Genomic DNA, 72089 nt, shown 5'->3' with positions numbered 1-72089 from the left:
TTATCTCAGCTGTGTACATGGTGCAGAAAGGTGTGGCTGGCTGTACACTGCCAGGCCGCTTAGGACTCAACTGTCTACAGAGGAGGGCTGTTGCCCCAAGCTACACAGGCACAGGTTTTTTTTTTTACATTGTTGTTTACTTGTTCTTGTGAAATAGAAGAATAGGCACTATAGTTTTTGAGTGGAGGCGGTAGCATGGAGGGTAAGAACTCTGATTGGCCTGCTGGAGGTTTGGGTTCAAATCCCACTGAGGGTAAGTTGTTTCACTGCTCAATTGTTCCAGGTGCTTTACGGTACCTGAATCCCCTGCTGGTGGAAAAATGTTTCAGATTCACTACCTTGTCCTACCAGCAGGGGGTTCAGCCACTGTGCAGTGCCTGCGAAGGTGTGTATATATATGGGTGAGGCCAAGAAAAACCCTAAGTCCCTGCTTTTTGAATGGGCTGCCCCGGTAAGACAGCCCATTGTATTTATATATGTTGCAGTGATGTCACAGACCGTGGACCAAGGAGGGGGGTGTCCACAACCTAATATGATGCCCACACATGTTACAGGTCTGTGGGGACCTGGGACTTGAGCAGACTGGTGGGTTGTCCATGGCCTCCAAGCTTTCACTCAGGGATTTGAGCTCGAGTCTACTGTGCTTCCATGTACTTGCCCTCAGAGTCTACAGCGCTTTCATGGAGTCACATTTTGAGTCTGAAGCGCTTTCATGGATCTGCCCTTGGGGGGTCTACAGCACTTCTGTGGATTTGAACTCGGGTCTACGGCGCCCTGGGTCAACACTCTTATCCACTGAGCTACTCGCCTCTGCTCAACAAGCTGTGTGTTTTTTCTCCTATTTCAGGAGTAAAGTAAACATTAAGCCAGATAGAAGAATCAGGATTTGAACCTGCAACTCCAAAAACTCCACAAGGCTGGCTGCTAATCCCCTACACCACAGCATAGCTCAGGCTTGGGCTTTAAGCATCCAGACCTTTAAACATCAACACTAGTGATCAGTTATTTAAATAAATGGGCTGAGATTTGAACCTGCAACTTGGACATAGGTGCTGAGCCATAGGCTGGCTGCTAAACCCCTTCACCACAGCATAGTACTGGCTTGGGGGGGGGGGTTTAGCAGCCAGCCCCTTAAACATAAAGACTTCGGAAATGAAGTTTCAGTAAATAAAATGCAATTACGGACTACAAATTAAATAGTCTGAGCAAAATAGTCAAAAATATTTGTAATGAGCTGGTTAAAAAAAAGAAATTGGACTTAGAATATTTTTTCCTTTTTTTTTTAAATTCTGACTCAGCCAGCCCTTTAATTATCAAGTTTGGTAAATAAAACATGATCACTGACTCAGTTTCTGGTTGATGGTGTCAGTTCATGAAGTGAAATTTATGTTGGTAGGATTTGAACCCATAGCTCTAAAGGAAACCTTGTCAGCCTGCTAAACCACTAGGCCATTACTCAGGCTGATAGTCAGTTGTGTTTATATCAGAGATATACAAGAAACGGGATTCTTCATTCTGCTGACAGATATTTATGTAATTGTGGGAAAAGCACATCTCTCATTGTCCCAGCCCCCCAAGACTGTGATTGCAGTCGCTGGAACATGTGTAGTTCTCATTGTAGTTTATTAATAGATTTGGCTGAGATTTGGATACTTTCCTTTATATTATACTAGTAGCAGCATCTCTCATGGGATAGCAGGCCGAAACACCATCCATTGTGATGGTTCACCTACTAGAACACGGATTGGAGGGTTGAAGGATTTGAATTTAGGGCAGCAGGCCAACCATGACAGCTCTTATATTTTGAGCATGCTTCGCCTCAGTCCACAAAGGGTACAGAATTAGGTTCAATGTAAAGGACAACTCCACCTTTGTTTTACAAATATTGTAATAACACACCTCTTAAATCAGCAATAGAAATGCCTGACCTACCACTTCAACCACAATTCTGCCATAGGCCAACTAATTGAACTCCATTCCTAGCTGGTAAAAGCTGACCGCTGCCTGACCATGCAGGTGGCTGTAGAGGAATAGAAAGTGCTTACTTTGTTCTACAAGTCTCAGCATTCAGTGCACCTGAGGGAACTCACTCCACCTCCCTCTCTGTTCACTTGCATCAGTGAAGAGATTTATCAGCATTCACACGCTCACCATTCAACCTCAGCAGTGAGGAGGGAGCTTCCTCTTCCTTTCTGTGATAGTGACAATATGTACCAGTCTAAATGGAGACAAAATCTCCTCCTGGAGGACACAGAAAGGAAGAACAATAGGCCCAGCACTGGGATAATATACTCAGGGGATCTGGTAATACCCAGTAATCAAGTAATCTGTAATTCATGTTTGAGTTTCAACTAATCAGCTAACAGGTGAGTGGGACAGAGGGGAGCTGATTGGTTGAAACTTACTGGGTGTGGTCACCTTCAGCTGAGTGTGCAGTGGTAGAGACAGGCCTAGATCTCTTCTTCTCAGTACTACGGAGGTGGAATTTTGAGCACATGAATGTTGCTAAATCACCTCCAACTATCCATCAGTGAACTAAGAGGTGGATGGGTGAACAGAGATGTAGTGCACCTTCTCTGGGGCATTGCATTCTTGGATTCACAGAACATAGAAGAGTACTTCCAGTGTTGGTTCCACCCCCGATGCCTGGACAGTGACTACACTTGACTGACTTTAGGAAGAGAGTTAAAGTAGAACTATAGGCAAACCTTTGTTTTTCTTAGGAGTTGGGATAGAAGAGTTAAAAGCCCAGTCAGATTTTTTTTTTTTTGTTTTTATTCTGTGTTCCATTGGAGAGATTTGCTTTCACTTTCTGCCTATAACCGAAGAGGAAGTGTGGAAATGTAAGCAAATTAAAGAAAATCTTGTGCCCCTCCATTGGAAGATTTCCTCTTTATTTCTTTTCTGGAGACAACCCAAAATTTGTGATTACCGTTATCATTGAAAGTAAAAGACAAAAACAGGACAAATAGGGTGAATCTCTGCAATGGGGACACAGACAGCAATATGAACTGAGAAGTATTCTAATTCATCTCCACTCTTAAAAAAAAAAAATAAAAAATTGTACCTTTGGTTATACTTTAATGGCGCACACTAATACTTTCTTTGGGCAAGAAAAGGGAGGAGTGTTGTGTCTGATGTAATAAGGGTGCTTTACTCATTCCAATCAAAGGTGCAGTTGTCCTTTACGGCTTGCCTCGGCCACACTGTTATCTTGCCTTCTCTAACTCCCCAGAGCCTGCATTCCTTCCTGGGACTGTAGAGAATACCGTGTTCTTTAGGGGTAGGGAAGCCTGTGGCTCAATCCCCTTTGTTTTGTGTCAGAGCGGGTGATTGGTTGCGCAGGCTCCATCAGTGCCAGATTAGCTTACATGTGACAATATCAGTGATAACAAGAGGCATAGGAACAAAGGGAAGACCCATACCCACCCCCAGTGTAATGGCACGGGTTTGGATAAACCTATTATGCTGTGAGTACCTGCATGGACATTTTCCTATTTCATAGACCTGAATTCACCCATCCACCGTTCTGCTCTGCTAATGATCCAACTGTACTCAGGCCCCGTTCACACTGGTGTGACTTATGTGATATGACACATCCAAATCACATGACAAGTTACAACTCCATTGCCAGCCATGAAACCGTTCATGTTGCAGCGATTATGAAAAAGGTTCTTGCACTACTTTCTTCTGTTTTATTGCGATTTGCATATACTTACTTCTGTTATATGAAGTCACAAGATGCAATTAAATCTGCACTGCAAATGACACTGATGTGCGGCTTTGAAATTGCGCTGAATTAGTGCAGTTTCAAAGCTGCACCAGTGTAAACCAGATCTAAAGATAGTTTAACCCCTTCACACCGAGCATACACAAATATGCAGCCTCTCAGAGGCTGGGCCTTGACGCTGAGCAGCCGCATATTTGCGTACCATTTGTAAACAAAGGTGCTAAGCGTGCACACCCTGCGTGCTGCCAGCACATGTCTTGGCATCCCACGGAAAGGGCCTGATCTCTTCTTGCGATTGGTACCTTTCTTATCATGTGACAGCCAATCATGGCTGTTACATGACCCTAAACCCTGCCCTGCCTCCTGGCGTCAGAAATTCCTTAAAAGCGCCAGGAGGCACCAGCACAAAACGGGTTAAACTATTATATAAAGAAAAATCTTAGCAGCTGAAAGACAGTTCACTGCTATTGCCAACTGCTTACTGGAAATTCTTGGTTGCTGGCACTGTCTGGCCAAACAAGTATGTAGCATCTCTTGGTCTGGTGACAACTAATGTGTTGGGTTATCCCTTTCTGTGACATTGACAATATGTACACCAGGCTAAATGCAGAAGAAATATCCATAGGGAGAACCCCGCAACAACAACCCAACAGAAGGTCAAAAAAAAAAAAGCTATAACCTTGTACAGTAAATTTCAAGCAAACACACCAGTTGCTGACATCACATCCAGTTTAACAGAGAAAAAAAAAAAAAGAGGGTTTGCTCTGACGTATGTGTTTTTATTGCAGGAAGTAGCAGTTCCCAGCACCATCTCAGGTGGATTGATTGCCCCCGTCACTGGTAATGACATTGGTCTGAGACGTGCAGAGATAAAACATGGAATTCGGGAGCTGATCTTATGCAAGGACGAGAAAGGGAAGGTGGGCCTGAGGTTACGAGCTGTTGACAAGGTAAGCAAATCTGAGGGGAAATGCTCACAAAAGTGATTTTATTTTTTTTTTTGGGGGGTTGGACTAAATCAGTCTGCAGTTTTTTGTTTGCTTTTTTTTTATTCACCTACAACTCATCCCTGAGCCCTCTCTCACAGTGCTGCTTTGCATTTTTCCTGCAACGCGTATGCAGTGCAGCTTACGCACGTTTGGAGTGGGTTATATGCGCTTTCCCAGACTTATATTGTGTCCCGCAGTTTAGGTGCGCTTTCTGGAAGTGTATCAAGCACACAGAACACAATATAAACACTCAGGTAAGCTGCACTGCACCCAGGGCGTGTGAAAAACAGAATGCAGCAAAGCTCTGACACCTCCCTGCCATGATGTGTCTACATTTCCACTGCATTCTCTGTAATGTAAGAAACCAACTACTTGGTCAAGATTTCTGTATGATGAATGCCAAGTAGGGAAATAAAAGTGCACCAGACAGACTATGGAGCAACTGTACATAACAGTCAGCTTCTGTCTGCAGCTTATTCAGGGAAGCTCTGAAGATGAAAGACAGAAGCTGACTGGTCTCCATGCACAGCTGCTCCATTTTACAATAGACGAAAACCTTTGGGGGATTGAATCCGTCATTGGAAAGGTCAGTTTTTTGGGCAACAGGGATGTTGAGGAATTGTTTCCCGTGTCTTTCCAGGGAATATTTGTCCAGCTGGTCCAGGCTAACTCTCCTGCCTCTCTGGTTGGTTTACGGTTTGGAGATCAGATTCTGCAAGTCAACAGCCAAGACTGTGCCGGATGGAGCACTGACAAGGCACACAAAGCTCTGAAAAAGGCTGGACAGGACCGGATCAGCATGATTGTACGAGACCGGTGAGTTCCTAGACATAACCTGCAATGTGAGGGTCCTATACAGTAAGTGAGCAGCAGTCACAAAAGACCTTTGAACACCCCCCCCCCAATCACATGACAGCTCCTTATACACAGATTCCACAAACAGCAGTTTACACCCTTGTATTTTCCCAACAACTAGAGAGTCCCAGGCTGCCTTTTGTATAGTTACACATTTTGTGATTTATAGAAACATTACAGTATGGAAAAACAGAGCACATGGCAGGAAATTCCACTTTATTAGAACACAGACATACATCATTGTGCATTAGTGTCATCGGGTGTCCGGAGTAGCACTTCCATATCTGGTAATACGCTGGGCCTGTAATTCAGAAGCAGTGAGACACAAGAACGAAGGGTAAGCCAACATTACAGGAATATAAAGCCCCCTCATGGAGGTATACGTCACGTACAGATGGATCATATTAAGGTACCCTTTTCCATCCAGCCCCACCATGTGTAAACAGCTGCTTTATGCCCGTGGGGCAGGAAGGTCATAGCTGTCATAGTAATCACATGACAGGTAGCCAGCTGTCAATCATTAGTGGAGCTTGAATCACTGTGCTGGGAGCATGCACTCTCAGCACAGAACCGTATGCCACTCATGAGCACATATACTCATGGGCATGTGACCATTCAAGCCCACCCTCTTTGCTGCCACATGTTACGTGGACATCGAGGGGTTAAGGGGGGGGGGGGGAGAGGGGGGAGGTTCCCCATAATACAACAGTTATACATTTAAAATATTTACAAACTGTGTTCAGTAATGTAATGTGCTTAACCCCCGCATGCCGAATGGTAAAACAAATCTTAGAGCCGAAGTTACATTTTACAACGTTGACCTGTGTTAGTAAAACTGTCCATATTCTCACAGCTACTTTGTACATCCGGGTGGATTATACGGCATTTTTTTTTCAGGACAAAATTGGGCTTTCATTTGTTGGTAAATGGTAATGGATATCTCCTGATTTTTTTTTTATTATCAAAAGGAAAACTGGCCCAAAATAGTAAAATAAAATTTTTTTTTAAAAAAACACACAAATTAAATGTAGCTGTGTGTTTGTTACCATCATAACCTACCACCAAAGAACAACCCAAAGTAAATTTTACAGCTCTTGATGATCTCAGCGATACCATATATGTGTATGTTATTTGTACCTGTATTACAGCTTAGAAACAATAGTGCGCATTTTGTTTTTTGTCTAAAAACACACTGACATAGATACCAATAAATAAATAAAAAATCCTGACCCTGACCCAAACTCTAACCCTGGCACTGAACTAGATCAAACCTTGATCTAGGTATTTTTTCTTTTATTTTTTAATATTTCTTTTCCTGTTTCTTTTTTTACAGTTTTTCTCTTTCCAAGGAGATTGAGAGATACAATGCATCTCTCTTCTCCATTCAGAGAGAAAAAAAATCAAGGAGGGCAGGCTTCATTATGACTGATCACTGTGATTGCCAATCCGGGGCTATCACAGCAATCATGTGACCCAAAATCAGAAGTCCCGGGTCCCGACTGTTAGAACGGGACCTGGGGCTTTCAGTGACAAAAGACAGGTACACAAATATGCCCCACAGAAAGAAGCCCAGTTCTGCGAGGCCGCATATTTGTGTGACGTCGGTGGGAAGGGGTTAAAGTATAAGCAAAGGAAATTCTAAGTGAAGAGGTTTTGCCACAAACTCCCCAAATCTTGTAACACTATTGTTAGGTAGAGTCAAGCCCAGTAAAAAGATACGGTTGTGGGAAACCTATTGGGACATTGTTGGTAGGTTAGAATTTCAGCACCAGAAGGTCAGGTTGAGGAAATGCAAGAGTGACTATCATCCTTCAGCAGTCTTCAATTATTACATATGTATGAAGGCTGCCCCCACTGACAAACTTTCCTCCAAAAGGTGCTTTATTATTTTAGTGGAAACCAGCATGCAGCAAGTGAAGTTAGAGGCAAGACAACTGATCTACATACTGGTAGTGTTTCAGAAGGAATTGGTGCATTGGGATCAGTGTAGCAGCCGGGCATCACTTAGCTCAGCAATGTCATCCTCTCTGTAAAGGTTTCATTGAAAGGGAACTGCTCACAAGGCAAAACACCAATTATAGGGGAGGTCTCGGCTTTAGAATGTGAAGTAAAGCATTTCATTGTATCATTTCTGTATTCTGTTCACAGGCCATTCCAGCGCACGGTGACACTGCAGAAGGACAGTGCAGGACAAGTCGGGTTCCTTGTCAAGAAAGGACAAATCGCATCACTGGTGAAGGACAGCTCGGCCGCCAGAAATGGGCTGCTAACCAACCACTACCTGTGTGAAGTCAATGGGCAGAATGTCATAGGACTCAAGGTAAGCCAAGCTCTTATATGGTGGGCAGATATAGGCAGCAGAATGGTTTTCTTAAAATTGCACATCACAGAACTTCATAATTACAGGGGGTGATGCTGCCATCTACAGGTTAGATTGACACTGCGCCCAAAAAAAACAAAAAAAAATGGGCAATCCCTGCCCATAACCCCTTCCAGCTCAGTGATGTGGTGGGAAGACAAAGCTTGTTGACTGTTCTGTGCGCGAAGGCCCTTTCCACATGAAAGCTTTCCATGGCCCCAGAAAAGGCATCAAATGTTAATTGCCCTGCCCGCCAAATATTAAGGGCCCTGAACGCGCCCCCCTCCCCAAGGACCCTAATGCCGCCTGTCCTGCGTCTGAGGAAGGAGACTTTAGGACTGGAGAAAGTCTGGCAGGCTAAACAGGACTCCACCTGGGAGAAAGTCCCCTCTGTACCACAGGAAGCACATACAGGGGTGGGTTCCCAGGCTTTGGGGGTCCCTGCCGCAGCTTGGCCATGTTGTTACCCGGCAGCAGATAGGGAGCTGCGACCCCCCCCCCCCCAGGGTTACACTCACCCCTCCTTATGGGCTGGAATATGCTGCTGGATATGGCTGTTGGAGTGCAGCAGGAGGCAGAACAACCTGGGCAACAGAAGCTCAGCTCCTTAGAGAGGTAGAGCCTTGGTAGGCAGAGGAGATTGCAGTACTCGGTGGTGCAGCAGTACTCGGTGGTGCAGCAGTACTCGGTGGTGCAGCAGTACTCGGTGGTGCAGCAGTACTCGGTGGTGCAGCAGTACTCGGTGGTGCAGCAGTGCTGTCTGCTTTCCCTGTGCAGATAAGATGGCTTATGGAGCAGCATGATGAATAGTGCAGGAAGGGATCATAAATGGCAGCCCTGGCTCCACCCCCTTGGACCCCTTCCCCTGTGCCAATCTCCTTGTGAGGAGAGAGGGCAGAAGCAGCCCTTATTCTGTGAAGCTGGAGGCAGCAGAACCAACTCAGCTCTGTGTCTGACTCTAGTTAACTGTTACAGTGCCAGTGAAGTGCTAAAACAGCCCCCAGCCCCAGTTCCTACCTGGAAATAAAGCCCAGAGATGATGTAAAGAGGGGTGGAGGGAAGGAACCCACAAGAACTTGTAGTGCATGCTTTAAGTTTTGGTTGCACCCAGCGTCCTGCTCCTGAGGGTGGCGGCACCAAACCTCCCTGTAAGTAGAGCTGTATCCTTCCATGGGCAATAGAGAACATGTCTTGATATAAATACAAAGATGAGAACATCACTGCTCTGATTACTTCATGGGATGTGGCAGAAAAGTGGAATTTGGATTTAAAACATTTTATATTTGAAAAAAGTAGGCAGGGAAAAGAAAAAGACCTTTAAAAGGTAAATTTGTGTGAAATGGTTTTCACCACATTGTCCCTGAATGATGACAGCTCAGATGTTACAGCGTGTTGTTTTCGTTTTCAAGGATCGGCAGATTGGGGAAGTTTTAGCATCGAGTGGCCGCAGTGTAACAGTGACGGTGATCCCAGCAATTATATTCGATCACATTATAAAGAGGTAAGATCACATGTTCCCCTCCCATACAGAGAGGGTGGCCATCTATGTGTAAGGTCACATGATCATTAGGCCTGTGCTCAGCATTGGTGTTATTGTACAGATATCTACAGCTGCATTGGAAGCCATCCTGCATAGAACTGTATTAACCCCTCGCCCTCCAGAGGATTTACCCCCCTTCCTGACCAGGCCATTTTTTGAACTACGGCGCTACGTAACTTTAACTGACAATTGCGCGGTCATGCAATGCTGCAGCCAAATTAAATGTTTGTCCTTTTCTTCAGTGGTATTTGATTGTCTGTGCGTTTTTTATTTTTTTGAACTTAAGAAAAAAAAAAACAATTATGAGAGAAAAAAAAATCTTTTGGCTATTAAACATGTCCAGTGAAAACATTTTTAAAAAAAATCAAATTTCATCACAAATTTAGGCCAAAATGTATTCTGCTCCATGTCTGCTAAAAAAAAAAAAAAAATCCCAATATATGTAAATTAATTGGTTTACGTGAAAGTTATAGCATTTACAAATGGCGGTATAGATAGGGGAATGTTTTTTGTTTGTTTGTGTTTTTTTTTTTTTTTACTAGTAATGGTGGTGATCAGCGACTGTGGTGGGCATTCTGACATCCCCAGTGACACCAATACAGTGATCAGTGCTAATAAAAAGTACTGACACTGTACTAATGGCACTGGGCAGGAAGGGGTTAACATCTGGGGTGATCAAAGGGTTAAATGTGTGTGGTTTTACTATGTGGGCTGTGTGCGCTTTCCACTGTAAGCACCTGTTCCGCCCTGTAGCAGTATTTCTGCTATAGGGCGGTGTGGAAGCGGTCAATGACCCTGAACCATCACAGGAGTCTAGCTGAGTGAATGGGGAATTCAGTGCTCCACAACCAGCTGCGTGCATGTAGCCTGAATGCAGTTCCTAATGGTCATTCCCAGACATTGCTGATAAATGTGTGTGTAGAACAGCAGTTCAAACCCTAATCACAAATGTCTACTAAGCAGCAGGTAAAATAAATGCTTTGTAAAAAAAAATGTATTAGCAAGTTTGGATATCCTGCTATAGAGGAACCCCGCACATCTCTCCTCCAGGAAGACTTGTAATCAAAAAGTGGGAAGAGGGGATGACATGGGTGTTGGGAAACACAGCCTCAAAAGCAATAAAGTTGTGATAATAGGTTTTTTTATTTTTTTCCTAGAATGTCATCTGGTGTCATGAAGAACTCGATGGATCACTCTATCCCAGAAGTGTAACGGGAACATGTACATGGATGACACAGCAATGTGCACCTCTGATTGACAGTTCCATGGTGTGGGTTGAAATACAGTTCTAAAATGCACTTTTGTCTTCCTCCTGGTGGGGGAGATCTGATCTTCCTAAATAACAGAAGCTGTGATTCCATGCATTCTCCTTGTCTGACTCTACATACACTCATCCTTTGTATTGCTGCCTAAATGTCCACCCTAGTGGGTCCATCTGTATGGAAAGTCTAGTGCATGAGTTAGTTATCTAGGACGAAAGGTCTGAATGAGATATATAGAAGCACAGAACTGAATCTACTTTTAGCACTTTGCATGCAACATGGACTAAAAAAAATCATCAGTACCAGCAATTGTCACTGGTGATCAGCTCCAGCTTCCATACATACAGGCAGATCAGGACAATCTAAACAGTTTGAATCCACAGACCTGTGCTCTGACACACGCACCTCCACAGTCATCACTTCTCTGTCCAGTCTTCATAGGTAGCAGACGACCCGTGTAGTGTTAAGACATTTTATATTTATGTCCCATTTTCTTATCTATAATCTCATCCAAGCTTGAACTGTTGGAGGAAGTACAGTCCACTCGTAGTTTGTGATGTTTTAAAGAGAACCTGTCATTCATAAAGAGTGAAAGCATGTTGGAGGCTGTATCACCAAGCGAATGATACTGCTGTGAAGTTACAGCTTCAAGTGATGTAACAAGTTGTATTGTTGCTCAGCACTCAGAGGGCTGCCTTCACGTTCTATTAATGACAGGTACTCTGAAATGTGATCTAGAATGATGTGTTCTATACGCCTTACTGTACTCATTATACCGCTGTGCTGGTACAGGTTTCTGATATTATACTCTATTACTTTATTAAAGAAAAAAGTAAAATAAAGCTCTTACCTTTTCTCTGTTGTGAACACTTTGCAAAAGGATTTGTTGGAGGATTTTTACATCTGAAATTCCCATCAAAAGTAAACAGAAATGGTTATACATGTAACATAATACAGGATCAGATCACATCCCCGGTAAGATGCTCCTCTATTTCTGAACTTTTTCAGCTGCTTCCGAGATGAAGCATAGATAGGAGAATGGTCATATAAATAAGTCAGCCAAGCAGTCTGCCGTATATAGACAGAACCAGGGGAGACCAGGAGGAGAAGAAGTGGCCTATATTAGTAGTGTTGCACAATACAAAGTCATATGTGCTGTAAAGAAAAACACCTCAGCTGACAGATCTCTGCTCATAGTGTAGACCAGGGATCTCCAAACTGTCACAACAAAAGGGCAAGTTTACTGCCCTTTAAATTTCAGAGGGGGCCGGACTGTGGCCAGTGGGAGTAGAAAATACCCCGGCATAGGTAGATATTGGTGGTCAGTAGGAGTAAAAAAAAAAAAAAAAATTACATCAATGGTGTTAATGGAAAGTATAGTGTCCAATCATTGGCGTCATTGGAAGGACGTGTGCCCCATAATTGGTTTCAGTGGAAAAATTAGTTCCCCATCTCTGGTATCAGTGGAAGGAATAGTGCCGGATAACGGCAAGCAAAGCGTCATACCTGGCCTGTGGACCGCAGTTTGGAGACCCCGGGTGTAGACTAAGGCCCCCTTTCACAGGGGGTGGATTCCTGATCAGAAGGTAATCCACTCACAGATCCCCTGCTGATCTGGGCAGAGTAGGGGCAGATGACACATCTGTGTCTGCCGATCAGACATGGACACAGCCCATTCTGCTCTATGGGTGGCTGGGAGTAAAAGGGACTCTGCTGTCTATTAACACTTAGCCACCCTCAGATCCAATACACCTAAATGGAAGAGAATGGATCCCTTACAGTTGTTTTCACAGACTGGATTGGATTCAGGAGGTAGAACACAAGTTCATTCACACCTGCCTGTCCATAGTAATGCATAGATCTTCGATCAGCTCCGCCTGAAAAACTGACAATTGGACCTGATGGGATCCCCCGTGTGAAAGAGGCCTTACTTTTAAAACCCCTTTGAGGTGTTTTCTTACTGTACTATCACCATATTTGTGGCATGAAAAAATACAGACTGACAAAACACTCCTCATCTCTTATAGAGACCCGGTCACCACTTGGCCACCTTTACAAAATAGTTCACCTGCAAAAGGAGAATTGATTTTACCATGCTGCTGTTTACTTGATGATTGGTTATGTTCGCCCATATACTGCCATTTGTTATATAACTTTTCTGTACTGTATATTTTATACGTATTTTGGCTACTTTGCAAAAAATGTATAAAAAGGAATTACAAAAAAAAGGAGAATTGATGTACTTAATAATCTGGCAGCCAATGTATTCCAAAGCCGCAGCATTTCTACATCCCCGACGCAGCAAATATTCCACCATCAGATGGGTCAAATACTTGCTGCTCCTGCTGCCGCTGTAGTTCCTCCTCCCCCATCTTGTACAACCAGTGAGGACATACAAGTTGAAGGGAGGAACCACAGCAACTTGAGGAGCAGGTATATATATACACACCTGAAAGTGTAGAATATTCACAGTGGCTGAGGAACTGAAAAGTGGCAGTTTTTCAATACCCAGACCACCAGAAAGGGAAGTATACAGGTGACCTATTTTGTAGCAGCCCTGTGGTGAGATGTAAATTGAACTTGAGAGCTGCGGTTCCAGATCTCACCAGCAGATGGCGAGGTAAATGAAATCACAGCTCTCCCGTGATGGGTCCAGTAATAAAGGTCTTTTTATTTACAATGAACAATAAAATGCAAACTGCCACTTGCCATTAACTCTCAACATACCAGGACAGGAGAGACCACTAGAAAAATCAGATATGGCTCATGACTGTGGCTCAGGCCAGTTTAATACATTCAGCAGGACAGACAGCAAATGACAAGCAACATCAAAAATAGATATATCTCTCTCTCTATATATATATAGATTTATAGCTTTATAAGTGACTTCATTCTGGTAGTAGCTACAGTTACCTGTCCGCAAAGCTCGGTGTCAGGGAGACAAGTGACCAAGGTTTTCCATTCTGTTCACCGGCTCCCAGGAATCTAAGAAGAATCAGGTAAGTGCAAAAAACAAAAACATTTTGAAGTGCCGAAAACAAGTTAGTGCGGGACAGCCCTGCGGAGTTTGTGGTAATGCCTATAGAGATCTTCCAAGTGGGCATTACACACACTGCAATGTAAGCGACCAGCACAGACACTGTCACTCCAGCAGGGCATGGGGGGTAACATATACGGGAAGCACCACCCCCAAGTGCACGGGCCTAATGGAGGTCAGAGGATTGGGAGGAAAAAGGGAGGCAAATGTCCTCATGTGATGCAGTTGGAAGCGAGGCTTAGCAGCGTGTCTCAGCAATGAGCCACAACCAAATCGTGCGACATGCCAAAACGATGCAACAAACGCAGAGACTTGCAATCCGGTGACAAACGTCAGCATTCATTTCTCTATTAGGAGCCTAATCGTGCCAGTTACCTTTTGTAAAAAGAACCAACAACACTCGACTATTTAAAATGTACGCAAAACTACGAGAAACCCAATTTCAGTATTTGTTTCAGGGCAGCTATTGCTCTATGGGATCAGACCTAACAAGCCGATCGCACAAACTGACCAACTTCAATACTGATTACTGACAGGAAGTCAGCCATATATTCCTTCACATTTTAAGAGTCCATCTGTCAACTGAAACTTTGGCAACTATATTTAAAGTAGAACTAAAAGGAAAGTTAGGGAGGGTTATAACCCATCAGTTTGTTTCTGCCATCTGTGTCCCATTGGGGAGATTTCCATTCACTTCCTGTCCCATATCCACAACAGGAAGTGAGAGGAAATTGCTAAAAGTAAAAGGAATCCCTGGTTGTCGCCAGGTTACCAGGACTAGAACACCCCCACTGGAAGATATCCCCTTTATTATTGTCCTAGGCACAACATACCATTTGGGGATTTTCTTTTACTTTCACAGCAATACAAACCTGACAGGTGTATTAATCCAAACTAAAAAGAAAAAAAACAATTGCCTTCAGTTTTACCAGATGTGTGCCGGCCCCTTAAAGGGTGATATAAAATGGACAAAGTAACATGAAGGGAGGTAGGAGCGGTTGGGCCTACATGCACTCCATTGTACAGAGGTAGGAGGAATATATAAAATATCGGGTTATCACTGCCTACAAGCACAATGGGGTCTGGTGCACACATGGCAAAGTCACACCTGAGGACAAATGTCCAAACAGCAGCAAAGAAACCCTCAAAAATCAATAAACTATATAGGGAATGGGTAAGAGCCAGGGACGAGTACCATCAAGGTGACATCAGTTGGGCCTCAAACCAGTGCAGTCCAGCATGTGGCATGCACCCGTCTACATATACATAGCACTGCTCCACACACACACACAACATATATGTACAGAATACATTCAATGGCAATGCATTGTTCCTTCAGCTCTCCACCAGATACTGTGGTGTGCAAGCATACACAGGCACAGAGAGTGCACACATGAGAGCAGGCGGCATTGCATGTGTGTGACATATAGGATAGTTTACACTCTAAAGACACAGACAGGGGCAGGTGGTCAGGTGACATGGGGCACATACACATCCTGTGTCTGGGCTGTGATCAGCAGCGACTATATAATGGACCTAGAGGTATGTACAATGGACACAACCAATCACACCATATGAACTGAGTAGATTATCCCAATAGCCCCCCCAGCCGTGACAGTGAAAGCCCCCCCCCCTCCCCAGTCAACACTTTTGATTCTCTATCTTAGGACGCGTGCTGTTTTTTTTTTTGTTTTTCATGATTACTCAGATATATTCCATAACGTCTGATCACTGATTATCCTCAGCAAAGTAAGTCTCCAGCTCATCTCCCGTCTACCCCTCCAGTTCACAGGCAAGATACAAAGGGGGGTGACAAGAGTCCAACAAAGTGCTAAAGTTCAGGGTATGGGGACAGCCAAAGTTAGGGTTGGCTTGTGGAGGCACTGACAGGGCGGCAGCTGATCCTGCGAATGGAGTGCAAAGCGACTGTACAGCAGCCACGCATCAGAGAGCTAATGTTATACACTGGCTGTCCTTGGCGCCTCTCAGCGCGGCATAACCAGGCAACCGTGGGTACCACAGGGATCAACACAGCCAATAAGTCCACTACAAAGTGCCGGCTCCAGTAACTAAGAGGTGCAGCAGGTTCCTCTGCTTCCCCACCTTCAGCCCCAGAGGCTCCTTCAGTGACCAGCACTACACAGCTTGAGTCAGGATTGGCTGCTTCTGGCTCTTTGGGGTCCTGGGGCGAAAGGATGCCAGCTGTCTGTGACTGCAGGACCTTCTCTATGATTGTGTCAGGCTCAGGGGTGCCCGCAGCTTCGTCCGTCTGAACAGCACAGTCACTCACACTGCTGGCCTGAACAGCAGCCTCAGCGCACAGCGGAGGCGGCTGCACACTGAGACACAAAGGACCCTCGCCAAGGTAGAACTCTGTGCCAGAAGAGACAGCACTGCTGTCAGCATACCCGCTATCCCCAGTGTCCTGAGAGTGGCGATCTCCAACAGGAGGCTCGCTCAGTTTGGTGTAGGTAGAGCTGCGGGTGAGAGAGCGGGCAGGAGAGTCCCCAGCGGAACCTCCACCTTCTGCCCCATCCTGTGCCAACTCCATGTTCTGCAGAAGATTTTCCAGCTTACGGTTCTGCAACGTGATGTCAGCAAAATACTTCTGGACCCCTGTATCACCTTCCCCTAGCCGTCCCCGGACACTATCCATGACTTCACGAAGCTGCTGGATTTCCCTCTGCGCCGACTTCAGTGCCAACTGTGCCTCGACCCGATGACACTCTTCCTCTATCCAGTCCTCTTGCATCCGGCTCAGCTGCGAGCGCAGCTCATCAACTTCAGAGTCTCTGAATCAGTACCACCCAGAGCAAGTTTGGGGTGAAAGAGAAAAAAAAAAAAAAGATGAATATGTGAGCTGACATAACAGAATTAACATTCACAAAGTAAAAAAAAAAAGTAACATACTCTATTTGTGCTCACTATTAACAAGCTCAAATGGTGTATAATATTTTATCATATTGGTACATCTATACTCGGGCAGATCTACTGACGATATGTCTGACAAAAGATGGAATGGGTGCGCTTACATCATTTACACTAAAGTAGGGAAGCTTGTTCAAGACAAGGAAAGTAAATCTGGGGCAGGGCCTGCAAAAAGGGGCAGCGTCACCAAATCTCAGTTGGTGTTTGTAAAAAAATAAAAGACAACCATTTATTACATGCTCAAGAGCAGCGCAGGGAAGCAGAAAAATGTTTGCCAACACACTGGGCTGCTTGTCAAATGTATTTAAAAAAACTCAGCAAAGTACCAACCAAGTGCAGTATATAGGAAAAGACTATTAAAAACAAGTGGCAACTCACAAGGTGCATAAGGACAAGGGCTTGTCATCCACCCAGTGCTCTCATCCTTATGCGCCTTGTGAGTTGCCACTTATTTATAGTTTTTTCCTATATACTGTGCTTAGTTGGCGCCCTCTGCTGTTCCCTTTATATATTACAGAGATCACTTCAGTCTCATTGAGGAGATGCAACAGATATTTTTGGACCTTTGGACTTTCTAATATAATCCCTATACCCCCACATGTATTATGTTGTGGCTCAGCTGTGCCATTCTCGTTTATTACTTGTGTCGACATATTTATCGGATCTTCTCTACGTACAATATAACTACGATACCAAGATTCCCATAACTCTTGAAACCATCCTTTAGGACAGGACAATTCCCAGAGTTTCAATTTATTTCCAAATGCTAATGCATTATGAGGATAATGAGGATGATGGCATTAAAAACAGAACCTAAAAAAAGGTGCACAGGCAAGTAGTAGGTACACATTAATGCACCCAGCTTTTTGATACTCCAATCAGGAGAGAGGAAAGCAAGTTCAAGATGGAGCTTGCAGTTGAAGGACTCTCTCACTATCCTCATGTAGCAGCACTAGGCCATGCAGCAATCGTAAGCACTGAGAAAACCAAGTACACCCCACCCTTGTCTTCCCACCTGTACATGGAAAGATTGTCCGTAGGATTTACAATATGTGATCTCACCTTTCATGAAGTGCCTCCTGCATGTCCCTCAGTCTTGCCCTCAGGTGGCGGATGCAGACCTCTTTCTGCTGCAGGGGGGTGAGATATTGCTCTGGGGTGGGGGGCTTGATCCCATGGTTTTCACTGCACAGACTGTATTTATTTGACCGCCTTAAACTGAAAAAAAAAAAAAAAAAAAAAAACATAAAAGAAAAGCTTAAAATAAAAGACATGAATATTTGTATTGCCCGACATGTTTCCTGAAACTCCCTCCAGGCTTACACTCCCATTCTATATCTTTCTCTCTTTTCTTCTGCCAAGTGAACTGATCATCAGATATATTCTGTCATGCTTAGTACAAGTATGACAAATAATGTGTTAAGGTAACAGGGATTAATGGCATCTCTTATCACAGTAATCCCCTTGACAACGCCTTCATCTGCTTTTCTTTCCAGTGAAGGACACTTTTTGAATTAGACTGCTGCCAGAGGAAGATTGGACACTGGAAAAAAATAAAAATAAAATAAAAGATGTAGGCCCTCCTACTCCCAGCATGCCTCAGTTTTGTAGCACAGTATTATCAACAGCTGAGAGGAAAGACCCTTGTCCCTCAATGGACTCCAAGAAAAGGATTTTCTGCAGAGTACAAAAATCCTATTATCTTTCTCATCCACTGAGGAACACAGAAAGTCTCATCGTTTTGGACATCCAATAGCAGTCCAACTGACACCAGAACTGGGGACTGTCTGCTCTAAGATCCACCTGGAAGATCTTGCAATGGAAGCCAGCATCAGGCGAGGCCTGAAAACCCACCTGGTAAGATTTGTGAACAAAAGACCTCATGAGGACCATCAGAAATGACAAGGTGTTTTGAATGCGTTATAAATGTACACAGAGCCAGATTGTGATTTTTATAGACACACATCAAAAGTACATTTCTAAACATCAGTTTTTCTTGTGAGAACATCGGTCAAACAAATGCCATTGGAACAATGTTTTCACATGACTAGTTTTGATGTCTTCCAATAAAATAGATACTATTGTGTTACATTGGGCAATGCAAACATTGGCCTAGACTGAGCCTTAGGCTCTTGCCACCTGTAACATTCTTGATGGGGGTATCCAGGGCAATCCTTTGAAGTTCATGTGGAGAAATCTATATTTAGCTGAAGACTCCACAGTCCAACACTTTAGCCAGCGAGTCCCCCCCCCCCCCCATGTTTACAGACACGGGATTCATATTAAAAAGATGGTAGACCAGAAACATATCCACACTGTAGCTCAAAGCTGCATGGATGAGTTTTAAATGTTGTGACAGGAATAAGCTGCCACAGCGATCAGATCACATCTGATGTCTTCAGACCAGTCAGTGTTTGACAGATAAAGGTCATGGTGAAAACAGGTTACAGCGCAGGGCCTGCATGAGTGATCAGAGATGGGTCCTTAAAAGGCAGCTGCATCCTCCACTTGGATGGTAGACACTCTGTTAGGACGGCATACTGATGGATCCACAAAGGCGTCACACATTTTAACAAAGTCATTCTCAAATGCATATAGAACTAGGTACTTGGGATGTACAAACTTATCGCCAGGAGGTTTTCAGGTCTCCACTAGGGAAGCTCGTGAACTGCAGGAGCGCTGGGGAAGTCTTGGCAGTCTTAGGAAGGATCGCAGACTGGGAACAGCGCTGGTAGTGGCTATAGGCTGATCCTCAAGTTTTAAAGTGGTGCATACATATTGCATCATTAAGAGCCAAAATGGTCTCTCTTAGTTTGGAAGTGATGGCAGAAGACTGCGACTCCTCGGAGACAGGTCCATCTGTCAAGGACTGGACAGACTTGGCATTAGAGCACGGTTTCTCAACTAGGGTTCCTCCAAAAGATTGCTAGAGGTTTCTTGAGCAATTTCTGCCTCTCAGATTGGTTCCTGCTGACACCATTGATCTTTTTAGCTATCTGTAAGGGGGGGGATTCTTCCCACTGACCACATGCCTAAGGAGCATTTTCCCACGGACCATTACACTGGTGTATGAGGAGTTGTAGATATAGACCTTTTTAGCAGGGGTTCCCTGAGACTTGGAAGCTATTTCAAGGGTTCCTCTGTGTTGAAAAGGTTGAGAATGGCTGCATTAGAGTGTTGGCGAGTGAATTTATGGAGGCCGCAGGCAGATCAGATAATGAATAGAGGAAGGCACAGGAACATGCTTGAGGTCTCTGCAGTCAGGGTTTTCAAGCATCTGTGCTAACTGACCCATGAAATCTTGCAGGACTGCAGTTAAGGGGGACTTGGATACAGCAGGAGGTGGCCATGTCCAACTGAGCTAGGGAAGACTCCAGAGATCACTCTAGCAGAGGAGAAATTTCAAGGTTGCCAGTGTCCGTAACATTAGTAGGCACACAGCACAGAACTGTTAGTGGGGTGTAAATTGGAGGCACCTGACACAGAAGAACTGGCCTCCTTGTCTAGAATCGAACATGTGTCTCCTAGATTGTAAGCTCGAAAGAGCAGGGCCCTCGATCCCCTCATGTTTTGCATTGTATTGGTATTGTTCTGTCACATGTTCTGTTCCCCTCTGTAATGTACAGCGCTGAGCGAACTATTGGCGCTTTATAAATACTGTATAATAATAATAATGTATCACAAGGCTGACATCCAGTAACTTACTACAAGGCAACTGTTTAGCTATAGGTATAAGATCAGCCGACCAGAACTGACCAATTCACTGTAGGTGGGCACTAGGAACAGACCGAGGATCAGAGTTCCACATTGCCTTTGCAAGCATGAAGAGCAGTGGGAATGTGCCAACTCAATGCTAAATGGGGGGAAAGAGTGCAAAGGATGTGATTGACACTCCACCCAGGAAAGAACCCATTCTGCAGCGAAAATGACAAAGTAGCAAATTTGAAGGCGCTCAGTAATCCAAACAACAAGGTAGCTCCCGTTGCTCAGCCCAAATGGCCTACTTCAAAGACTCTTCAGCAAAAGGGCAAGTGCTGAGGCAATGCCATAGCTCTGGACCAGGAAATCGTTTCACGGCTAACTTACCAGTACACAATGTCTGCAAGGCGCCAAAGCAGAGCTCAGTGCCTAAAGGTCACATTCCAACCAGTCATGCCTGCAATGTCCAGACTAACATTGTCCAGCACCCCAAAGTCAAGCTGAGGAAAGGCCGATTAGGATACCTGCCATGATGAGACCAACTGATGCAGTCAAAGTAGGAATCCTGATCGAAGAAAAAAAAGCTAGTAAAAAGGGTTAGTCTTTCCTTAGAAGAGCTGAATAAAAGACATTCATCATCCAAAAAAGGAATGCTGGAACGAGGAGGGGTTATCCCAGGCTGGCTTTTTATTCTTTTTTTTGTTTGCCAGAGTCCAATCCTCCCTTAGGAAACAATATAAGATGGAGAAGAAAGAAAGGCTTCCTACTGCCAGTTACAGACTGATGATATCCGTTTAGCCTAAGAAAAGTCACTGACTGGAGCTCAATCTAAAGTTGACCTTTCAGTAGCTTTTTAACTCTGCCCCTTGCATGAAGGCCTGTCTGTTCATATGAGCACAAGGCTGCATGAGACATGCATAAGGTAGAGTCTTAAAATGTGCCTGCGTGGGTTTCCTCTGGGTACTCCCATTTCCTCCCACACTCCAAAGGCATGCTGGTAGGTTAATTGGATCCTGTCTAAAATTGGCCCTAGTATGTGTTTGTATGAATGTGAGTTAGGGACCTTAGATTGTACGCCCCTTGAGGGTTAGGGACCTTAGATTGTACGCCCCTTGAGGGTTAGGGACTGATGTAAATGTACTATACTAGTACCTGTAATAAATAAAAGTTGAGTTTTTAGTAACTGTAGAACATTATCCTCCTCACATAAATGGATAGGCCTCTGCACCCCATCCCATTCCCCTTATTCTTAAATCTGTGTTCCCTCTACCCATGATTCCTCTAGTATTGATACTGCCCCATCCTGCATAGTTGTGTCCCCATTAACGCCACCACATGGCTGGCCCAGTCGATAGTTCCCTTCGACGTGGTTATGTCCTCAAATACTGTGTGCTACATTAACATACTTATTTGAGCACTTCCAGGTTCTTCCTTCCCTGCACATTTCTGAACTGGGGCAAAGAGATAGAGAATATGAAGATAGATTTTTGCACTCTCCCTAATAAAAGTTACATAAAGTAACACTTCCCTGCTTTACAGATAATCAGACTAGTAAGCAAGCTGGGTTCACTAAGCAATCAGATGTTATTAGGTCTGGATGTCCCAGTGCTTCCCCGCTATGTGCCTATTCTGCTGTTTCACAGAGAACATGCTTATTCAGTACTAATGCAGCTCTCTGTACTTTGGGATGCTCCTGGGCTGACAACAATAAGGCTCATGTACAATGACTAGAGAGGAAAAATAAGACTTCTCTAGAGGAGTCAGTCACATTTCATCGATCATTCTCTACTCTTCATCTGACTGGTTGTGACCAGTGTCCAGTGTGCAACCTCAACAATGGCCATCATTACCAAATTCTCACTGGCTATGTAAGATTACAAAACTAGCAAATTAGTATTTGAATTTCTGTCCAGAAACAGTTCATCTAGCAGCTTCTTACTGCTTCCAAGGATTGGCGTATTGGTAGTTGTACATTTGAGTTCCCCATTCAGCCCACCTGCTGGAGCCATTATAAGGGGATTCCCCCCTCCGAAATAGTTTATTAATTTAATATTCATTTCAAAACAACAAACGGCTTAAGACTTGTTGCTGGTGTACCATGAAAGAAAGCCAAGAGATCAGAAATCATCCTACTAATAGCCAGCCTAAATTAACATATTTCAAATTTAGCTTTTACATTATGGGAACTTCTTGATACCACTTTGCCCTTTCTAAAAGCACGATTCAGTTGGCAGATTATTCATTTCAAGACACTGTATGCACTATACCTTGACGAGGGACTGCTATCACTTCCTTTGTAGGAGCTGGAGGTGCTACTGCTAACAGAGGATGTTCCATATGGGTCCCTCATGGAGACAGGAGGGGAAGCTCGTCTGTGGCGGGAAAAAAAAAAAAAAAAAAAAAGACAAAAAGCAAAATTTGCAATGCATAGCAACTGTAAAAAAAAAAAAAAAAAAAAAAAGTTTGCACAACACAGATGGCAGACTTACCTACGCGAACCAATAGATGGCCTCCTGCCTCCAGGGACAGACATTGGGGCACTGCAGCAAGGGGGCGCCAGAGGGCGGCAGAGAGCACCTCCTACAGCAGGAAAAAAAATATTTGCAGTATAAGACTGGCTATAAAGGGAGAACATTTCCCCACCAAATACTACATTCTCATAAAGGCCTGAACGTGTAAGGTCTCACACACTGTAAGCTTAAAACATTTTTTCCTCCTACAAGAGTTTGCAGCATTAAAAATGTGGTAAAAAGCATCTGGCGTTGATGCATTCCATTCACCAGAATTCTAACTATTAAAATGTGGTGGGAGCGCACGTTAATGCATTTTTGAGCATTTTTATGCTCAAAAGCTCCTCTCCTGAAAGTACGGATGAGTTTTTTTCCATCTGTAACACCCCCTGCCACTAAACTCCTGACAACACCTACAGTGTGCATGGACACATAGGCGAACGTAGGGGGAGTTTACAGGCAGAGAGATAAAAAACACAAAACTCAAATGCTTGAAGAAGCTTTTTTTTTTAGCTGCAGTGTGCATGAGGACTTAATGTAACTACAAAAAGCAGTTTAACATTTTTAAAATAATCTCCAGTGATCCTGCCATGAAGCTCCTTGTTTAGGTGCTTCCTGTGATAGGTGACAACACGCTGCCCCTGTCCACCAACTATGCCCTGCATTTTCACTGTCACATAGGCTTTCAAAGGAGACTACAAGAACATGCAGAAAGAAGTGGTCAAAAAGAGAATGCAATAGATGAGCAGCACTGAGGATTTAAAAAATAAAAATAAAAATTATGTAAAGGCTTTACATAATTTAGGATCCTTTACAAGCCAAAAGCAGAGAAAGTGTCTGCAATAAATGTAATAAAACGGCAGTAAACTCTACAAAAAAGGAGCCCTCCAGAGCTGAGCTGTTACTGCTCCTAGTGCTTCCATCTTCACCCAGTCTTCCTTCCAGGTTTGAATGGCCAGGTTGTGATAACGTCACCCCCGTGCATGCATGGGAGTCGCCATCACTACACAGCATTCTCTGCATTCATGGCACACTCAAGTGTTCTGTGAATGCAGACAGTACTACACATGTGCAGTTATTATTGAGTCGATGTTGATATCTAGAAAACGGTACAAGTTCAAGCCGCTTGAAACAATGAGCGATTGCAAAAAAACAATACATTTTGCTACAACTGCAATTATACTGAGCACAAAAACAGGGAGAAATCGCAAAGAAAAAACCAAAAAAAAAAAAACTGTGTGGACTAGGCCCAGATCTGCAGCTTCCACATCAGCGCTGCAACTGGTTCTTCCAGCAGCTCAGCAAGGACTCTGCACAACACCATATCCTGAATAATAAATCATAATGCTGTTACTAAGGATGAGGAAACACATCAGGAATCTGCCAAATTCAGCAAATTATCTTCATCAGGAAATTATCAGTTTTCCTAAATATGCCCATATGTCCAAATTTGAAGAACCCCACACTATCGCTTGATGCTATGCAGATCAGACAAATCTTTATATATAGAGGAAATTTAATTTGGAGATCAAGCAGTAAGATCACCTTTTCTATTATCTACTTTCGACAATCAGGTCTAATGGAAGTCTTGTTCCCCATCAGGCCAGTTCACACCACTATGTTTTGGTGCTGTGTGTGGAAAGAAAAGAAGCGCAGTGCAGCGAAACACAAAATATCGCAGTGTACTATGCCCAATAGAATACAATGAGCTTATGTACAGTTTGCTTTAACAGTGCAATGCACCAAGATTGGCGAACTGCCACTGCTGTCATAGTACTGCACACCATTCTAGTGCGGCTGCTGGTGTGAATGGGCCCTAATACGATAAACTGATGTCTTTTTTAATTATGTCCCAGTAACTCAACTTCCCCAGGATTGCTGCTCTGTGGTAAAGTAACAGTCAACCTCCAGAAGTCTGACACGCCCCCTGTATGGTGACAACTACTGATCTCTAAATCCTCATACACACGGGCAGGGGCGGACTGACAACTCATGGGGCCCCCAGGCAATAGGGAATCATGGGGCCCGTGTCCTTGCCCAAACTCAAAAAAGCCTATGAAAAAGGTACCAGGGGCATCTCATGGGGCCCCCCAGGCAATAGGGAATCATGGGGCCCCTGTGTCCTTGCCCAAACTCAAAAAAGCCTATGAAAAAGGTACCAGGGGCATCTCATGGGGCCCCCGACTGACCCCGGGCCCTCGGGCAGTGCCCGAGTTTCCAAATGGTCAGTCCGCCCCTGCACACGGGACATTTTTACAGCAGCTGTTTTTGGCTTTTGCCATTTTTTTCTACAGCCAGTAAACTCCCCTCAGCATGTTATCCTATGCGTCCATACACACACAGACTGTAATCAACGTTTTTTGGCAGGGATGTTTTTTGGCTGGAAAAAAAAAAAAACACAGGACTAGTGGTTTTCTAGAGGAGTTTTTTAGCTGTAAAAGCGCTTGAACGCTGAAAAACATGTCAAAACGCAGGAAATCTCGGCAAACCAGCGTTTTTGGACTTTTTTTGACGTAAAAAAGAATGCTAAAAAAACTCAAACATGAAAAAATGCGGCAAGATGCCACTAAAAGCTAATACAAAAATGCTAAAAAAATACCGAAAAACTTTTATTTTTAACAAGACTTTACACAGCTAACGTTACCAGCATTATTAAAACGTCCCGTGTGCAAGAAGCCTAATTAGCACAGAACAGAACTGCTGTTTCGAAAGCTGCAGCTGTAAAATTAAAAAAAAAAAAAAAAAAAAAAAAAAAAAGGAATCGCTTCTTCTAGAGGAGTTTAGTGTTTTGCCTGTAGAAGCAGCTAATGTTATCCTAGCAGTCCATTCACATTAGCACATTTAGAAACACAATTTTAAGCTCAGCATTTAAAGGTAGGTATGAAAAACCTTCTGTTCCCTAGGCAGAAACAAAATGCTGATATAGAGTGTTTTTGTACACAGTTTAGATGAATTTAGCATTTTTTTCTGCTAGAACGCTCCAATCAAAAATGTAAACCAGAAGAGTTTTTTTCCCTGCCTTTAAACATTGAGCCTAAAATACGCCTCTAATTATCCTAATGTGCATGGACACAGGAGAACACAGAGCCGCTTCTACAGGCAAAATACAAAACTCATGATAAAGCAGCGAATTTTAAAAGGATAAGTTCATCTTTTTACAACAAATACTAAATTCACATTTTTAGCAGGTAAACAAATGTAAATTTATTCTTTTTTTATGTTTCTGGAGACTAAAGCATTGCACCAGCGATCAGCAGATTGCTGGTGACTTGCAGGTGTCCTGCAGACCTGCCACTATATCTGTTTGCCTGTATGGGAAAACGGATATCAGATATACTGACAGGAAGAAACAATGAACTACCACGGAGCTCCACAGCGCCGTGGTAGTTCATTGAGTACTACAAGCCGACAGCCGCTTAGGTTACCGGGACTTGTAGTTCATTCACAGAACACCATGAATGAATGACACGGTTTTTAAAAATGTGACAACTAGTGGGGGATTAGAAGATCCCCCAGCAGCTGTCACAATAGGAAGTGGTGGCTGGTCCATTCGTAACATGTTACACCCCGAAAATGGATGTAACAGGTTATGAAAGGTGAACCTATAGAATCTCACAGGCTGCCAGCAGCAGGCTGGACAGTGAACCTATGTCCTTTGCCAAAACCTAAACACTGGAGCCCAAGACGCAAGCATTTTGAAATATTTCCATTAACTCCGGATCCTTCTGCCAAGAGTTGGCAGAAAAGTCCAAAAGAAAAAACAGACTTTCCCTATGTTTTGCTTTGTTTACATGGCAGATATAGATATACACACACAGTGAAGGAAATGTGTGTTTGATCCCCTGCTGACTTTGAATGTTTGCCCACTCACAAAGAGATGATCAGTCTAAAAATCGAATGGTAGGTGTATGGTAACACTGAGAGACAGAATAGCAACAATTCAAAAGAATTTCTTTGTGAGTGGGCAAACATTCAAAATCAGCAGGGGATCAAATACTTATTTCCTACACACACACACACTATATATATATATATATATATATATATATATATATATATATATATATATATATATACACATACATACACACATCACTATATATATATATATATATATATATATATATATATATATATATATACATACATACACCACAATATATATATATATATACATACATACACACACACACACACACACACACACACATCACTATATATACATATATACACACACACACACACACATCACAATATATATATATACACACACACACACATCACAATATATATATATATACATATACATACACACACACACACACGTATACATACACACACACGTATACATACATTACACACATTATACATACACATAATTAAAAAAAAGTAATGTTTGTGGTACCATTTATTGTTCATGGTACCCCAGCTCAGGTTTGCATTTTTTGTGCAAAAAAACAAAAAAAAAAAAACAAAAACAAAAAAAGCAGCAAAATGCGTTCAAAAACACGCAAAGCTCAGCACCAACAATCAAATACACTCACCCTTGTTTATCTACTCTATATAGTTGAAAGGAAAAAAAAACAAAAAAAAACGTAAGCACCCATTTATATTTGTGCAATGCATTAACATGCAGTGCATTAAGACAGTTGACAATAGGCTTCCAACGCACAGTAAAGTACCGACTGTCAGACACACATTGTTGCTACAATGCAGTACTGTGCATTGCCATGCGTTGCCTTAGTGCCTTGTGGTGCTACTGAAAGTGAATGGCACCAGGATTCATCAATGCATGCACTCCCACAACCTATGCAGTAAGTGTAAACCCTCACAATAAACTTGTTTGATACTCTCTAGCCTGTTACATATACTACTGCACAAAATACCTGGATTATTTCCTATATGCACAGAGTAGAACTATCATCTCTTTGTGAGTGGGCAACTATTCCTAGATTGTAAGCTCCAAGGAGCAGGGCCCTCGATCCCCTCATGTTTTGCATTGTATTGGTATTGTTCTGTCACATGTTCTGTTCCCCTCTGTAATGTACAGCGCTGAGCGAACTATTGGCGCTTTATAAATACTGTATAATAATAATAATAATAATAATATGCACAGAATAGAACTGGATATAACATTTATAAGTAAAGTCGATCCAGGGAATATCAGATTTCCTCTCGGGGGATCAGGAAGTGTTTTCCCCCTGCAGGAGCAAATTGGATCATGCTTTGCTGGGGTTTTTTTTGCCTCCTGTTGGTATAGGATTGCGTATATAGGACTGTATCATTTTTTTTCCTTTTTATTGGTTGATGGACTTGTGTCTTTCTTCAACCAGACAATGTACCTGTTGATTCTGACAGAAAGCCAGTATATTACTAATTTATTGCACTCTCTATATATTTATTTCCAGCAGAATTATTAGCCCTGGCCTATTTTTAGTATGTGAACTACAAAACACCTTCCTCCTAGGTTACCCTAGTTGCACACCAAACTGTTTTCTGCAGCAATTTGCAGAAACGCAGTACAGTCCATTCAACATGATTTCCCATGAGAGATGTTAAAAAAAAAAAAAAAAAAAAAACTCCCTGACCCTTTACAAAAAAAAACAAACCGGGTGAAAATGCAGAGATGTGAACGTAAAAAGTTGCATTTTTGGTTCTATAGACTTCAATGGAAATGCTGCAATAATGCATGTAGTGCGTTTTTGATGCATTTCTGCAGTATTTTTGATGCATTTTACATTTTAAATCTGCCAAGCAAGAAAAAATTAAAAACAAAACAAAAAAAAAAAAAACACCCCCAAAACACGTAAAAAAATGCAGGTGCAAAAATGCAGCAACAGGTCAAACGCAAACTGCATAGGTGTGACCCTAGTCTTATGGAGATGAGGCAGTGTTGTGTAGTCCTAACATTCTTCTCGTCCAAGGGTAACAGTGCTCATTCATATAATAAACCATTGCCAAACTAGAACATGAAGGGTGTTATTGGTAGGATCACCAGGTGAAAAAAGAAAGTGAAAAAAATTCTGAGTGTCTACATTTTTGTTCTTGGGTTTGGATACATTGGAACTCTGGAATCATATATAAAGCGTGGTAAGCTCCGGTCCAGTCACAGGTGACGCCATTAATGAGTTGCTTTTGCACAAGTATTAATTAGTACAGCTGTGCTGCTAACAAGTCGGCAAAACATCACCTGTTTGTGATTTCTAAATACATTTAATGCAGGCCATTGACGGTTCGTTTATCAGCCGATATTATCGTCCGAAAGAACAATCGGACGAATTTCGCACTGTTAGTGGGGCAATGGCATCGGCCAATTTTCGCGGTTCCCCCTCATTTCTTTTATCGGTCATGCTGGAAAAATTTGTGAAAAACGGCCGATTTTCGCAATCATTTGTGGCAACATCGGTTTACAGAACGAACGATGTTTCGTCTTTTGGACGAAAAATCGCCCGATAAACGAACCGTCTATGGCCTGCATAAGTATTTAAATTTTTATCCTTACCAACCAGCATACATCATACACACAAAACCCAAGATTTTACCATGGTGTTACAGTGACAAAAGGTATCCAGCTAAAGTCAGTTTATATGCAAAATACTTCCATGATTGGTAAATAAAAAGGGTGTCATTTATCAGTGTCCAACATACAAACCTCTTGTTAAAGTGATCAACCAGAAAGAGTCACACCCAATGTCTATGGCATCAAAGCATTACGGGCAGTTTTTGTTTCGGACACTTTGATAAATGAAGTCTGATCCATTATTTACTAATACACAATCAGGAGCAACCAGTGAAGTACTTAATGTAATTCACTCATTTGGCTGATCAAAGCGCTGTGAAATGATTGCATCACTTATTGATTTAATTTTACTAAAAGCTCCTGGAAAGTGAAAGCAAAGGACCTCTAGTACTGAAGAACTACAAATATCAGGACATCAGTTCGTATTGATGTTTAACTTGTAGCTCCTCAGCACCCAATTTCTGATTGTCCACTATAAGCAGCAAATTTGTTGTACCCAATAAAACCAATAATCAGATATCTGACAGTCCGATATAAGGACTCCTTATTGCTTTCAGCTCAATCTTACATTTTCTACTTATAGAATTATTAATTCTAAAAGTAGAAAATTAATTTACAATATATAATTCATATTATAGTTTACAATCATCACATCTTTGTAATAAGTGAACAGGTTGATTTAAAGTGTTACTAAACCCAGGACCCAGCACTCACTATATCCGGTCTCCCCGGACCCGGCATTCACTATATCCGCTCTCCCCGGACCCCGCATTCACTATATCCGCTCTCCCCGGACCCCGCATTCACTATATCCGCTCTCCCCGGACCCCGCATTCACTATATCCGCTCTCCCCGGACCCCGCATTCACTATATCCGCTCTCCCCGGACCCCGCATTCACTATATCCGCTCTCCCCGGACCCCGCATTCACTATATCCGCTCTCCCCGGACCCCGCATTCACTATATCCGCTCTCCCCGGACCCCGCATTCACTATATCCGCTCTCCCCGGACCCCGCATTCACTATATCCGCTCTCCCCGGACCCCGCATTCACTATATCCGCTCTCCCCGGACCCCGCATTCACTATATCCGCTCTCCCCGGACCCCGCATTCACTATATCCGCTCTCCCCGGACCCCGCATTCACTATATCCGCTCTCCCCGGACCCCGCATTCACTATATCCGCTCTCCCCGGACCCCGCATTCACTATATCCGCTCTCCCCGGACCCCGCATTCACTATATCCGCTCTCCCCGGACCCTGCATTCACTATATCCGCTCTCCCCGGACCCTGCATTCACTATATCCGCTCCCCCCGGACCCCGCATTCACTATATCCGCTCTCCCCGGACCCCGCATTCACTATATCCGCTCTCCCCGGACCCCGCATTCACTATATCCGCTCTCCCCGGACCCCGCATTCACTATATCCGCTCTCCCCGGACCCCACATTCACTATATCCGCTCTCCCCGGACCCCGCATTCACTATATCCGCTCTCCCCGGACCCTGCATTCACTATATCTGGTCTCCCACAGTACACAGAAAATTTAAATGCAATTATTTTAGTCAATATAAACTGCTAAACACCTTTTCTCATTAGCAATATATAGCAGGCTTGTGACTTATCAGTGTCCAGCAGAGCACTGGTTACAACTTGTAGGAGGAGTTTTCATTCTCCCCTGATTGTCCTATGAGGGTGCATGACCCATGACATCTGTCTAGACAGTGCTGATTGGCCCTGTGCTAATCACGTGCACTCTCCCAAGGGAAAAAAAAAAAGCAATACACACCAAACTGAGCATCTGCAGAGTGAATCCAAACCTCTGTTCCATCAGGAGATATTTAGGGGACAATGTAAGAAGAGAAGGATCAGAGAACAGAGGATCAAACGTCCTTTTTACACAATGTGGAGGATTAACCCCTTAGGTTACACAGTGAGTATAACAAGCATGCTTTACTGCATCTACAGACTGATTGTACTGCTGTGGGTTTAGTAACACTTTAAATTGACATTTCAGAGACTTCAAACTAAGAATTCTTAAAAAGCATACGGTTGATAAAAAAAAAAAAAAATATCTGAAATCTTTTATAAACTGAATGTTTTTCCCACTATAGCAAGCAACACAGCCATTTAGACAGTAAATCTGAGGATGCCATATGTGAACAAGTCATGCCTACACACAAGGCCTCAAGGAGCAGTCATTATTAGGGTTTGGAGAGAGAGGATGATGTCATACACTGACTTGGGCATCCTGCCCTTCAGTCATCGCACATGGTTGCCCCAGCAACACGAATGATGCTGAATTAAGATTCCAAGCTGTGTCAGATTCAGCCTCTCATTTCCTCCACCCACTACTAGCTGGAAGCAACATACAACACCCACATCGAGGGCCCTAACATCTTTCATCAGCCACATCTAGCTAAAGACCCATCCTTTAACGCCAAAAATCACTTTGCTGCAAATGCAAAAACATAAAGGTGCTTGTAGTATATGGCGGGAGTCTGGGATGTAACAAACTGCCTTTCTGTATTAGTTCTATAGGCCTACAAGCATTCGGATCCTATACACACAAACATCCAGTACATTTCTGATATCAGCACAGGCTCTGCATCCCTTTTTGGGGCACATTTGAAGAGAAAACTGCAATCTGCAGCAATGACTTGCTAGCACAGATTTGCAGCGTTCTGGACCCAAGAGATCCACCCACACATCAACCACAGTGAGGCTGCGAACACAACACACAGCAGATGCCCCCAACCTTGCGGGCAGCAAAGTGAGATGGTATAGCTGCAGATGTGTGACCTTCACAATGGCAGAGCAGTCAGCCACATTGCTGCGAACACCCAGAGGGAATGCAATGAATGGCAGAGTGCACATGGAGGAGATATGAGCACTGACAGAACGATCATAAGTCAAAGATTTATGGCTGGATACAAAGGTTATGTTATGGATGATGCCGGGTACGTGAGGAAAGGAGAGGGCACAACGCTGCTTGTGTGATCGGTAGATCTGCGGGTATACACCCTGATATTCCTATGTCCAATCACACAAGCAGTGTTGTAACCAGGGGCAGACTGACAACTCATGGGGCCCCCAGGCAATAGGGGATCATGGGGCCCCTGTGTCCTTGCCCAAACTCAAAAAAGCCTATGAAAAAGGTACCAGGGGCATCTCATGGGGCCCCCTACTGACCCCGGGCCCTCGGGCAGTGCCCGAGTTTCCAAATGGTCAGTCCGCCCCTGGTTGTAACTGAACATCCCCCTGTGTAGGTCTGACTGTCCCTAATGAGAACAGGTAGGCCTTGTGCACGGTCAACGTGAACCCAATCACACAGAGGTGCAATGCAATCCCAGCAAATAGGTGCCACCTGACAGGGATCTGTATACAAGCCAAGGTGTCCTAGATATAACAGATGGCTGTATATACGTCAGGGATGCTCTTCCTCCAGCAAGAAACCAAGGTGGTCAATGTACAAGGCAAGGTGACCTCCCAATCAATGGGGTCTATCATCATAAAAAGGCCAGGAATTCCTTATAGCACAACAATCTGCAAACTAAACTGGCACACCGACCCAAAAAATGCCAAAAACTGACTCCGCTTTGTACATAGTTCAGATCTTCAGCTCTTCAAAGACCAGATTTATCAAATGCTCCAAGTGAGCCCACTATCCAGGAACATCCCGATGGCAAACATAGATGGACAAGACACTGGATGATAATTGTATTTACACATAATAAAAATATAAATAATAATAATAAAAACAACAAATATGTATAATTTTCCCCTCCAGTTTTATTTTCGATAGGATCATGTGACCTTCATGTCATTTGTCCTGACAACCGGTATATTATATATATATATATATATATATTTTTATTAACAAACACTTTTGCAAACAGCTGTCAGGACATTAACCCCAAAATGACAAGAAGGGCTCAAGATCCTAATCAGAAATTAAACCGGACAAACTTCAGCATTTCACAGATGAAAGGAATAGTAAATATAAAAGAATAGGTAGCCCGGGCTCTGTGGCACATTGAGGAGGAAGTCAGCGAGGCACATATTGATACATTGCATCCACACCGATCTTCTGGGTGACACACACCAGGCACTGTGGATCCAACATACAGCCGCCCACAACTCGCACAGCTGTCTGCACACACCTACCTACACATAATCACCGGCACCTACCTACAACTTCCCCACCGGCACCTATCCAGCACACGCCCACACACACAGCCCCCCATGTGAAGACACAGCTGGAAGTGTCCTGTGGCCCGCATCCAGCCTATGCGCAGTCCCTGCACCCCAGAGGCATGCACCCCCCAAATCTGCACCCCTGGCCCGGGCGCTGTCACCTGCGGGGCTCTGCATGATGCTGCCGCAGCTCCGGCCGGCGGAGGAGGAGTGGGGGAGGAGAGGGATGGGGGACACCAGGGAGGGGGGCGGGGACTATGCGTCATCTCACTTTCATTTAAAGACACAGAACAAATGAGAGGCACATCGTACAGCAGATCGTATTGTGCCGTGTGTAGATTTCTATGGGGCGGCTCCCGATGGACACAATATGGCTCCCCTGCTACCCATGAAGGGTGTATGATTTGTAGCCCCCCTTCTGCACCAATCATTCCTTCCCTTGTCTGGTGATCACCTGCAAATGGCACCATAGACACCTGAGGGTGGCTGGAGGTGCACACGTGACCAGCCTGTCCCTAGGCATCTCCCCCAGCCAATGATATCCGTCATGGAAGGTGGGGGAGGGATATTTATACAAAGTTCCATGGCTTCAGCTTGGGCCAGGATCAGGGGCGGACTGACAACTCATGGGGCCCCCGAGCAAAAGGGCATCATGGGGCCCCTGTGTCCTTGCCCAAACTCAATAAAGCCTATGAAAAAGGTACCAGGGGCATCTCATGGGGCCCCCTACTGACCCCGGGCCCTCAGGCAGTGCCAGAGTTTCCAAATGGTCAGTCCGCCCCTGGCCGGGATGGATGGATGCTACTGTACCTCCAACTTCCTGCAATGACGGAGAGTGACAGCTTGTACCACACAGTGTGGAGACCAAGGATGACCCCTACCCCAGCCCAATTGCATGGGCCATGAACAGGGGCAGACTGACCATTTGTAAACTCAGGCACTGCTCGAGGGCCCGGGGTCAGTAGGGGGCCCCATGAGATGCCCCTGGTACCTTTTTCATAGGCTTTTTTTAGTTTGGGCAAGGACACAGGGGCCCCATGATCCCCTATTGCCCGGGGGCCCCATGAGTTGTCAGTCCGCCCATGGCCATGAAGAATGAATATGTGAACAATGATTGATTAAATACATCTCCAATTGATTTTTTGACCACAAGGCCTCTTTCAGATGAGCAGAGGTAAAAACAGGCAGCTGAGCTTTGTTTTTATCACCCCCACCATGGTCACCCACACAAACTGTAAAATAATAGACTGCTCGCTTGCCGCGGCCTCCAGGCTTTGCTTCATGGCTGCTGCGTTTTATTTAACTTGCAGAATTTGACCTGTGCCACCCCTTGTCAAACTTGCCCATTGAGTTGAATGGGGCCGTGCTGCAACCACTCGCAGCGCATGCAATTGCGGCATTATTGGGTTAAAGCAGGCGGCGAGGAAGCGAAAATAAGGCCTCATCACCACCTGTAATGCACGATGAGAGTACGCCCTTGTTTGATTTTGTTTACCTCATCACCACCTGTCAAATGCCCTCAGAAGGGCAAATCCAAATGCAGATCGCTCTTCAGAAGTTACCCCACTTTGGTATGACAAAACCCTTGGCAGACTGACAACTCATGGGGCCCCCGGGCAATAGGGGATCATGGGGCCCGTGTCCTTGCCAGTTTCCTGACTACCTAACATCTTTTGAGACTCTGTGTAAATATGTACCCTGAACTGTGCCATGCTGTACCCTATACTAATACTCCACTAGTGTGTGGGAGCAACAGAAGCAGTCCTTGAGGCAGAGACCAGGTTGTCCAGGACAGAAGGAACCAAAAAGGGGGTGTCACGCCTAATTCCATATCTGCTACAGACATGACATCTTTTTTGGGGTGTCCTTTGAGTTGGGGTACCAGGAATGGCATCGGAAAAATGCCTCTCATGCAGCCGGCTAACTGCATCTGGGTTGGGGGTTTGGGCCACAGCATCTTCTGAATACAAAAGGGCCGTGATGATCTCTTCCTGGAATTTTAGGAAGGATCCACTCCGTCCAGTTGCTTTGTAAAGCACAAAAGCATGGTATAGAGCCATGCGCCTGGCTGTTCGGGAAACAAAGCAAGGCTTCATCACCTGGTCGTTGAAGTCCACCCCTCCCATGTTAAAGCGGAGTTCCACTCAACCTGTCAGAAAAATACAAGTCAAAAACTGTAGCTGCTGACTTTTAAAAAACAGCCATTTGTCCCTCGGTCCCGTGGTGTGTCCACCGCAGCCCATTGTCCTGTATTCCAGGCGCCGGCTGCGATGGCTAGCGGTTGCACAGCAGCTGGGTACCCACTGCGCATGCGTGAGTAGCACTGCGCTTCATGAAAAGGATGACACCAAGTCCCAAACTATCTTGCCACTGCTCCCCATGTAGTCTGGGCATCCGGAGGGCTCCACGTCACTTATCTTTACCCTTGTAAATCTGAAACTTATATGTATAGCCTGTTGTCCTCTCACAGGTCATATACATCCTCACCCCATATCTGGCACGCTTGCTGGGAAAAATTGTTGGAATGCAAGGCAGCCAGAAAAATTAATGAGGGAGTCATCAACGCAGATGTTTTGCTGGGGAGTATAGACATTTGCAAATTTTTGGTTAAGGTGATTTAAGAGGGGTCGAATTTTGTGGAGCCGATCAAATTTGGGGTCACCCCGAGGACGACAGAATGTGTTGTCATTGAAATGCATAAAACACATTATACTCTCTTATCTATGCCTGGCCATGGCACCAGAGAACACGTACTTAGTATGAATCAGGTCTGTGGAACAATACAACCATAATTAATATTTTTTTGTAATGCCCATGTTGAGGGTTAGGCCCAAAAAAACTTTAAATTCTGAAACCATAATGGGTTTCCATGCGAATGGTCTGGCAAGGTTTGAATTTGGGTTGGCGGTGGTAAACTGTTGTGCATATAAATTTCTTTGATCCACAATCAATCCATACAGATCTTCCGTGAAAAACAGCTCCAAAAAATCAAGGGGAGTATTTAAAATTGCTGTTTCCACCTGAATTCCGGGTTGGGCAGTGAACGGGGGAAGTACGGGTACTGCAGAATTTGTGGGCTGCCAATCGGGATTTGCAAGCACATCCGGAAGGATACCAGGGGCTCTATGGGCCTGTGTGCGAATTGGTGGCTGCGGGACACTACTTGTGCTCACCACCGCACCAGCTTGTACTGCACTTATGGGACTCGCCACGTCACCAAGTGATACTGCAGTGCAGGTATGTGAAAAACCAGGATATACTAGGCAGCTAGTGCTCACCAGTTCACCAAAATGTAGAGCGGCACTAGTACTGGCACTCTGCTGCATGAGAGTCATCATGCAACTGTAACATCTCAGCAACCTGGGAACGGGGTCGGGTATGCCTGATCTTAGCAGGGACCTCTTCCCCATCTGTCAGGGAGTCTTCCCCTTAGCTCTCATCTGACATGCTCCGATTCCTGTAGGCCCATCTGTGTCCCATTGCGGAGAGTGAGAGGAAATCACTGCAAATTAAGGGAATTCCTTGGGGACCCCCAGGTCACCAAAACTAGTGTCCCCATTGGACGATTTCCCCTCTATTACTTTTCTGGGTACAACGCAAAATTTGGAATTTTCTTTTACTTTAACTTTCAATCATAATGGTAAACAAAATAAGACAGAGAGGCTGAGTCTCCCGGATGGGGGCACAGACCGCAATAAAAACCTGACAGGGGTTCTATTCCCTCTCTGCTCTATCCAAAAGTAAAAAACAAAGTTTTGCCATTAGTTATACTTTAAAACATAATTTTTTTTTGTTATCTGTGTCCTATCGGGGAAGATCTCCCTCATTTCCTGTCCTACAGATACATCAAAAAGTTAAAGTAGTTGTAAATGATCAAGGTTTTTTTTGTTTTCATGCATTCTAGGCATGGGGGTAAAAAACCTGTGTGCAGCAGCCCCCCCCCCAGCACTTACCCAAGCCCCCTTTCGATCCAGAAATGTGCACGAGAGCCATGGCTCTCTGGGGACGCTCCCATTGACTCCCACTGCTGTTAACCACAGCCAGTGAGCCAATGAGGAGAGAGAGGGAGCAGGGCCAAGCCACAGCTCCGTGTGCAAATGGTTACGCAGAGCGGTGGCTCGGGAGCGAGCCTGCTTTGGAGCTCCCATAGCAAGCTGCTTGCTCTGAGGGCACTCGGCAGGAGGGCGGGGCCAGGAGCACCAGCAGGGGACCCGAGAAGAGGAAGATAGGGGCTGCTTTGTGCAAAACCACTACACAAAGCAGGTAAGTGAGACATGTTATTTTTTTTTTTAAATTGCCTTTAATATTGATCTAAAGGAATTCTCTTCAAAGTCACCGTAACAAGTGTCCCATTGGAAGATTTTCTCTCAAACCTTGTTCCAGTGGCAACTAATGTTTTGGGATTTAGCTGTTACTTTCAGTCCTGATGACAATGGTCAGTAGACAATTACGAAGAGTGAATGTTTACCTATGATTGGTCAAAAGTTGATATAGCTGGAACAATACAGAACCGTCTGCTTCGGGTAATGGTCTTAGTCTTTGACAATATTTCTGTTAAGGTGCCATTTTGTACCTGATATTTTTATCTCTACATAAGTGGACAGATCATTGATACACAGATCCAATGGTCTACCATTTTATTTATATATTACACATTTTGGGATGTGCCTCTAATTTGAATACTAATGCTACACAGATATAAGGCCAAGAGACATATGTTTGTAATACCTCTTTATTGAAATCAGAGGCCAGAAGCCACACAGACAGCAAAAAGAACTGAGGAGCTTGACAACCCTTCTCTACTCTATACAAAAAATGACTAGATAAATTTTAAAGCGGTGTACAGAAATAATAATTTTGTGGCGTCACTGTGGACTTGCATGGAAAAGACTTACAGTACTTGCATCACTAAGGGAGTTTGGGCCAGTTCTAGTCTCTATAGCTCAGCATCCAGAAATGCTATTTTGACTTAACACATCCCTAAAGGGAAAGATGTGACTACTATAGTATGTGACAAGCCCTGGGGGATGCATCATGAATACACAGAATAATGAAGATCTTAGCACCTGCAGCTATTTATGTTACTCACCAGGAGCTGTGACAACAGAAACCATTATCTTACCACTCTGCAAGGATTAATCCAAGGTATGGTGGTAGTGATGCCCCTGGAGAACTGTTGGGTGTTAAATACTACACGCAAACTGCAACAAATTAGGAAGGAAACATCTGATTGGATTGTTCATTTATAAAATGGAGCTACAGCCAAGATACATTGCATGTACAGTCATAAATATGTACAATAAAAAATTTTACCTTTGTATGGCTTTTATATAAGGATGGTAAATATGTTGTGTCCTTTAAACTTTGGGACCAATTGCAGGCCAGGAACTCTATCCCGGGAGCAGTCCTATTAGTGTAGCTCTCAGACAACACATCCATTGCATTTGCATCCAATGTTAGCTCCTTCCAAACATCACATGTGTATCTTGGGAAACAGAAAAAAAAGATGAAGTATCCAAGATCTGATATTGTGCAAATATGGTTGGTAATATAATGGTTGGTAATTTTTCCTTACCTTTAAGTTGAGCTCTAAGGAGAACTAGAAACAAAGAGAACACTTATTTTAATGTAAGTGTCTGGGGTGTTCCTAGCTTTATCATCTTTTTTTACAGCAGACTCCAGTTGGTTGGTACAGGGGGAAGATGGCAAACGTTTCGGTGTAACATCTATGAGCCCCTGACTGTGCTTTCACTTAGGCTACGTTCACACTAGCGTTGTGTGCAGACGGCAGAGAGGCGTTTGGGAAGCATTTTTACCGCTTCCCAAACGCCTCTGCCAATTCTGCACATTACAGCACGTGGTGCTGTTCTAACGGGAGCGTTAGCGTCGTGTCTCGGCAAACGGACGCCTCTGGTCGAGTCAGGAGGCGTTGAAGCCTCCTAGTCTCGTCTATGGTGCCATTCCGCAAACGCCCGGCCGGTGTTTGCGGTGCGGTTGCGACGCGGTTGCGGAGCGGTAACACCACTCAAACTGCATTATAGGCATTTGTGGGGCGTTATTAATGCACGGTAAATGCCTAGCAACCGACGCTAAACCGCGCATGTGGCGTTTGCGGAGCATTAAAAAACGCTCCGCAAACGCCGGACCAACGCTTGCCAAACGCTATCGGGGCGTTTGGCAAGCATTGGTAAAACAGCCAAGTGTGAACGAGCCCTAATAATGACCAAGTGGTCTCACTCAGTGAGAGAAGCTGCAAGGAAATGAGTGGAGTCGCACATACCATGACTCCAGGGCTGTATTTATGTATGTTTCTGCTCTATGCACACCTGAATGATAACAACTTTTTGTGCAAGCTCTGCCTCTTATTACATGCAGTTATTTTACCAAAAACCAATAGGAGAATATGCAGTGGAAGCCTGCTTTTTAAGTGCACAGACCGACAAACAAGGAGAAAACAGAGATGTTTTAATATTTTCTTTAACCTTGAACTCTATATCAACCCATTTATTTTCTCTTTGTTTTAAGTTTTGGGGGAATGGAAGAATCCTCCCCGCTGCACCATTGTATTCTGACAGCAGGACTCCTCAGCAGGACTGATCAGCCAATTGGGTGCATGCGCTGATCCAAGCAAAATTTTCCAAGAAGCCTGTTCAGCTCATTAGTTCGAATTCTCATGAACAAGAATGGCCATAGATGGATCAAAATTCATCTTGGAGGTGGTCAAACTGCGCTGTGTGTGACACACAGAACACAAACAGCTTGGGAGCAAGCCCACACAAGTACCCCCATAGCAAGCAGCTTGTTATGGTGGTACTCGGAAGGGAAGAGGAGCCAGGAGCGCAGGCGAGCACTCTAGAATAGATGGATCAGGGCTGCTCATTGCACAGAGCACTTAAGTATAACATGTTTATTATTTTAAAATATTACCTTTACAATCACTTTAAGGAGGCAAAGAGGTTTTCTTATACATAGATCAACCCAAAACATCTGCAGTGAATCTACTCATGTAATTATGAAGAGTATAAAAAAAACAAACAAACAAAAACAGTCTGATTGGGATGCTTACAATACCTCACACATACTGAATATAAATTGTATCATGTTTGTTCAAAACTGAATACATAATATCATCATTTCCCACAGTAAATTATGTACTGGAAATGACCACATCTAAAAATAAACATCCTCTGTAGATGTACAACTTTATTGTGCAGTTAATGCCAAGGTTAGAGTTATTTATTCAGTTATGAAAAAGAATGTGATTCAGATGACGACCATCTTCTTGAATGTAACTTTCAATCCTTCGCTTGTAATTTGTCCATCACTCAGGCCAACAGCTGTTGATCAATTGTGAGCACTTCTTGTCGGATGGCATCCTTCAACTCATTCAAATTACAGGGTTTATGAGTGTATACACAACACTTCAGGTACCCCTATAAGAAGAAATCACATGATGACAAGTCAGGAGACCTTGGGGGCCATGGAGCATTGCCGAAATGTGAGATGAGGCGCTCAGGGAACGTGTTTTGAAGAACTTCCATTGGTGCGTTGGCAGTATGCGCTGTGGCACCATCCTGCCGAAATAGCCGCTGCGTTGCTGTGATAGACTCACCACTGCGAACAAAGCTGTCATAAGCAAACAAATGTTGTTGTAACTTCCACTGCTTCATTGTGAGGGAATTGGCATTCCAGTGGGTAAGAAAAGACGCCTAGCTCGTCCCCCCTCCCATCACCACTTACCATGTACTACCTGTTCTAAAGACGTCCGACTCCCGTCGGTCTCCCTGTTCTTTGAGATATCAGAGGTATAGCCTTTGGTTGAAAATGATGACATTTTGAGGCTTGAGCTGCTTCATCCCACAGCTACTATTAGGATAAATACACACCTACAGGTCTCCTACCCTGTCAGATAGGACTAGCGGAACAATGAAAACATTGATGTCCCTGGCCAAGATAAAAAAAAAAAAAATACAACTGTAGAAGGAGGAAGAGTAGTTGCCCAAAGTAAGAACAATTGTGTTCTATTAGGTTTAAAAACAATTAAGTTACTTCCAAGCCAAATTTTCTTGTTGTTTTTGAAGACAAAAGTCATTCAGGGTCACACTGGTGCTTCACTTAAACAGATAGAGCTGTGATGATCCTGTAGTCAACGGAGCAGTAACTGACCTAAATATAAGGATTATCGATTCGAAAAACCACATCAGAGTACATGAGATTGTCAGGAAATTTAGTACAGGAATCACATACAGTGAAATAGGGTTCAGTCGAGGTAATGGCAGAATAGGACTTTATATTTGGTGGTATGGCATGGTACAGTATGTTGCAGAAAATGCAGAACGTGTTGCAGTTTAATAGTCCTTAGACGTTACGGCTGTGTTCACTTTTTCAGTCTAATAAAATTCTCTGCATGTACAGAAATACCTGTCGACCTTGCCAGAACTGAAATCTCATTATCAACTTTCCCAGTTATATTCTATGAACCCGCCTCTATGGTATTAAGATGAGGAGAAGGGGAAGTTATTTGTAGTCCAAATCAAAAGAGCAGCTGAAGGTAACCACACAGTTTCTTCATAGATACAGTATAATGAATGAGCGTTGTCAAATTAGGGCAGTAAGTGTATTACTGGCAGAATCATTAGGTGAAAATAAAGAGAAAGAGCCAAAAAAATAAAACTAATGCAGCCATCACATTGAAGGACTGGTAAACTGAAATATATAAAATTGTAATATTCAGGTTTAAGATCTTGAAATGATCGATTCAAAAGATTGCTTTTCAGAGAGGGGTACAGAAAAAGCTGACCGGCATTCAGCTGCAGATACTAATACCTCTTTTTTTTTTTTATTAACAACAGAATGGAGTTTTTGAATGGGATATAGTGCCGATCTGTAACTGCAAGCCTAGCTCACTCTAATGGGTCATGTTTGGCAGCAGTATTGCCAGTCAAATGTGGCAGGGAGTACAATTTTGCCATGTCATGTGTACAACCCTGACTGCTTCTGCAGCTAAAAGAGACCGTAAAACCACAGGCTCAACTGCTTATTTTTACCCCTACCCCATGACCACAAGTGAAAACAAGCCTTAACTCTGCTCCTTCCTCAGTGTTCAGTGAATACTTCAGTGTCTCACCTACTGCGTGAACATTTAGTTATTTTTTATATGTAACGGGAACTTTCATCCTTTATCTACGTCAGTGGTTTAAAACTGGATGTGGCCCTTTGCTTGCTTTTATCCAGCACTTGAGGCACTATTTCTCCCGCCGACACCAATGGGGCATAATTCCTGCCACTGACATCAACAATGGGGAACTGTTTCTCCCTCTGACACCAACAATGGGGCAGTATTCCTTACAATGACACCAACGATGGGTCGCTATCACCCCCCCCCCCTCCCCAATTCCAAAGATGTACTGTTTGCTCCCACTGACACCAGGACAATTTCTACTCCCAGTGGGATAGTAAACTGGCCCTTTGTTTATAAAGTTTGGAGACCCTTGATCTACATAATGGAAAAGAATTAGAGAAGCATTTTGTTGCAACTTTTTGCGCTTGGCATCTTAGTCAAGAATATGTATTCTACAATAATAAAGAATACATAGCTCCAATCACACCCCATAAACATGAGAAAAATATTCCAGTTGGCATCTACTAAGAAAAATACAGAGGTTGCCATAACTGACAATGCTAGTTGCCTGACACCCTCTAGCTTCATTATGATTTGTACAGAACAGTGGCTAAATGATTAGCACTTCTGCCAGGCAGCATTAGGGTCATTGGTTCGAATCCCAACCATAACACCACCAGCCTAAAAGTTAATATTCACCCTGTGCCTGCGTAGGTTTCCTCCTGTACAAAATTGGTTCTTATCTAAAATTGGCCCTGGTATCTGTATACATGAGTGTCATTTAAAAACGATAGACTGTAAGCTCCTTGAGGGCAGGGACTGATGTGAATGTACAATATATACATAAAGAGCTGCGTAAATTGTCAGCACTATTTAAATACCTGTAATAAATAAAACTCCTGATTCAAAACAAGTATACATATAAGGTAAGTGAAAATAATTTTTTTAGGTGTTAAGTGACTAAAAACACTGAAGCAAGCAGTCTGCCTGACAACCAAGCAATGAGCATTTCTAGATGTCAACAGCACTGGCACCCTGCATGTTTCTCTTGGATAAGATATTATATATAGGATATAAATGGTATTTAGGACTGTATCTATAGTCTGCTATCGTGCCACCTGGTGTTCACCATAGTGTGTTACAGCAGTAAAAAAACAACCAGTTTTCTAACTTCGCAAGATCAGATCACTGAAAACTGGTATTTCAGAGCTGGAGAGACATTAAAAGGCTGAGTCATCAACCAGCATCTTATATCTCTTGTGCATTTCATCAGCAAATTAAGAACTATGAAGGGATTGTTTCATGTTACCATATTATTTTGCAGGATGAATGGAGGGCACTGATGGAAACTGTGCTGGGAAGAGCTCTTAGACAATTCTGAAAGCTATATATGAGATATCAGTGCCTAATTCAGACCATCAGTGCCTCCCTAAATATCACTTTTGTGGAAACAAATCATTCCAATGCCTTAGTGATTTGGGTTTACAAGACAGAGATCAGAATCAAATAGTGGCTTCTAGAATCCCAGCCATACATCACAGAGAGTATCACTACTAACAGATATGTAATGTTTGCTAGATAGCGCATGAGCTGGCAGTAAACAAAGTAGGTAAACGGAACCTAATGAACATCCGGGATTTGGTTTTGGCATGCATCTTTGGAATGGTTTCCTATTTTAGTTTCTCCCATTTGATCTCTCTGTGTGAAATAATGGGTACAAAACTGTGTTTTGTTTTTTTTTTACATTGTAGAAGTAACAAAACGTTTTCAGCTTGTGGCCTAGTTTGCCATTGTGTTTGTAGTGCTTTTGGACGTCCTTAGGTAGCTCCTTATTATCAATCATCCCTCAATTTACAATAGAGAAGATGGGTATTTCGTACTCGCTGTCCATTGAGGGAGGCACCTCTCTCCCCTCATATGTTATCATTTCCTCTTGGACTGCTTGTTACAACTGAGCAGGTATGAGGTTGGAGGAGTTTTATCTTCAAGGGAGCTGGCCTATAGTTTTCTATGTGCCTCGTGGGCATTTCTCTTGCAGATGGCAGGATAACCCTTGCTGATTTTTATCAAGCTGTGTCCCTCAATGCATTCTGATGAGTACCAAAATCCAATCCAACATAAAAAAAAAAACAAAAACAAAACAAAACAAAAACAAATACAAGGGCAGAAGCTTCCAAATGAAATTAGCACCTGCACACATCGACCCGAGAACATATGTACAAAAGACCAGGTAACAGATTCACAATCAGGTACTGAGATCTGGTGACAAAAAGCCCAAGAAACACCTACTGCCCTTGTGGAGTGAGCTTTAGCAGGAAAAGAAGGCTCTTGCAACTCACAGGCCTGCACAACTTGTCACATCCATTTAGAAATAGCTGAGGTGAAGGACAGTTTGGGTAAAAGAGGTTCTTAGTCCCCAGACTACCTTAACTATATTCCTTGGCCGACTTCCCCTTCCAGTAGCAGTTCTGTGTGTAGGCTGGGATCATGGATGGAGTGTTCAGTTTTACAGGTAACTTCGTTGCTGATTGCGGAAAACTGTAGGGATACCTATACTGGAGAAACTGGAGACCATCAAAGTGTTACTAAAAAAACAACAGTAAAATCAGTCTGTATATGCAGTAAAGCATGCTGGTTATACTCACTGTGGAACCTAAGGGGCTAATCCTCTGCATTCTTTAAAAACGCTGTTTGATTCTGTCTTCTCTGATCCTCCCCTTCTTTCACAGTCCCCAATCCATCTGCTGATAGAATAGAGCCTTGGGGGAAAGCTGCACATGCTCAGTTTGGTGTGTATTGCTAGAGAGATTATACTTATCTTGGGATAGTGCATGTTATCAGCACAGGGCCAATCAGGGCTGTCCAGACAGAGGGTCAAGGGTCCTGCAGCTTCATAGGACAATCAGCGGAGAATGAAAAAGCTTTAACCAGTGCTTTGCTGGACACTGATAGAAGTCACAAGACTGCTCTAACTGCTGATGAGAAAAGGTATTTAGCAGTTTATACTTACTCAAACATTTGAATTTACATGCTCTTTTTACTGCAGGAGACCAGATATAGTGAATGCAGGGTCCTGGGTTTAATAAGACTTTAAGAGAGTCCTCTGGATGCAAGTTCTGATGCATTTGTGACAAGCTTTTTGACCTCCATTTGCTTGTGGGATTCTTCTTATCAGATGAAGATTGGATGGTATATGAGGACTGATAATTATCGTGTTTGGACAATTGCACCTATTGTTCTTTAAGAATAAACATTTTTTGGGCTGATGAATTTCTATATATGTGAAGCATTTATATGTGGCACCTATTTATTTCTGCATAATAATTTATTGGCACAGATTTTTCACTGATTGACACTAGGATATATGCAGTTATATATGTATATACATTTCTTTGATTAAGGGATAGTGGAATTGATTTGATCGCTTCACTTTTATTGTTAAATTTATGATTATAGGAATGTGGTGATTGCACTTTTTATTGGCACCTGCTCAATGGTAATATAGGAGTCTTACTGTAGAGAAAGGAAGTCTTAAAAGTCGCAGATCACAGTGAAACCGTGTGAGGAAATGTATGACAGCCTCAGCCCAGACTTCAACCAGGCTATGCCCCCCCCTAACGCATTTCATTCTGCCCCCAGAGCTTAATAATTGGGGAGGGCATGGCCTGGTTGGAGCCTGGGCTGAGGTTATCATACACTTCCCCACAGGGTTTTGCTGTGATGTGCAACTTTTTGGACTTCCTTTTCCTATTGGATGATTTCAGCTAGGAAGAGCTCTGTCCTTGTCAGCACTCCAACGGTTTGTCATGCAAAAGGACCTGGTGAGCAGCACCTGTTATCTTTGTTGTGGGTCACATATGAGTCATATATATATATATATATATATATATATATATATTCCAATTTAATCTATTTTACTATACTAGCATTACCATTAAGTGCGGGGTTTCTTTCTATATTTCTTTTCAGTTTCTTTCTGATATTATAACACTTACTTGCTGGCACTACAGCTCAGAATTAGGATCCCATACATATTCCGGCCTGGCTCCAAATCCGTTAATATTCACTGATCATGGAATGCCCAATTATCCTCATTTCTTATTCTGCAATGACACTCCAACAAAATCCAACATCTTAAAGTGATAAAAGTGTGCATTCCCCTGAAATGGAGAGACACTCCCCATGGGTTCATAAAGCAGAGGGAATCAAACAAATTGAGAACCTGGCAGCCTCACTCAGACAACAACAGGGATTCTGGCAATAATGGATAGACTTCATTCTGTCTGAGGAAGGGAAGAAACTATAGTGAAGATATCCTTTGGAACCCCTTCCCCACACACACCCATCAACTCTAACCACCCCCACCTTTTCTCACCCACATCCCAATATCCTACCTATTAATTCACAAAAAAAAAAACACTCAGAGACTAAACATTGCTTAAGAGACACTTTAAATAATGATGATAACACAACATAAAAAAGACTCCATGGTGTTGCAGAAGGGTCCATAAATAAGTTAACTTAAAAATAATAACACTGAAAAGGTGAGACCACCAAGAAAACATGCACATTAGAAATCATGAAGCATATGGTTACAGAGAAGTAAGTCAATGGCTGTGGAATTTGGGGCCTGGGGTGACAATGATATCACTATAGGGCGAGTTCTGTGCCAACCTGACAGCATTCTGATTCTTTAGCACCAAGAGGCTGTAGAATTTAGCAGCTACCTGCTTCTTTTTATCGCTCCCACACATTTTATTCAAACTAAATGAAGTGATTCCGGACTGGTTCATTTTCTGTGGAAGAAGCCAAATATCAGACAGGAAAAAGCAAATACAACAGCATATTGACATATTATTGATAGTCACATATAAATAGTGAAGAGATCTGCAGTCTTGCAGTTTGCCTTTATCCAGATAGAGTAGCAGGCAGCATTGATAGGCAGAATAATAGAAGAGAATTGTAGAAAATTATATTAGTATTTTAAAAAGCTCTGTGCCTGTCTCCCAGTTGTGCGCCTCTGTTGCCGCCCTGTCATACAGGCTTCAGGTGGAGACCATAAGTAATCATTTTAACACACATCACACAGGCATGACACACATCATGGGACGATTCTCTCTGACCTTACTAAATGTTTTTCAAGTTTCAGAAAGTAGTCTGATACCTTAACATTTTTGGATCAATGCAGTTTTGGCCTAAATTAAAACATATCCAAGTTGCGGGCTTCTTTGCAGCATAAAAAGGTAAAGCTATGCAAAGAGCTCCAGCTGCCTCAAATCTACATTTTTATACATGGAAAACAGACGATTACCAGCAGTATGGAGTAAAATCTGTTAGCTATATTACAGCAGCAGGTAAAGTTTACCTTTTAAACCTAACACATTCATTTTAACCCATGTGATGAAACCTGATTCTTACTTTTAGGCAGTTTAGCATCTTCTGCGTTCTTTTGGTCCATTGCTGTTCATCAGTGTCTTGAATGCTCTCAGTTGGCTCCTGTAGATGTTATATTATAAGAAAATAATGCATATTCAAGTCTTGGTGTTCAGCTAGTTAACTGGTCCCCAAATATGAAGTGGGCATTCACACACTTTAACATTATCTGCCCCAGCACAAAGGAGACCCTGAATTCCAAGATGCACCCAAGTGTTGACACCTAACAGAACTGGTTGATCCCCTTCTATGCTTTTTCATTGGCTTATCATTCTGCTGAGCAGCCTTACTGGCCAATAGGGAGGTGCACCTCCTAACAGAACTGGTCAATCCCCTTCTGCGCCTTTTCATTGGCTTATCATTCTGCTGAGCAGCCTTACTGGCCAATAGGGAGATGCACCTCCTAACAGAACTGGTCGATCCCCTTCTGCGCCTTTTCATTGGCTTATCATTCTGCTGAGCAGCCTTACTGGCCTATAGGGAGGCGTACCTCCTAACAGAACTGGTCGATCCCCTTCTGCACCTTTTCATTGGCTTATCATTATGCTGAGCAGCCTTACTGGCCAATAAGGAGGTGCACCTCCTAACCGAACTGGTCAATCCCCTTCTGCACCTTTTAATTGGCTTATCATTATGCTGAGCAGCCTTACTGGCCAGAAGGGAGGTGCACCTCCTAACAGAACTGTTCAATCCCCTTCTGCGCCTTTTCATTGGCTTATCATTATACTGAACAGCCTTACTGGCCAATAAGGAGGTGCACCTCCTAACCAAACTGGTCAATCCCCTTCTGCGCCTTTTCATTGGCTTATCATTCTGCTGAGCAGCCTTACTGGCCAATAGGGAGGTGCACCTCCTAACAGAACTGGTCGATCCCCTTCTGCGCCTTTTCATTGGCTTATCATTCTGCTGAGCAGCCTTACTGGCCAGTAGGAAGGTGCACCTCCTAACAGAACTATTCGATCCCCTTCTGCGCCTTTTCATTGGCTTATCATTATGCTGAGCAGCCTTACTGGCCAGTAGGAAGGTGCACCTCCTAACAGAACTGGTCGATCCCCTTCTGCGCCTTTTCATTGACTTATCATTCTGCTGAGCAGCTTTACCGGTCAATAGGGAGGTGAAAGAGACTGCAGTTCGGCTCTCAACCCTGATAGGAAGTATCACAATTTACATGAAGCAGATGTATTTTAAAAGGTGAATGACAAAGCTTGGCATGGTTTAATATGGCTTTTATCTAACTATGTGTAAATTGTATTTCTGTATTTGCTGTCATTCATTACTTACAAAAAAAGAGCATATCATATCTATGGTCAGCGATAGAAATACAGGCAACCCCACTGTACTTCAAAAGATGTTAGATGGAGGGCAATTCAGACGTACGCACTGTGTGAAACATATAATAAACATCTTCTTTTTACCTCAGATAACACAAAGAATTACCTCTTGTACCAGGCTGCTCTCATGGTCAACTGTCTGGTCAAAGCCTGCCAATTCATGCATTCCTGAGGGCTCTTCGGTGTAGGTGGAGCTGACATCTGTCACTGCAGCAGCCTCAAGCTGTGGTAGATCTGCAATGATTGGAGAAATAGGCAATCAATGTCTTGCAGATGAGGAACAGATATTAAGCAAGAAACATTTTCTTCCAATAAAAACTGAGTCCAACACCCATCTGAATTTCCTTACGGAAGGATACTGTGAAATCATCTACCCAATCTACCCACATATTCATCACTGACACCACAAAGCAGATTGTTCATAGTATTCTTACCCTGTTCTTCTTGATCTTGCTGGTGTGTTTCAACTTCAGGTTCTGTTGGTGTTTCTTGCGCTTTTTTAGTAGCAGCCAACTGTTTCTTTTTTGTAGAGTCTGACCTCTGGTTTTGTGTAAACAGCTGAACAGAATCATATTAGTATACATTCAAGAGTCTGCTGAATAACAGAGCACAGTTGCAGAGTGCAGTAGAGAAATATCAAATACTCAAGCTAAAATAAAAAAGTATTTTCTTAAATGGACTGTCCTGTGATGTGCCGATTCTTCAATCAGCTGTCGGGTGCTGGTGCCGCCATTTTAACTAAGTGAAGCCTTGTGGCTTCACAGTCAGTTTCCTACTGCGCATGTGAATATGCCACAGTCCTCTGGGACCTTTAAAGTGTCAAAGTGTCCCAGAGCGCTGCAGGGGGTGGGGGTGGGGGTTGCGAACTGAGCCGGAAGTGGGAGCAGGTAGCAATGAAACCCAGGAACCCGCTCCCCTCCCCAAAAAAGGTGCCAAATGTGGTAGTGGAGTGAGGGCGGACAGACAGATAAGCTGAGCTTCCACTTTTAGGTGGAACTCTGCTTTAATCTCCCCCTGTAACATTGTTTTATTACCTGTTGGTCCTGACAGGGGACCTGCTGATTTTAACTTCCTATCCTGCAACAGAGTGACAAAACTTCACTCTTAAAGGGGAATCAAAGCCAAAGCAAACATTTATTGTGCTGCAGGTTACCAATCCTTAGATGTGGTGTCTGCATTTGTTTTCTTTTCTAGGCATTCTTTCTTTTAATTTCACCTTGTCATCTGGCCACTAAGTACGATGTTTTTCAAAAGAACTGTCCTGCAGATATTGAGACAAACTATTTACCAAGCAGGGGTGCTTACAATTGTCAGCTTTTATTTATGTAAAACCTTTATCCTAAAAGAAAAAAATAACTGTTGCTGTAACTGCCTATTAAATATTAGCTTATGTTTGGCTTGAATTTGTTAGTGTATTTAAAACTGCTAATCTATGTACCACTTCCCTATCCCAAGACTGACAATGCTGCTGTCCAAAGGTGTCTCTGTTGCTTCTTCATCCAGAGTGGGGGCGCTCTAATACAGGAGGTGGGTTACCAGCCAGATCACAAGGTGAAAACAGAGGGAAAATGCCTAAAAAAGAAAAGGAATGCAGCCACCACATCTAATGATTGGTAAGCTGCAATATATTACATTTTCGGTTTAGGGTTTAATATTGCTTTAGTGAAATCACAAAGGCTTCGGTAGGCTTAGGACTTAGGACTTTAAGAGACAAAAGAAAACAAAACCTAACTCTAGCTAACATTTTTTGGGGCAGACAGGTGTCCAAGCCTGGATGCATCTTACTGTGTCCAGGCTCAGACACCCATCCTTAACCGCAGGTAGCCACTTGAGCAGCTACATGCCAACTGCGACGGTTGCTGTCAGCCTGGAAATACTCTGTACAGGCGGAGCAGCCACAGCTATCCTCATGCATCTGTCATTCCAACAGCAACAAACTGCTGATATACCGATAGACAGGTAAAACAAAAAAAGGAACCCTGAATACTTTCATTTTAGATTATTAAACCCATACAGTTACCATAATACAATATTTCTCAATATAGTAAATAATTCAAGAATATGAAACAAATGTGGATGTGGAATGCAGGACACAACTGGTTTTCTAATGAAAATCAACTGACATTCAACTCTATCAGGGACCTGGAACATCTGTTATCGCAGGAAACCGGAAATGAAAAACAATTCACACATACTTGGACCGCCTGGTCTATGTTTTGTTACTCTTCTGAGTTTCTAGATTGGGTCAAGGAAGAAAGTTACTCAAGTCCTCTTCAGCCATGATGGAGTGACTCCCATCCCTACCCTCCCCATACTCCCAATTGCTTTTCTCCTTCATCCTTTTATCTTCACCAGCTACTTATCAGTAATTCTTACCTCTATCCTTGCTATGCACCATACAGGTTAAATTAAACCCCAATATACCAATTTACAACCCTACTGTTTGAAAGTAAATACCTCCTATTGTGCTTCCTCTCTATAGTAATTCTCATTGTCTATCTGTCATCATTGGAATCTGTGTCTCCATGCAAACTATTGACGTTTATTTCAATGTATTTTGGTAGAGCTGTATTGTGCAACTTTTGTATTCTTTCTTCCTCATTTCTACTATTATAGTAGTAAGTTCAGAAATTAACTATTTGTGCTTTTATTAACAATTCTGAATGGAACCTAATACATCAGTAATTTTACCTTTTTATAAACCTGCACATTTGCATACTCTCTCTCCTTTAAGAGAGCTCTGATGTCACAGTTGGGGGATGATACTTTTTACAGACTACTTACCAATTGAAGATCAGCGTTGATTATTGGCTGAGCTGGCTCAGACAGCAGCCACTGAACCCCTCCAGTTTTTTTCCAATCCATCATGCAACGTGTAGGGGGAGCAATATCCGCGGTGGTCAGGGTATCCGAAGTGTCTTCCAGTTGATGACGGAAGAAGTTACTTGAAATCTGCTTTAAGTCATCCACCATAAGATTCCTTTTTTTTCTTGTTCTCTTCCTCTTTTCAATTTCTGAATGTAATAATATATCTTTAGCAACCATTCAACTAGAATGTTAGTTGAAACACATTTTAATAACAAAATATTTGATGTGTATTAGCCTTAAGGCTAGGCTCACCCTAATGCAAACCGATTTTGATCGAGCTTTCAGTACGATTACGTTGTACAACTTGGCTGTGGATTGCATATACATCTCACTGGAATTGCACCAAAAGTACTACAGGAACATTTTCCAAATTTGTGTTGTAATGAGTTATATTGATGTGACTGGAAATGAGATTTCCATTGTCATGCGATTTTGTGTGACTCAAGTCGCATCTGAAATTGCACTATTGTGAATGGAACTTAAAGCATTATTTTTCATGCCTTTCAGGCCTGCTCCTAAGGAAAGCAACCTACACATATTTGCTTATCCCTTTGTTGACCACAGACCTCTGCTTTTCTCTGTTTACAGGCTAAAAATGGAAGATTAAACTACATTCACTTTCAAGATGGATTGGTGTTTATAGGCAGCCTTCGGGTCCTACCTCTTTACACAAGTCCGCTGTTCCTTGTCCTCTAGCTCTGAGGACACTGACCTGTATGCTTGGGGAAGGGGCATACATACTTTGTATTTCCAAAAAAATGAGAGGATTAGAAGAACATTTTATAAATGATGATGAGTGGTCCAGATGGCAGGAGATGACCAGGCATACTGCCAAGAAAGCAGATTTTTCTTTCATGTGTATCTACGCCTCTCCAAAATGCTACACTATTACTAAAACAAGGAGTAAATGCAGCAGTACTGCAGGGAACCATCATTTCTATCTCTGCAACTCCTGACCCTGGTTTTCTAGGCATCAAATATAGTTTAATATAGTGTTGCAAAAGTGCAATTCCAATTCTCCTTCCATCACGTCTGATTAGGATCATACAGTACCTTATTCCTTTTATAGAAGGGGTTGTTAACCTTTCCAGCTGGAGGAAGTACCCAACAGCTTTCCTCAAAACACCAAATAAATGCACAGTAAAAGTAGCTTGATCTGTATCTGTGTCAAAATTCCCTGAGGTATCAGAGAGATTCCCATAAAAGGCAGCAACAAATCTCATTATACCATTTTATTTTTGATTACTTAGAGCAAATAGTTCTGGAGGTTATCAAATACACATGATACTCTGGGACAGCCATTCTCAACCTTTTAATTCCACAGCAACCCTTGAAATAGTTTCTGGTCCAAAAAAAAAAAAAAAACACCTGCTGAACAGTCTACAACTGACTGAACATTAGCAAGATCAGTAAATTATAGATATAATAATAAATAAAAGATTGAAGTATGTGACTTAGCTAGATTATTTGATGACTGAATGTAATTCATGAGTTTAGCACCTCCTGTTTTATATGAAACATTAATTTTCAGTAATAATCACAAAATTAAGCATAAAATGATAATAGTGAGTAGAAAAGGATCACAGTCAGACATCTGTGCATTTGGTGGTCAGTGGAGAATTACCTCCTACATTATAAATAGTGAATACTTGTGAGCTATTATCAATGAGGCATTCAGTGGGTAGTGTGAAATTATCTGCTGATTTAATGTGCTTGGTGCGCTGGCACTTGCACAGACTCACTTGCTAGTGTATATACAATGTTATAAATATAAAGTGCCGCGCTCCTATTTGCTTATATATATATATCTTGATCCTTGGGGTATATGAATTAATATCTGAAACAATTCATAAATCACTGTGACTAGTGAATAAAAATAATCAATATTAAGTAATAAATAATAATAAATCACTAGTGAATCACTATAACTGGTGAATCAAATGAATAAAAATAAGAATCAGCAACCTACATAAATGTGATTGATAACAATCAATCCTTAATTAAATGTGACTATAAAAGAATTAAATTCAAATCAACACAATTCTAAATCTGTGCCCCTCTGATCTGCTGTGATCACTCCATCTACATAGTGCAAAAGCATACATATAAGTGCAAGTGCAAATACATAAAATAAAAAACAATAAATTAAAAAGTCTTTCAAATAAGTGCAGTGTGCAGGTGGATTCCTTATTCCCTCTCGCCGAGTGCTTAGTGGTCTCCCTATGCGCTCACCTTAATATTTGCCTGAATAAATTCAGGCAAATACGCTTTTAATCCTTCCAGGATTGATGGGATGATACTCTTATTTAAGCTGTTCCAGAAGGTAGATATGGATTTATAGGGATTCTCCTGTGCTCTCCTCTTTCCCTTTGTGCAGCTGCTCATAAATGGACTTCCTGACCAGCTTTCTCTGTTCAGAAAAATTATGTGTATCTAAGCATATTCTTCCACAAGACTGAGTGGGGAAGTGAGAGGCTTGATCATCATCAGCTGAGAATCTGTGTTTTCAAAAGAAAAAGGTCCTACATTGGTGGTCAGTGGAAGAGGCGACCCCATTTCGTTATCTTCAGTAAGAAAAGCACCCCCTTTACAATTATGTTCAATGAAAGGAAAAATGTCCTTTACATTGATGGTCAGGTAAAAGGATATGCCATTTCACCATGGACAGGTAGGAAATGGATATCCTTACATTATGAGCAGTGCGAAGAAAAATGCCCTTAGCATTTGTGGTCAGTAGGAAGGATACCCCCTCTAACAGTGGTTATCAGTAGAAAGAATGCTAAAAAGAGCATTGCCAAGTGAGGACGGCTGAAGAACTATGCAGGCATCATAAGCCAGAAGGTTAATCTGCCACTAGTCACGGAACCCCTAGCAACCCCTGGATGAACCCTGGGATCCTACAGTATTCTGGTTGAGAATGGCTGCTCTAGGTAGTAATCACACATTTGGTATGGAGAGTCTGAAGTCAAAAATGATTAGCTGGCACACACAGAACTGAACAAGGTTTGACTGTACAAACTGCACTATATGGCCAAGTTTGAGGACAAATGATCATCACGCCTATATATGTTTTTTTGACATTTCATTCAAAACCATTGGAATTAATCCAGATTTGGCCCCGTATTTGATCCAGTGTAGCTTCTACTCCTCTGGGAAGGCTTTCCACAAGACTTTTGAGTGTGCCTGTGGGGATTTGTGCCCATTTAAACAAAGGAGCATTAGGGAGGTCAGGTATTGATGTTGTATAAGACGACCAGTCTTACAACTGACCTTTCAATCACAACAGTGTCCAGTAGAGCAGAAGTCAGGGATCTGTGTAGGCCACATTCACAGCAAACTCATCAATGTATTTATATAATTGGTTTTGTGAACAGGGGCAGTGGCATGCTATTGTCTAAATTGTCTTTGTGTACTGTAGCAATGCCATTCACTGGAAATACCTGAACTTAGAGGGGTGTCCATATACTTGGCCATATCACATACTATCTAACCTAGTCTGTTTGTTAGAACCATATTTAGGGTACCTGTAATGTCCACGGGTTCCAGTACAAAGCTAATCTCAGTTTGAAGTGAGCTGCTACTTCCAGCTGCAGGATCCTCCGTTGGTATATCAGGGTCTGTGCTACCTAAATCAGCTGCTGATAGAACAATATACCATAGAAAGTAACCAATCAATCACCAAAAAAGTTGTTTCAACAGACAATAAAGATAATTGTTTCATAGCTGACAATTGAACTGGCAAAAAAAAATCTAGAATCAGGTGGGAAAATACAGTATCTTCTAGTAATAATGTGGGTCATCTGAGCGCATTTACCCACAGCAATTCCTATTCAGCAATAGCTGTGGTGAAGGCATAATTCTCCACTCTTCTATGTAAAATATTAAAGGGTGAAGTCTATTGATGGCGCTATTTAACAAAATCTAGCAGTCAATATGTGCTGTCGTTGTCAATAATAGAAAATGCTCAAAACAGTAAATGATACCACTAATTTTCTACAACTCTGGTTATAAATACTGCATGGCTGCAGCATGTAGTTTTGCACGTTTAACTGAATGTTTTCAGTTATTGATAAGTATTGATCATTTACAGTATAACCACTGACTCTGATAATAACTGACCACCCTCAGCCTGAGCAGGCCTGTGATTACTGGCAAGGTCATCCAAAGTCATTTGAATTGATTTATGGCCAAAGGCCTTTAGTCCCACAACTCATGCATGCTGCTTGTCACTCATACAGCAGATCAAACACTATTATCAAGTACTATATAATATTTATAAAGTGATGTACAACATCCAAGAGACACAAATGTACATAAAAATTAAAAAAAAAAAGTAATCGAATAGTCAGAAAAAAATAAGGGCTAATTTTCATTTCTTTTAATAGGGTTTAGATATACTCTAAAACAGCTGAGGAGGCTTCAAGGGCAAGTTTTCATTTGAAATGGGAAAACCTCTTTAACTAAGTGTAATTTATACATACCTGCAGAAAGCTCACTCTCAACCTGTTGCTCTTGGCCAAGTGGGCTGGGTGGCATAGTCACTTCTTTACTCGCATCTATGTTCAGGTCAGTGTATTCCGCAAACAGATGACTGTCAGCTAGGGAATTAAAAAAAGAAAACATACACTAATGAGTCACATACAAACGCCAATCATGGTCCGATTTATTTGTTGAAGAAAAATCCTTTACAAGAATCTAACATTTTTTTTTAAGTTTATTAATGATAACATAATGTTTTGTGTTTGTGTTAGGCTGCCATACATTCCAGTACTGCAATGTGTGTTGTTCCTGAGTGATTTCTAAATCAGTATTTTGAGGCCTTATTATTGCTTCATACATTTTATGTATATGTGGATCTCACAGGCTTTCTTCAGAGAGCCCACTGGAGAGTGTAATTCCATGTAACAGGCCTTCCAAGTGTCAAGAGACCAGCTGGAGCAATGTCTTGTAGATAATAGCAGTGATGCGCTATAACATATACACACATATATATATATATATATATATATATATATAATTATAAATCTACGAAATCACGCACGGAGGCATAGACAAGGATCTAACAACATACCGAAAAAGTTTGCAGCGGTGTCTTCATCTCCAAAGAATTCTTGGTTAAAAAATCCTTCGGCATCTTCATTCATACCTACAAAACTGCTCTCAGGTAGAACACTGTTGGTGCTTACTTCAAAACTGCTTTCCATAGTAAAGTCCTGTCTCAGTGGATCTAGGTTTCCTGTTAAATAGATCCAAATTGTAGAATCATATATGGCAAAAGCATCTGGAATTATTAGCTCTGGCCAAATTCTCACTGTAACGTGAAGCAAGCTTATATGACATGAATATAGACCATATTTAGGGTCTATTAACACCAATACATTGAAGTAACGTGTGGTAAAAGTAGAGCATGACTAGTATTCTTTAGGAAGAAACCCCTAATGTCTACCCTGCACTGATGCCAAGCAAATCAGGGACAAAGTCTCCGATCAACTCGTTACCGAACCACAGCCAGCCAGGAACCCTGAAGTACTGAGAACTGAGAGCTTCCGAGTTCACTACACAGGCTGAACAAAAATGGCAACTAACACAATTTATAACTAGCTTTTAAAGTGAAGTGCACATGAAATGACTTTGCATAAAGCAAACAAAACAATATGTATTTTAAGCAATCCAGCAAAAAAAAGCAAGAAAATTACACAGTCTAAAAATTTAAAACAGGTTTAAGTTGCACAACATTTTCAAACACGTGAAAGCCACACTGCCCTGTCAAGGCTCCTCATAGTGTGGTCCTAACTCTAGTTTATGAGAGTCTCCATGTTTGAGCATATATAACAATAGATAAATACTGGGAAATAGATTTTATTTGCTCTGTGCAAAGCCCTTCCATGTGCACCCTACTCTAATAACTAGTTATAAATTGGGGTGATCGCCAATTTGTTTAGCTTGCTCAAACTGGAGCAGGGAGACATTGGATGCCTTCAGCTGCCACTGCTGGACTTCTGGTGTGTCCCTGGACCTTTAAGTAGGAATGAGCTGCCTCCAGGCATACCTGCTCTTAATTTACTTGCCTAGACTAGGCAGTATGGCTGTCAAATAAATTTCCAAATGTTGCACATCCAAAATCTGTTCTTAACTAAATTTTAACTATTTTATTTTGCTGGCTAGCTGGTAAGTGTGCTTGGGAATGTATTATATTTTGTTTTCTTACTACACAGGTTCATTTATCCTTCTCCACTCTCCATTTTGACACATTTTTTCAGGACTCAGGCTCCCAGGAGTCGGATGATAGTCTGAGGATGGTGAGGGAGGAGGACCACACATTGAGCAGGTTGTAGGATTTCCTTGGCAGTCAAAGAGTTAAAGTGAAACTTCAAGCAGTTGTTTATGGAGAAATTAATATTTCCTTGCTTATGGCTCACTAATGTATAAGAATGCCTCCTAAACCTGGTTATGGGGCCATATAAGAACATAAGGATGGTTTTACCTTAACTGACCTAATGCTACAGGAATGTCACGATAAACTGACCATATGGCCAAGCTCACTAATTTCATTTCAGAAAAAGTTCTTAAAAGGTGATATCACTTTTCAAACAGTTACCATTGGTTGTTACGTACTCACTAGATCTGTATAAACTACAGCTAAAACTAAACTAAAAATCGTGAGTCTCGTCCTATTGTGCACGTGTTTGGTTTGATCATTGTGCCAAGCTGACAGGGACTCCGGGGTGAAAAAATTGTCTATAGCTAAGTATACTTGTTACATTTTCTGTCATTATTGTGTTTGTTATCTTTACTCTTTATCTGTCATTTCTTAATTAAATGTTATATACAGCTTGATTTTACCTACAAGTGTTTGTGTGATCTCTCTTTGCACATCTCAAAACCCCCCAAAAACAAACTATCACGTATCTGTGATAAAAGAGATGGAAAAAAAAAATCCACCACTAAACCATACAGTACAGTTTACTCTTAATTAAATGATGTTTTTAAATCCAAGCCTCTTGTAGTTCCCTGCACAAAAGAATTCAGAGAGAAGATGGAGCAGCGCTAGGCACTAATTAAGTGTACTGCATACAAATATACCTAAAAGGGACTTGCTAATAGGAGGAAAGAGCAATATGCTTCCCTGCTTTCACTGTCCAATCAAAGGCTGATGACAGAAGGGTGACCAGGCCATATTGCATAAATGCAGCACAGAAAAGTCAGGTTACCAAGCTAGCTTTGTGAGGTGTCTGCATAAATATCAGTACTGGATAGACCAAAGTACAAATCCTTTTGAATGTAAACCTACATATACGATATGCACTTCATCTACGGATTAACAGGTTTGTCTGGAATTCAGTTTTCATTACAACTCCTTGATAGTTCAAGTGGATTTCCCTACATCAAACTGGAACACAAAGCTCACTAACCCCATCCATCCATCTCAAGTTGGTTCATATACCTGTTTACACTTTATAGTCATAAAAAAGCACACAGTTCTGCCTACAGACTAATAACTCTGTCTGTTTCTGAAGTAGCATTCCCTTTCAATTTTTCCCCAATTATTTTACCAATACGGCCCGCGTGTATCAGCCTAATGCAGGGATTAGAAATCAGGCACATCTGTTATTTATAACATAATAGACTCCTCACCAAAGCTTTCATGAAGAGTATGGTGCTTGCTAATATCCTCTTTCATGGTGATGTCCTCTGCTCGGCTTTGGTTCAATGTGAAATGATCAACTACATCGATGGCACTGAAAAGGTACACAAAACACAGAAAAACAAAATGAGAATTGAAATCATAAACAAACCAGGCTACTATCTGAGGAAAATATCAAACTCAGTGGTTACTGGCTCTGTCAATAACCCATTGGATGTCACAGGCAGAAAAAAAAGGCTGCTAAACTGTAATAGTCACATAGCTGTATTTTTCTAATTGTCTCATTGTAATGGAAAACATGGCTTTCACTCTAAACACTGAAGGGAACACTTACATTTTGCCTGTTCGGCTGATTTATTTTACCATATGGGGGATTCTGGATAGTTAAAGGCTACGTTCACCAAAAATAATAAATGCACATCTTTTTGCAGGTATAAAAATGTGCATTTAATATTATTATTTTTTTATTAGGAGCCCGTAAAGCATTGCACCCACCCATCAGCAGATCATGTGAGCAATCTCTGGCTCCTGCAGACTGCCAGTGTAACTGTCTGCCCATACCTCTGATACAGGCAGGTAGTTAATGAATGACAGGAAGGAAAAATAAACTACCTACAGTGCTCATCAGCACCCTGGTCAGGTTTGAACATCAAGCCTAGATCTCTAACCAAAGGAATGGTCCTATGGAGTTGTACCACTGGATCCAACTGGATCCCCCAGTTATGTACAGTGGGGTATAGAAAAGAATCCCCCCCCTTTAAAATAATCACATTTTGCTGCTTTGCAGCCTGAAATGAAGACAGACAATGTTTTTGTTTCTTCCAGCTTTGTTTACTCCGTGCAACTTATAACATCTAAGTGAAAGATATAACACCAAAGTGTCAGAAAAAAATGTAAAAAATTCAAAAACAGAATCACGGAGTTGGAAAAAGGATCTCCCCTCTCCTAAAAATTACTTCTAAACGCAATCAGATGTAGCAAATCACCTTCCCAATGGCACACAAAGTCATTTGATTTTCAACTGTGATAACAAAATACTGGTTTGTGTTCTTAAAGGATTTTGTTTGGCTAAAAGTTAACTCACAATTATTAATTAAGTCAGTTATATTAATTTTATAAATTATTGTTGTATTTGGAGGCATCTTTAGCTAACTAAATTAATTGTCCAGGCGTTTCCTGGCATACCAGCTGGTAAACTTTGTAACAATACAATACATTAAGGACATGCAATATGCACCACAGGGTTGCACAGACATTCCAAATTGCGCCAATATGTATGTCTATACAGCAAGAAGGTGATGCTGGAGCGAACCTAATCTTGACAGGAAGGAAAACTTGTCCAGAAAGGTGTAACAGAAGGTGCCAAAAACACAAAAGCAACTTCCAGAGTCACCCAAATTAGGCAACAATCACCAGATATCTATGAAAATTCCTGACAGCTTTCTTTGTTAAAATAAACACAAACACTAACCTTTCTAAAAAAAAAGTTTAATTGCAAAAAAAAAAAGAAACAGAAAATAAACACAACACTTTGAGTATGTGCGTACTGTGACAGCAAAATAAAAAAAAAGAAAAGAAATTTGCTGAAACTTACTTTAAGTCAGGTAGCTGATCATCAAAATCATAGAATGCTTCTTGAAGAGTGATGGCATCATACCTAGCTTCCTGATTGGCATCTGAAAGATCCAACATTTCTAGAAACAAGGCAGACACAGATTAGACATCATGATACAAGCCAAGTGCACCTTTATCAATATTACTCTTTATTTTTGTTTTATACATTCTTTATTTACTAAGCAATAGGAGAGCTCAAAACAAAATATCAACATTCCATAGACAGCAATACACTATGTAATAATATCAAATTATTGCATAAGAAGGAGATTGTCACATGGCAATGAGGGTGGTTTAAGAGTCCATCTTTATGTAGTTATTACACAAGGTACATTATAAAAGCAAAAAACCAAGGTCTCATTCACACCATGGCGCAGAGATGTGAGTTTTTATGCAGGCATTCTGCAAGGGCACAAAGAAAACAATTGTTCTCTATGTGTCCTGTTCACACCACAACACTACTATCATGTGTGGATTTTTTTCCGCGCAAGAATCTGCAATGTGTGTAAAACTCACTGAGATGTGCATGAAAACTGATGTAAACTCATGTCTCTGCAAGTAAAATCTGCGTGGTTTCCCATCAGTTGTTTATGCATGTATGGTATGAACAAGGCCTTAAATATCCAAAACTTTCAAAGTAGATCCTGCGTGTTGCTATTTATAATAGTACAAAAAAAGGTTGGGAGGGTAGAAACTAACGGTGGGGGCAATTGGTGGTAATGGTATTGAGGAAGCTGATGTTTTTTCTTCTGGAGTGGTTATTGGAGATGAAGGGAGAACGTAGTATAAAGAAAAGAAAGGAGAAAAGAAAGGGAAAAAAAATGGGATGGGGTTGTTAGAGATATGAAAAAAAAGGTCAGGAGCAGTGGTGCAGGTGACAAAGTTGGCACAGGAGGCTCCTAAATTTAGTGTTGTTAAAGAAAGTTCTTATATTTGTCTGTGGATGTGTATTCTATATGGTAAATCCATGCTGTATAACATTTTGGGGGAGATTTACTAAAGCAGGTACATCTGTGCATTGTAACCAATCAGCTTCTAACGTCAGCTTGTTCAATTAAGCTTTGCCAATAAAATCTGAAAGCCAATTGGTTATAATACAGAGCTGCACCAGATTATGTGTGCTCCAGTTTTATTACATCTCTGCCTTTGAGTAAAAATCTTTTTCGGAACGTATGCCATCAGTTTACCATACTGGATTCTCTGAAACCATTGTTGCATGCCTGGGTAGATTTTCACAGAGCCAACATGCAGAACAGGTCATCAAGATTATTAAGGAAATCTTTTAGACTTTCAGAGGGAGTATGTTATGGTGAAGTAAAATGAATGAATGTGTGGGGATAATATTACTCTTTAATACACATTACCAGCATATTGTGCATTACTTTATAACGTTTATTTCTTTGTTTTCTACCATTTCAGGCTGAAAACAATCCACTGTAAACTTTACAACAGCTTGGTGGGAAAGGAAAAAAATTGTAGTTAAAAATATCTTCTCTTAGATTGTTACCTTAGGTATGATGAGCTCCTGAAACGTGGATACCTTATCTTTAAATAATAAAAGCCAGCTCTTACATAAACTGATTTTAGTTTTTAGTTGGACACCTGGGTGGGTTGAACTACCTGTTGGCTTCACTTAGCTATTGATTACATCTTCTGATTTTTTTGTATCTATTCCCCTCCTACAAGCACATCTTAAGGGTGTTAGTTGTTTTGCAGCTGGACTCCCCATCAGAAGAGCAGGACCCAAGCTTTGTAATGACTGCAGGCATTAGAATATACTGCAGATTCTGATGGGGATGTCTCACCACTTAAAGGGGATAGAATTATTGGAGCTGCCACCTTCAGCTTGGCTTTGAGAATGTATGCTTTAATGGTATCATCCTTATTCTTGCAAAATTATTAAGAACAAGCAGTTGTCCTTACATTTGATATCTGCATGCTTTTCCCTGAGAAGACAATAATAGTTGGATGCAAAGAAAATACCAGATTAAATACTTAGTGTATCGAGAAGCATGTGATAGCAAAGGTGCTTGGCGATTGGCCCAGCAATGTTACATAGGACTGAGGAGAGTCCTCACTCCTGTGATAGTTCTGACAGGTGTGAACTTGGAACTTAGACAGGGCTGTCTTTCTTCTCTCCTGACACAGAATGTGCAGCTAGGAAGGGTGCTTTGTACTGTCTGGCAAAGCGCAGCTTCACTTTAAAACCAATTTATAGGCCAACCCTCTTCCCTGAAGCACCCCTTTACTTTTTATTTATGTGGATACATATCTTTTGTTCCTGCAGTCTTTGGTCTAGTTGCGAGACATTAAAGGTCCCTTACTTCCTGCAGAGACCACTGTCATGTCATCGCATCAAGCTGCTCTCTGCAGCACTCTATTATAAGCCCAGGCTGCCTGATGAAGCACTCCCAAGTGGGCAGGACTTGAATGCCCTGGGCTCACAAATAGTCAGTTGAACAATGCCGAGCATCACTTAACCCAGAAGAAGACACTGAATGGTGAAAGGGGTGACCTTAAATAAATAATAGTAATAAAAGAAATACATATCATTCAATTTGCAGGTACTTGCAAATCTGTAGGGTGTTGTTAGTCTTTATCTGTTTTATATAAATCAAGTTCTTTACAAATACCCCATTGTATCACCAGGGATCTCTAGATACCTGGACGGAAGGCAAGCTTCATTTTGAGCAAAGATTCATTGCAGTCGGCCAGGAGATATTTTGTCTTTCGGTTGTACACTCTCACTACTCCGAGAAGTAAATGACCAGATATTCTCAAGGACATCACCACCTACAAGACAGATATTAAAGGCATTAACACTCTTTTCCCAGCTAACTTCCACAGCTCTATAAAAAACACAAATAACTATCAGGAAACATACATACCTTTGCAGACAGGATATTTTTGATGGCCATTTCAAGGTTGCATTCAAATATATTGGTCTTGGTCAATTTCTTATGCCAGTGAGCTGCTATCCATATCCTGGCCAGGATCCCATGCTTGTCCAGAAGAACATGTGTGTAAAACATTTTTTAAAAAACTCACAGACATCTAAAAGCTGCAATACATGATACTGATTGTTATTAATTTGAAACATTATTTTTTGTTTACTAACTTTACTAAAAAAGAAAACATGAGTGGCTTCATTAGGTAATAACGGTAACCTGCTATGAGAAGTAAACACTTTGTAGCTGCTCAGTTCAGAGTTGGTGCAATGTTGGGTCAGTGTCAAGCTGGCTTGTAGAAAATAATAGCTATCCTACAGTAGACACTGCCCCCAATATTGCAATAGGAGCCCATCTACCTCCAGTGACAGTTTACAGAGTATAGGGGATGTCAACACAGATTTGAACCTGTACAGGCCGGGTGAAAAAAGAAGTACATATTCATTGTACGCTCAGGTTAGTTATGTAGTGTGGAACTGATTCAGTGTACTGTGCCCGGGACTGCTTGAAAAGGGGTGGCCCTGGGCATGATTCACTTGGGGACTAGTACAGTCTGCTTCAGTGTGAACTTAAACCATGGCCAAACTCAGAATTCTTCCCAGATTACTGAGCATTGAGGAAGGGATCATTGTGATCTGGTCAGCAAAAGCGATGATGTGCAAGTGCCTGGGAAGACTTCCTTACAACCCCATGTGAGTGCAGACTAACAGTCCAAAGCAGCCCTATCTAAATTCAACAAAGGTGATCAGCACATCAGATGGTGAGTCCCTGAATTGCTACGTTGTGCCAAGGACTTTGCCCTGTGTGCTGGATTAACCCCATTGTGCCCGGATCTCTACCCTGTGTGGACTTTAACCCTCTCTGCCCTGCCTCACATCTCGTGTATTGGATTAACCCTGCTGTGCCCGGATCTCTGCCCTGTGTGGACTTTAACCCTCTCTGCCCTGCTCTGCATCCTGTGTGTTGGATTAGTCCTGCTGTGCCCGGATCTCTACCCTGTGTGGACGTTAACCCTCTCTGCCCTGTTCCGCATCCTGTGTATTGGATTAGCACCATTGTGCCCGGATCTCTGCCCTGTGTGGACTTTAACCCTCTCTGCCCTGCTCTGCATCCTGTGTGTTGGATTAGTCCTGCTGTGCCCGGATCTCTACCCTGTGTGGACTTTAACCCTCTCTGCCCTGTTCCGCATCCTGTGTATTGGATTAGCACCATTGTGCCCGGATCTCTGCCCTGTGTGGACTTTAACCCTCTCTGTCCTGCTCTGCATCCTGTGTATTGGATTAGCCCCGTTGTGCCCGGATCTCTGCCGTGCTGGACTTAGCACTATTCTGCCCGAAAACTTTGCCCACGGACTCCAACCCCTGCAGTGCCCTGCTTCTCTGTCCTATTGAACCGGGTGGACTATTGGCCCCTTGTTGTCCCATATTGCCATCCTGAGAACCCTACTGTATCACTGTGTCTTGTGTTGTTCTGTGGACTAGCTGTTCTATTGTCTGTACCCCAAAAAACTCCCCAATAAACGCCCGCATGTCAGGTTCCGAGTGATATGTCTCTGTGTGCTCTCTCTGCGCTCCTAGTTCATCACACTGATGGTAATGCTTTAGCTACTAAATGCCATCCAGTAGGGCCCCATTCACATGGCCAAATTGCCTGTGGTGTGGCAAGTATGTTGCAAAAAAACTGTGACTGAGAGCCCGGGAAGCAACTACCTGCAGTTAGGAAGGGAAGATCACCCCTGGATGCAAGCAGCTTCTGTCCAGGGATGATCCTCTGTCCCTAACCGCAGGTCATCACCTCCTGTGCAATTCCTTCCGATTGTACCGGTGAACAGCTATGGCTGATGTCAGCCTGTCATTACCTTGCACAGGCTTCCCCTCCCCAGCTGTTCACCTATACCTGGGCCCCCAACTGCAGTTTTTCGCAAGATACTTACCACATCACAGCCTATCTGGCCTACTTCAATGCAAATACAGAGCCTACCTCTTTATCTGATTGCTATACATTTAACTGGTAGGTTCCTGTGTCTTGATTTTAGGCTGACACCATTTCTACTAATGAGATGCTCTATGATAAATACTAAGACAGCATACATCAAAGGATATACTCTCCAGAGACCAGCAAACCCCAGAACTGGGTGTTCTTCTGTAAATGTTCAATAGATGTACTAGAAGCAAACGCACATTTCTTCTGGGTGGTAAACCTACTAGGATACCAGCAACATACAAGCCGTGCCTAGACTGAAGAGTATGTGCAACATTATTGATATAGTGTCTCATAACTTGTCAATACAATTGTGTTCATTTGTTGTCTGTACCAGTACAGGCCTTTTAACACCCTAGGGGAAAAGGCCAAAGTGCCCCCCTCTCCATAAATTGTTAACTACTTCAGCAGGATAGAAAACACACAAGAATCCTATTAAGGGGACATTTCGGGTGCTACAATGACAACCACAAAATCTTTGGTTTTATTAATACAAACTTCTATTAAAGTGGTTGGAAACCCTTCCATATACCCAGTGAAGTGACTGGCCTGTGATACACAGAGATGAAACAAATCCTCCTACATAAGTTGTACCTTTTTATCTTCTCTACATGGTTGGTATAGATAAATTGGTGGGAAATGGGCAACACTCTGCATGACACGTTTCACAGACTGTAATGTCCGTTTCCTCAGGGGATGTGTTGAGTATGTATAGACCGACGTGTGATTCACAACAAGCAGGAAGGGAGCTTGACTCCCGAAATACGTTAGCTTTCCTACCAGACGGGCCCGAGATGGGACGGGCCTTCTAAGTCTGTATTTCTTGTATATGCCTGCTGGTTGTCGGGAGATGCGGCTATACTTCCGTTGCCACGAGTAACCAGTGCAGTTGTGTGAAAGCTATAGCAACCAGCCAGTGGGAGGTAGGTACCTGGCATGGGAGTTGATCACCCCAGTAGTCAGGAGGTTGGTGAGCTTGACCCCCTACCTAGTGATCGGTACCACATACATGGAACTGATATTGCAGCATGTGGGACCTAGGGACCCAGCCTGGAGATGCGAAAGCAATAGAGAGAAGGGAAGTGGCTCCAAGTAAGGTCTGCACTAGGAATCTGGCGGGAACTCGTATTGTCACCGGGAGTGAGGTGTCAAGCTCTGGCTGTGCTGGTGAGCGTGACACAGGCTCTGCAGTGTCCCCTAGGAACTGCTGCATTTGTGGCAGGACCCTGACATGGGAAAAGTGCAGTTGGGGGAAAATTAAGTGTCCAAGTTTAACAAGTGGAACTGTGCAAAGGCAATCGGCTTGCTTCTGAGTAGGGTGCAGCTTTAATGCTGACTTCACATGACCACGGCCCCCATGTCCATGCTCTCAGCGCATTAGCGAGAGCATTCATGAGGGTCTCCGTATGTCGTGCTAAGCCATGCCCACATGTGGTGCTTATAGATTTATGAGTTAGCCCCATTGTATATTTGTTTTTGTTTGGTTACTTCAGCAGTATTGATTATGGGTCTTGTTGTTTTTGCACCCATTCATTTTAACGCACCCAAGGCAGTTGCTTATTCTGCCTGTTTTTGGCCCAGCTCTGCTCTGTACCATAGAGGTATGCCCATCAATAGAGATGTAGGCTTGTTTTTATAGCAGCTTTTAAATGGATCTGATCTTTAGTGATGTGTTAGATGGAAAGCTGTGGGCCCTGCGACCCAAGGTGCTTCAGTCCAGGTGCGGGTGAATGTCACAAGTCATGGTCCAGGTGCAGGTGAATCTCACATGTCACAGTCAGGGGCGGACTGACCATTTGGAAACTCGGGCACTGCCCGAGGTCAGTAGGGGGCCCCATGAGATGCCCCTGGTACCTTTTTCATAGGCTTTTTTGAGTTTGGGCAAGGACACAGGGGCCCCATGATCCCCTATTGCCCGGGGCCCCATGAGTTGTCAGTCCGCCCCTGGTCACAGTCCAGGTGCGAGTGAATGTCACACATCACATGACAGGTGTGGGTGAATGTCACACATCACGTTACAGGTGAGAGCGAATGTCACACATCACGTTACAGGTGCGGGCGAATGTCCCACATCATGTTACAGGTGCGGGCGAATGTCCCACATCATGTTACAGGTGCGGGCGAATGTAACACATCACATTACAGGTGCGGGTGAATGTCATAAATCACATGACAGGTGCAGGTGAATGTCACACATCACATGACAGGTGTGGGTGAATGTCAGCCGTCAGGTGCAGGTGAATGTCCCAGGTCACATGAAAGGTGCGGGTGAATGTCACAAGTCACATGAAAGGTCCAGGTAAATGTCACACGTGACAGTCCAGGTGAGGGTGAATGTCACACGTGACAGTCCAGGTGCGGCTGAATGTCACACGTGACAGTCCAGGTGCGGCTGAATGTCACACGTGACAGTCCAGGTGCGGCTGAATGTCACACGTGACAGTCCAGGTGCGGCTGAATGTCACACGTGACAGTCCAGGTGCGGCTGAATGTCACACGTGACAGTCCAGGTGCGGCTGAATGTCACACGTGACAGTCCAGGTGCGGCTGAATGTCACACGTGACAGTCCAGGTGCGGCTGAATGTCACACGTGACAGTCCAGGTGCGGGTGAAGGGCACACATCACATGACAGGTGAGGGTGAAGGTCACACATCCCGTGACAGGTGCGGTGAAGGTCACACATCACGTGACAGGTGCGGTACAAGAAACGTGCAAGCAATACATTTTAAATATGTTTCAAGCTGTGCTCCATCTGGCAAAATTTCCTCTGACCGGTCATTTGAATATTTTGCTTTTCATCATATCCAGTATATACACGACCACTTCTAAACTGGGCAGCCTGCATGCAAACAGTGTACATCTACTGAGAACGGGCAATCATTTATCACTCAGCAATTCCCTTAAACATGTAAAAGTATTTTTATTCAAATTAGATTGGCTAACCAATGAATTCTTCTATATATGGTTCCCTTCCTTCAGAGGGAACAGTGGGAAGCCATTAAGACTCAGCAACATTACAGAAGTTGGTAATCTCACACTTGGGACTGCATTGTAAGAGCTTTCTTTAACGCTCTCAAATCGCTATCCACTCCATCTTCCATTCAGTTATCCTCTCAGGACTGTCAAACTGGCGCACCTTCAAGGCTTTCTTGCAGCCCTAAAGCATCCTGGGAACCTTGTTGTTGTGTAACATAAATGTGTTCCCCATAAAGGACTGCTATAGCCTATGTTCATTAAAAAAAACACTGGCGGGAGATTTACTAAGGGCCAATTCGCACGAACGTGCGCTAATATGTATGTACATTTCCATCCATTTTAGACGCTGACATGCATTGACATACATTTGAATGTCTGTTGACATGAATGCGCAGCACTATGGTGTGAATAGGGGGCACTGGAAATTATTTCTTTTTCAGATGTCCTGCCATTGATCTGTGTCTTACAGCTGCACTGAAATGTAGATCAACACACTGGTGTGAATTGGCCCTTAAACTGGAGCACTCAGAATCTGGTGCAGCTTGTGCATAGTAAGCAATCCGCTTCTAACTTCAGCTGGTTCAGTTGACCTTTGACAATAAAACCTAAAAGCTGATTGGCTACCATCGTCTATAACGACATAACAACAGATACGTAGAATTACACCCATAACTACTGTGCAGAGTCCATACATACAGAATAAGGACAGTAACTGAGAATTATACCCGGCATACGGGACAGGAGAAGTGGGACTGTGCAGAGTCCATACATACAGAATAAGGACAGTAACTGAGAATTATACCCGGCATTCCAGGACAGGAGAAGTGGGACTGTGCAGAGTCCATATATACAGAATAAGGACAGATACTGAGAATTACACCCGGCACACGGGACAGGAGAAGTGGGACTGTGCAGAATCCATACATACAGAATAAGGACATATACCGAGAATGACACCTGGCATCCAGGACAGGAGAAGTGGGACTGTGCAGAGTCCATACATACAGAATAAGGACAGTAACTGAGAATTACACCCGGCATACAGGACAGGAGAAGTGGGACTGTGCAGAGTCCATACATACAGAATAGGAACAGATACTGAGAATTATAACCAGCATACAGGACAGGAGAAGTGGGACTGTGCAGAGTCCATACATACAGAATAAGGACAGATACCGAGAATTACACCCGGCATCCAGGACAGGAGAAGTGGGACTGTGCAGCCTCTATACTTCCAAACCTTGTAAACAAAGGGTCAGTTTAATGTCCTTTAGACTTTAGGGGAGCCAGACTGTGACCATTGGGAGTAAACCCCAATATCAGTGGGAAAAACCAATGCTCCATCTTTTGGTGTCAGTGGGAGGAATCGTACCCTGTTATTGGTGCAATTGTGCCCCATTACTGGTGTCAGTGGAGGGGGGAGTTAAGCCCCATTGTTGTTACCAGTGGAATCAACAGTGCGCCAAAGGCTGGAAAAAAATCAAGTAAAGGGCAGCATCTGGCTCCCGGGCCGCAGTTGGGATCCCACTGCTCTACACAAACACACACAAGCACACAGAGCAGATGCCTGAATTGGGTACAGGTAGTTCTAAAGAGACCTACCACCAAATATGTACCTTTAGGTCTTTATCAAACACCCCCTGATAGGTGTCATTGTGCAGCATCCATACATATAGAATGAGAAGAGATACTGGAATGACACCCAGCATACAGAGGATGTGACTGTTATGTCATGTTTACATACAAACACAAAACATGATAACAATGTTATAATAATGTTGCGGATTGTTTAGAAATTGTAAACAAAAACAGTGAAATCAGATCTCCTGCCTTTTAGCCCTGGTTCACACCGGTGCGACTTGTCAAGTGTTTTGACAGTTTCAAAGCTTCAAGTCGCACCCTATTGTCAGCAAAGGAACCGTTCAAATCACACCGATTTTGAAAGTTGAAGTCGCACGATTTAAAAGTTGGATCCAGTGTGAACCAGGACTTAGTGCTCGTTCACATAGGTGGCCACTGGAGAGGTAAAAGCAGGAGGATGACCTAAGGGTTTACCCCCCCCCAAATGCCCACCCAAACTAGGGCATGCACGGATGGGCAATCACGTGACCGCTGGCAGTCACATGATTGGGAGGAGGTCCTTGTTGTTGGTCCTTGGCATTCTTGACAGCTCACTCTGAGTTGGGAGGGTGCAGTGAGGACGCTGTTAACACAGAACCACTGACCACTCACTGACGCAAACTGCATAGGTGTGAATCTAGCCTTACTGTACGTGCAGCATGCATAGGGAAACCCAGGGGCGTCCCTAGGCAGGTGCAGGGGGGTCCGCGTCACACCGGGTGACACCTACCATACAGGGTGACACTGGACTCCACGAAAAGGTAAGTTGTAAAGCAAGCCAACGATCCCTGCAGGATGGATCGGATCTGCGGACTGAGCATAATGGATCGGACTCCGATCCATTATGCTCAATCTGCAGATCTGATCCATCCTGCGGGGATCGTCGGAGGGGGTGTCACCAAGTGTTACCGTACCGGGTG

The 72089-nt window shown here is 42.8% G+C and overlaps 3 protein-coding genes across 4 annotated transcripts in view; 1 reads left to right on the top strand and 2 right to left on the bottom strand.

Moving 5' to 3' along the window:
• Window positions 1–11577, top strand: part of SDCBP2 (syndecan binding protein 2) — a 24094-nt gene extending 12517 nt beyond the window's left edge. The window contains exons 5-9 of the mRNA XM_089662560.1: window positions 4519–4680; window positions 5360–5535; window positions 7723–7894; window positions 9343–9434; window positions 10631–11577. Coding sequence (XP_089518686.1) covers window positions 4519–4680; window positions 5360–5535; window positions 7723–7894; window positions 9343–9434; window positions 10631–10685 — 657 coding nt within the window. The 3' untranslated portion in view covers window positions 10686–11577. The remainder of the gene's footprint in view (window positions 1–4518; window positions 4681–5359; window positions 5536–7722; window positions 7895–9342; window positions 9435–10630) is intronic.
• A 1916-nt stretch (window positions 11578–13493) lies between these two features.
• Window positions 13494–33872, bottom strand: SNPH (syntaphilin). Of its 2 annotated transcripts, none has more exons than XM_089662557.1 (5): window positions 33793–33872; window positions 22889–22979; window positions 22667–22771; window positions 17763–17918; window positions 13494–16564 (listed from the first exon to the last, which is right to left on the bottom strand). In XM_089662557.1, exons 1-5 carry the CDS (start codon window positions 33806–33808, stop codon window positions 15634–15636), a joined length of 1299 nt encoding a protein of 432 aa, XP_089518683.1. In that variant the 5' UTR covers window positions 33809–33872; the 3' UTR covers window positions 13494–15633. The 2 variants fall into 2 exon arrangements, with proteins under 2 accessions (XP_089518683.1, XP_089518685.1); XM_089662559.1 differs by lacking the exon at window positions 33793–33872 and adding an exon at window positions 33626–33763.
• Window positions 33873–47186: 13314 nt separating this feature from the next.
• RAD21L1 (RAD21 cohesin complex component like 1) lies at window positions 47187–64675 on the bottom strand. The gene is made up of 12 exons (XM_089662530.1): window positions 64532–64675; window positions 64307–64436; window positions 61624–61723; window positions 60020–60123; window positions 57456–57620; window positions 56866–56982; window positions 55909–56022; window positions 52301–52530; window positions 49951–50074; window positions 49623–49750; window positions 48171–48248; window positions 47187–47548 (listed from the first exon to the last, which is right to left on the bottom strand). The coding sequence occupies exons 1-12, from the start codon at window positions 64673–64675 to the stop codon at window positions 47360–47362; spliced, it is 1623 nt and encodes a 540-aa protein (XP_089518656.1). The 3' UTR covers window positions 47187–47359.
• Between the last annotated feature and the right edge of the window lie 7414 nt (window positions 64676–72089).

The sequence above is a fragment of the Staurois parvus genome, unplaced genomic scaffold (assembly GCF_062004578.1).
Source record: "Staurois parvus isolate SC_StPar_1 unplaced genomic scaffold, SC_StPar_1.0 ptg001490l, whole genome shotgun sequence".
NCBI lineage: Eukaryota > Metazoa > Chordata > Amphibia > Anura > Ranidae > Staurois > Staurois parvus.
The sequence above is the reverse complement of the archived record's forward strand: the minus strand, read 5'-3'. Positions and strand labels throughout refer to the sequence as shown.

What these genes read in the sequence shown, in the direction of transcription:
- RAD21L1 (XM_089662530.1), bottom strand. Translation starts at nt 64,675, where the DNA reads ATGTTTTACACACATGTTCTTCTGGACAAGCATGGGATCCTGGCCAGG. An exon ending in GAAGCTTGCCTTCCGTCCAG is followed by an intron (nt 61,724 to 64,306) that starts GTATCTAGAGAT and finishes CCTTGTTTCTAG; the next exon opens with AAATGTTGGATCTTTCAGAT. An exon ending in AGAGCAGCCTGGTACAAGAG is followed by an intron (nt 48,249 to 49,622) that starts GTAATTCTTTGT and finishes TAACATCTACAG; the next exon opens with GAGCCAACTGAGAGCATTCA.
- SNPH (XM_089662557.1), bottom strand. An exon ending in CCATCTATTGGTTCGCGTAG is followed by an intron (nt 22,772 to 22,888) that starts GTAAGTCTGCCA and finishes TTCCCGCCACAG; the next exon opens with ACGAGCTTCCCCTCCTGTCT. An exon ending in CAGGAGGCACTTCATGAAAG is followed by an intron (nt 16,565 to 17,762) that starts GTGAGATCACAT and finishes GTACTGATTCAG; the next exon opens with AGACTCTGAAGTTGATGAGC.